The sequence below is a fragment of the Wyeomyia smithii genome, chromosome 1 (assembly GCF_029784165.1).
Source record: "Wyeomyia smithii strain HCP4-BCI-WySm-NY-G18 chromosome 1, ASM2978416v1, whole genome shotgun sequence".
Lineage (NCBI taxonomy): Eukaryota > Metazoa > Arthropoda > Insecta > Diptera > Culicidae > Wyeomyia > Wyeomyia smithii.
In genome coordinates this window covers 115,731,273-115,803,361 of record NC_073694.1, presented here as the reverse complement: position 1 = coordinate 115,803,361, position 72,089 = coordinate 115,731,273, and the positions used below count along the sequence as shown (strand labels likewise).

General features: G+C 40.5%; 2 protein-coding genes and 1 long non-coding RNA gene across 4 annotated transcripts; 1 reads left to right on the top strand and 2 right to left on the bottom strand.

Annotated features, from left to right (window-relative positions):
* Nucleotides 1–22,382: 22,382 nt before the first annotated feature.
* Nucleotides 22,383–22,884, bottom strand: LOC129726869 (40S ribosomal protein S29). Its single transcript, XM_055684088.1, has 3 exons — nucleotides 22,730–22,884; nucleotides 22,521–22,620; nucleotides 22,383–22,468 (listed from the first exon to the last, which is right to left on the bottom strand). The coding sequence occupies exons 1-3, from the start codon at nucleotides 22,789–22,791 to the stop codon at nucleotides 22,460–22,462; spliced, it is 171 nt and encodes a 56-aa protein (XP_055540063.1). The 5' UTR covers nucleotides 22,792–22,884; the 3' UTR covers nucleotides 22,383–22,459.
* An 18,225-nt stretch (nucleotides 22,885–41,109) lies between these two features.
* Nucleotides 41,110–45,679, top strand: LOC129727037 (uncharacterized). 2 transcript variants are annotated; one of them, XR_008728476.1, is made up of 4 exons: nucleotides 41,110–45,053; nucleotides 45,115–45,154; nucleotides 45,224–45,346; nucleotides 45,403–45,679. It is a non-coding gene; the product is annotated as an uncharacterized LOC129727037 (long non-coding RNA). The 2 variants fall into 2 exon arrangements; XR_008728473.1 differs by having other exon boundaries at nucleotides 45,115–45,346.
* A 14,860-nt stretch (nucleotides 45,680–60,539) lies between these two features.
* On the bottom strand, nucleotides 60,540–62,172 carry LOC129717117 (uncharacterized). Its single transcript, XM_055666960.1, has 2 exons — nucleotides 60,772–62,172; nucleotides 60,540–60,617 (listed from the first exon to the last, which is right to left on the bottom strand). Exons 1-2 carry the CDS (start codon nucleotides 62,170–62,172, stop codon nucleotides 60,540–60,542), a joined length of 1,479 nt encoding a protein of 492 aa, XP_055522935.1.
* Between the last annotated feature and the right edge of the window lie 9,917 nt (nucleotides 62,173–72,089).

The window sequence follows — 72,089 nt, the reverse complement described above, 5'->3', positions numbered from 1 at the left end:
TCAAATGCATTTGACCATTATGTCAGAAGGTCAAATATTTGACCATTAGACAAAGAGTGTACTACAGGCTTAAGAAAATATTTATCGCTGGTTCGTTTCTCAGTTGATTGATTATCGAAAAATGTCGTTGTCGAAAAAAAACGCATGTATCCATGACCGTTCATCAAAAGAAAATTTATCTGTTTATCATTTACGAGTATTTAAAACTATGTCAAAGAAAATAAACTTCGTTCTTCTGTCTTACTGCTGTGGTAAATATTCAAAACTTTCTTATACTAAAAATCCAACGAAAAGTAGCGTGATAAAGCGCAAGCACATCACTCTGCACCTGTCTAAAAAATTGAGGATCGCGATGTTGGATATTTCCGGTGAAGGTGTTGAAGAAATGAAAGAACAAACAACCTAACAATAAACCTCTGAATTACACACAAAATGTTGTAGATGTATAACATGTACTATTTAAATTACGCGATTGATTATGTCAGAGATGATCTGCATGAAGTGTCCAGCTAGTAGCGCTGAGGAACAAACTTATCAATGCTGAATGAATTAAGCGTAATAACTAAACATGTTTACAAATTTTTCACAACAATAAATAATATAATTATATTTTAGTAATTTTTTTTTTCATTTCTCGGACCTCTTACTTAAATGCATTTGAATGATGTTGACTAGCGAACACCCAACGAGCGAATCACCGCTGTATATGAGAAATTCCATTAAGATGGACCAACTTATAAGTTTTTTATTTTTTATTTTTTTATTTGGCTGAAACTTGCCACTTACAGACATGTATTCGCATTTTTAGTTTTCAGGGGAAAACAGATAGTATTGAAACTAAATTGCGTTATAACCTCCCCAACAAGTGAAAAGACTCACCTTTCGAAAAATGTTTTTTGCTTAAACTGCACTTTTTATTATTTGCATCAACCCATTCATCATTGACATCACCTGACATTTAAACTTTGATCAGAGTTTACCATTTGTACTTCAAATTTTGAAATAAAAACTGTTAAACACGCTATACAGCTTGTGCAAATAAGGTTTGTAACTAGTTGGTCAAAGTTTGAATTTCGTTTATCGAGGTAGATACTTATTTTTCGCCGCGGGAAGTGTGCTAAGATTACATAACAGACTATTAAAAGTAAAAGAAAAAACCCAGCCTCTTCGGCTTCTTATAACGTGGTATCTATATAGTTCTGTGAATAAAAAAATATTCCTGTTCAATCCTTGATTTAATTGTCATAAATGGATTTAATGATAAGGAACATTACTATTAAGTCCTATCCCACCAGTTTCGATTGCAATTTCATTCGCGAAAAAGAAAACTTATCGCAGCGAACACAAGCTGTGTGACGCTCCGCGGAGCGCTCCGGAGCGATGCATATGCCTGCAGCTCACGTCGGAGTGCGAGGCGGTCGGAGTGGCTGCTATGATGCTCCACGTGCGCGCGGAGCAAATGAAATAGAAATCCAGCGTGTGCATGGGTTGCTTGGAGTAAACTCCACTGTGTGTATAGCTGTTAATACGCACTCAGAAGGGCCCGCCAAGCAGCTGGAGCGAGTGAGCTTTGCAACACTGCATTTAAGGCATTTCGAGCAGTTTTTATTCTTCATTTAAAAACCGAAGGAAAACGATAAACGTTTTTTTTTGTAAATCACGTTTTGCTCAGAAAATTGCACTCTTTCAGCTGATATATAAAATTCAGAAAACCGTGTAAAACTTTAGGGCCCCATTCATCCAGCAAAATAAATTTTGCTGTTTATCCAGTAAAGTTTATTCAACTGTCAGCACCTTACTGCAATTTCAGCAAACTTGAATTCAACTACTGAATAATCAGCAATGTAATTTTGCTGTACTTTCAGTAAAGCAAAGTATATTCTGCTGGTTAACCAGTTAGAGTGAAGGAACTATGTTGCCCTCAACTGCCACCATTTACCCATCTACAGCCACAGCATCATAACCAAATTACTGTTGAACTATACATGTGTATTTATCTTGTTTACTTTTATGTTTAATTTAGCTCAACAGCAATTTAGCTATGGTCCCGTACCGGCTATCAGTAACTTAGCTGTGATCCCGTATGCATGGGCGTAGCCAGAAATCCAAATAGGGAAGGGGGGGGGGGGCAAGGTCTTCAAAACTTTTAAAGTAAAAGTAAAGTATTTTGAAAAATAGAAATAAATACTAGTGTTTAGTGATTGTTACATCAAGGCAACTAGTGAAAATTGTCCTTGACATCAGAGTGGAAAATTTGTTCATTCTTTGTCCAACCTCGAATATAAATAGGATGTTCTTTAGTAAAAACTCTTAAGTTCATTTAAACCTTTGGACATATCATTTTGGCGACGAGGATCTCAAGAATCCACGAACATGGCAGAAGATAGAGTTGATCAGCAGCCGCAACCGGGAATTCCAGATATGATTCTCAAGATGGCCCAACTTTTACAGCAGATGGCGGCCTAGCAGCAGCAGCCTCAGTATCAAACCCCGGAGCAGATTTTGGAGTCTCACCGATCATCACCGAGTTTGCCGTCGACGAAGGAAACTGAATGATGCGGCGAAGATACGTTGGCTGATAGTTGCAAATAAATTGATACCTACAACGCTTTGTCGATGAATTACTTGATTTTTGACGAATATTTTCTCTATTTGAATCGCTGCAAAGCATTGGATGAATTGTGAAGAAATTTAGATCTGTGATGAAAACCAGTTCGTTTTGTTTGCTTATCTGGTTTGTTTTATAATAATTATCTTGTAGATAAATCGTCTTTCTCAAACCTTTGTAGGGGTAAGAGGTGGGACCATCATCATCATCACGTCTACTTCTCCGGAAGCTGGACACCCGCACAGCCGCTATCTCAACTACATCCTGCCAATGCTTTCCAAGGACGTGAAGTTTGAAGACACAGTCAAGATTCTCAATAAAATCTTTGAACATCAAACGTCAACGTTCCGGAAGCAGTTCATGTGACGTCAATCGAGCCTGTGAAGATTCTCAGCTCCAGAACCTAACACCGGATCATTTCAAGCGCTTCATTGTCGTCAGCGAATTTAAAGCCACAAAATATGCGGATGTCCGGGCAAGACTACTTTTCTTGTTAGAGAATGTCCAATCGTTAATTAATGAGTATCAACGCCTTGTAAACTTAAAAGAAGACGACACGATCATCAAGCAACAGAGCAGCGGCTCGGAATTTACAGTTCACGCCACCAGAGACAGGGAGAGTGTACCGTATCAGCGAAATTCTTCGAAGCAAGAAGGTAAGAAACCGAAGACACCAATGTGGTCAAATGCATTTTGTGAAGGACTGCTTCTTCAACAACCGCGATGGGCACAAAGAAGGATACTGTTCTCGTTCGAAGAAAACGAATCAACCGATGTAGATATCCTGAAGGCTCCTGCTTCTAAAGATCCACCAGCTGAACATGAAGAAGTTCAAGAACTTCCTCTGCCACCATTAAAAGCTCCACCACAACTCATGGCTGAAGAACAACAACCTCTCGATAATGCTTAACAGCCACTAGACAATTAAAAAATGTTCCTGAGTAGTTGGACGATGAAGAGCCAGAAACCGCTGATCGACCTAGACGGCTCGTTTCGCTGCCTTCCAGATTCCAAGGGTATCGGGAGATGTTACATCAAGACAACCAGTGAAAAGTTGTCCTTGGCATCAGAGCGGAAGATTTGATTATTCTTTGTCCAACCTCGAATGAAAATAGATGTTCTTTAGTAAAAACTCTTAAGTTCATTTAATCCTTTGGACATATCAGTGATCAACACTAAATTTCATTTTTTTATTAACACTTAACTAAAATTAAGGGAAAATTCATAAATGACGTAGAATTTGAGAGGGGAGGGAGGGGTTTGCAGTTTTGTGACGAAATGTGACGAGGGGGAGGGTGGGGGTTCAAGCCAAGCTACGTAGCAAACATGAAACTTAGAAAGAAATTTGGATTTTTTCTAGTTGTTCTTTTTTATCACTGTTTTGTCTGTTAAGGGTCATTTATATTACTTCCTTGTCTTTTCTTGTTCATTCATGGCTCAAGGTATGTTTTAGATAATGAAATTTGCAAAAAAATTATCATGTGGGGGGAGGGGGTTGTTTTAAAGCTACGTAAATATCTAGAGGGGGGTCCTGACTTTGTGACGAAATGCTTCGATGGGGGAGGTGGGGGTAAAAAAAACCTAAAAAAAAGCTACGTCATTTATGGATGTCCCCTAACTGTAATTTAATTTACACTAAACGTACCATAGAAAGATAACACTAACAATGTTAATTAAAAATCATCTTCCTTTTGACGTTGACTAACGTCTATATCGAAGTTAGGCCCCTGAATTTAAAAATCTAGTAATTCAACCAGGGAAAACCAGAGAAAAGTGGTCAGGTTTTGAGCGCTTATTTTGCAGTCATCTATAATCAGGTTTTCGAGGTTTTGGCATCAATCGATCAGAAATTCTTTTACGGTTAAATTTATGTAACAAAAACAAACTATTGTTTGAGATACACTATTGAAAAATTGGTAATTAATATCGATTGTCTAAATCATACCGCGCAGCCAATCACTACCTCTCTTCCCAAGCACAGTCGACACTAACGGATACAATCGATCTGACTTTGTTGTTATTGTTGTTGTCACTTTCTGTTTTCGATGTTTATGCTGCTGCTAGCGGAAAAAACCTTGCAAATATGCATCTTTTTGTTGGTGTTAATTTTACGACAGCGGCCGGCGCCCCATCATTCTGATTCCAAAACCGCGCCAGTGACATGCGGACGCTAGGTGATAGCAGCTGAAAGGAGGAAATACAAAATAGTACCGGTCATCTCGTGCCGGTTTCACCCGCTATGCTGGTGGCTCTTAGTAGATTAACCAGAAAACAACAATGTAATCGGCAACTGGCACCTTTTGGTGCCTCTAAATTTTGTTACAGAAGCGGCTAATTGAATTTTCTGTTTTACCAAATGATGCTGCTAGCGGAAAAAACCTTGCAAAAATGCATGTTTGTGTTGGTGTTAATATTATGACAGCGGCCGGCGCAGCTTTCAAGAAACATTTGTCTCTTCCATTCCATCATTTATGTAGCCCATCCCTCTTTTTATTTATCTGACGAAGCCTTGGTATAAAACGTACCGTTCGAACATTTCACCCCATCAGTTTCATTACTAAACCGTACCGGCTACATACGGACGCTATCTTGAAAGAATTCTGGACGGACTGACCAAAAACATGGATATATTCGGCACCTGGCCCCTTTTGGTGCCTCGAAATTTTGTTACAGAAGCGGCTAATTGAATTTTCTGTTTTATTACAAAATGCTGCTGCTAGCGGAAAAAACCTTGCAAATATGCGTCTTTTTGTTGGTGTTAATTTTACGACAGCGGCCGGCGCCCCATCATTCTGATTCCAAAACCGCACCAGTGACATGCGGACGCTAGGTGATAGCAGCTGAAAGGAGGAAATACAAAATAGTACCGGTCATCTCGTGCCGGTTTCACCCGTAATGCTGGTGGCTTTAGTAGTAAATGGCTACTGCAAAACACTTAAATGGCTGGAATTCTGGACGGACTAACCAGGAAACTATAATCGGCAACTGGCACCTTTTGGTGCCTCTAAATTTTGTTACAGAAGCGGCAAATTGAATTTTCTGTTTTACCAAATGATGCTGCTAGCGGAAAAAACCTTGCAAAAATGCATGTTTGTGTTGGTGTTAATATTATGACAGCGGCCGGCGCAGCTTTCAAGAAACATTTGTCTCTTCCATTCCATCATTTATGTAGCCCATCCCTCTTTTAATTTATCTGACGAAGCCTTGGTATAAAACGTACCGTTCGAACATTTCACCCCATCAGTTTCATTACTAAACCGTACCGGATACATACGGACGCTCGGTGTTAGCAGCTAAAAGGAGGAAAAACAAAACAGTACCGGTCATCTCGTGCCGGTTTGACCCGTGATGCTGGTGGCTACTGCAAAGTACTAAAATGGCTGGAATTCTGGACGGAAACCAGTAAACAAGAAATCGGCAACTGGCACTTTTTGGTGCCTCGCAGTTTTATAATAGAAGCGGTTAGTTGAATTTTAAGTTTTACAATTGCTGTTGCTAGCGGAAAAAAAACCTTGCAAAAATGCATGTTTATGATGATGTTAATTTCACGACAGCGCTAGGTGTTAGCAGCTGAAAGGAGGAAAGACAAAATAGTACCGGTCATCTCGTGCCGGTTTCACCCGTTATGCTGGTGGCTCTTAGTAGATCAACCAGAAAACAACAATGTAATCGGCAACTGGCACCTTTTGGTGCCTCTAAATTTTGTTACAGAAGCGGCTAATTGAATTTTCTGTTTTACCAAATGATGCTGCTAGCGGAAAAATCCTTGCAAAAATGCATGTTTGTGTTGGTGTTAATATTATGACAGCGGCCGGCGCAGCTTTCAAGAAACATTTGTCTCTTCCATTCCATCATTCATGTAGCCCATCCCTCTTTTTGACGTTGACTAACGTCTATATCGAAGTTAGGCCCCTGAATTTGAAAATCTAGTATTTCAACCAGGGAAAACCAGAGAAAAGTGGTCAGGTTTTGAGCGCTTATTTTGCAGTCATCTATAATCAGGTTTTCGAGGTTTTGGCATCAAACGATCAGAAATTCTTTTACGGTTAAATTTATGTAACAAAAACAAACTATTGTTTGAGATACACTATTGAAAAATTGGTAATTAATATCGATTGTCTAAATCATACCGCGCAGCCAATCACTACCTCTCTTCCCAAGCACAGTCGACACTAACGGATACAATCGATCTGACTTTGTTGTTATTGTTGTTGTCACTTTGTTTCCGATGTTTATGCTGCTGCTAGCGGAAAAAACCTTGCAAATATGCATCTTTTTGTTGGTGTTAATTTAACGACAGCGGCCGGCGCCCCATCATTCTGATTCCAAAACCGCACCAGTGACATGCGGACGCTAGGTGATAGCAGCTGGAAGGAGGAAATACAAAAGAGTACCGCTCATCTCGTGCCGGTTTCACCCGTAATGCTGGTGGCTTTAGTAGTAAATGGCTACTGCAAAACACTTAAATGGCTGGAATTCTGGACGGACTAACCAGGAAACTATAATCGGCAACTGGCACCTTTTGGTACCTCGAAATTTTGGTACAGAAGCGGCTAATTGAATTTTCTGTTTTACCAAATGCTGCTGCTAGCGGAAAAAGCCTTGCGAAAATGCATGTTTGTGTTGGTGTTAATATTACGACAGCGGCCGGCGCAGCTTTCAAGAAAAATTTGTCTCTACCATTCCATCATCTATGTAGCCCCTCCTTCTTTCTAATTATCTGACGAAGCCTTGGTATAAAACGTATCGTTCGAACATTTCACCCCATCAGTTTCATTATTACACCGTACCGGATACATACGAACGCTCGGTGTTAGCAGCTGAAAGGAGGAAAGACAAAATAGTACCGGTCATCTCGTGCCGGTTTCACCCGTTATGCTGGTGGCTGTTAGTAATAAATGGCTACTGCAAAATACTAAAATGGCTGGAATTCTGGACGGACTAACCAGTAAACGAGAATAATCGGCAACTGGTACCTTTTGGTGCCTCGAAATTTTGTTACAGAAGTTTTGTAAAAGAAGCGTTGCAATTCCCTCTACTATTTGCTTCAATGGAATATAAGAATACGGTAGTCAACGTCATGCGGTCGTGTCTTGAATACCACCCTCCTACTATTATCCTCCGCAAATCGCTCCAGCGCTAATGCAGTAATTTTTTCACGAACCATCTGCCGATGAACACTCAGCAAGAAGAGAGCACTCAACCGCTGTTCAACCATTGTTGACTTCAGCAGGTTTTCACTAGACGTAATGAGCTGAACGAGTGCAATTTCAATTGCTTTCTCAGTCGCAGGGAAGAAAGAACGGGTTTCAGCTTGCAGGTCTATAAGATCCAGCTCTTCCAAATTCTCTTCGATGTGCTCTCATGCTGCTGCAATGTTGATACCAAACTCTCACCTCTCCAACAAAACTGTCAACTTCGTAAAAAATTACTAAACTTTTGGTTTTGCGCTTGAACTCTTCCAACGACATGCGTATTACGTTAGCGTAATGCAACAACGACAACGCGCTGGCAGGTGCAGTATCTTCACCGAACCGTGTTTCCAGTGCTCGGTTCCAATACTTCAAGCTAGTTGATTGCAGGCGGATTTACCCGGTACTTGGTGGATCAACTGAAAAACCTGTGCAATTCCATGCAACAAGCATTTCAATCAATTATTTTTCATCTGACTGATTCTTTACACAGATGTTTCTATGGACTGAAGATGTCGTTTTGTGCTATTAGAGTTATTGAAAAGAAAATTCTGCACCAGTGTTAAAACTTACAGTAGAAATAAAATTGCTGAATGCAAGTCAGCAAATTTTGGAACTGAATTACAGCAACATTTTGGAAAGACTGCTGTTGACCAGAAAACTAGCGGTTTGCTGAAATACGTTCAGCAAAGTATTTTGCTGAACCATGAAGGGACATTTTGGTGACTTTTATTATCCAAAGTAATATGTATAAAGGTATTGAAATGATGAGTGAATATGATGCAATAGAAATACAACAAAAATAATTAACTATTCGAGTGTTTTCGTTTATTGCGTCTCCTGAAAAATTTACTTGATGGCACATGTACCACTTTTGCCCTCAACGGCTCATATCTAGTAGTATTTTACAAAACAACGATGAACTTAATCCTATGTATCGAACATGTTCTCAGCAACGTTTGCTTTGTTTAGAAGTGAAACATTCTTACTTATATTGTTACTGAATACTTTACCTCTATCTTTGAAATTAAAATTGAAAATTTTCTCAAAAAAACAATTACCTGTATTCTGTGTTACCACAATGTATTTAACTCGTGGTAGCAGTGGTCATAAGCTCCTTATAAAAACAAAATTACCTGTATTCAAAATTTTTTGAATGAAAATTTGTTCGATATTTTATGTTTTACAAATATATTTGTTCGGAACATCTCTATCAAGTGTTCATAGGGAATCTGTGTATAATATACAGGTGCACTAAGTGTTCATTTCCCCCACTGAATGGTTTTGTTCCGCAATTACGCTACTTTGATCCGGGTGTTATGGACGCACGAGAGGCACGCTGTCCTAGTGAAAACGGGACTGTCTCGCGTATAGCGGGACATCTGGTCCATTTAACGTTACTTGGCGCATTAATTAAACTATTATTATTAATAATTACCTAAAATTTTTAGTTAGAATATTTCAAGTTTAATGTATAGTTTTGTCAGAGTATTCAATGACAATATATGGTTGCATTTTTTTTCTCCTCGACATTCACAAAATAAGAAAATAAACAAAACTGGAAGTATATATATGTACCAAATACGGTATTTTGGTTTATTCGGGTTATTCGCGTTGAAAGAGATTTTGAAGGCTGTTCGCACCTACGTGAAAACTCATATGTAATTGTCAAAATGTGCGTGAAGACAAAAGCAAAAATATTTCCTTCCTTCTTTTTCGCATGCAAAAACCAAACAAATATCAGCAACACCGTCAACGCGAATTGCTATATACACCATTTATTGAATATTTTGAAAGGAATATAAGAACAGCGGCTATTATCTATACATCATTTTGAAATAACAATCGTAGGCAACTATGCAACGACATGAAGAACACTTTAAAAATAAAAGTAAATAATACATACCATATGGAAAGATAACATTGAAACTCTGGTAGCAATGGGCGATATTGTATCGGTATCGGAAATATCGATACTTTTGAGACGATATTTCGATTTTTTGGATCGATACACAAGCGTCCGATACTCGACCGTATCGATACTGAAAACCGCGATATTTGTATCGATATTCTTTTATGCATACGGACCAGCTAGCTGACATGTTACAAGGGCTAACATCTCAATGTGTACACGAGATCACCGCCACTTTTGATACGCTATGTTACGCTGTCTGTCAGCGTCAGTGGAGCCCACACATCGTAGAGCCGCTGCGATGTTGGCTGCGATAAAGCAAAGCAAATCGGATGGAGATGCCAGCTAGTTGATACGAGCTGGAACCACTGAAAAGCTGCCACTGTCAGTATAAGTATCGCACAAGTCTATTTGCACTAGCAAAACTTAAGCCTGTATTACATTCTTTGACCAAGCGTCAAATATTTGGCACTTTTTGACAGATAAAAATTTGGTCGAAGATAATTATTCGTCACTCTCCAATTTTAACATGAGGCAAACAGGGGCAAACAACAACCATGATGTCAAATAAATTAGACCATTATGTCAGAAGGTCAAAAATTTGACCATTAGACAAAGAGTGTACTACAGGCTGATTTAGATGGAGAAATAGATAGAGAGAATGTTGTGAGCCAAACGAACTGTCAAAATCTGAGCCAAACGCAGCATAGGGCCAAATTCGAAATTTGTTTTACTTAAGCCACACATTTAAAGCCAAAAAGGAGTGCTCAATAATAACGTGTTCTCAAATACTTTCAAAAATAGGCATAGCTCTACGTTGCATTATTAAGGCACAAATAAGTTTTGTGCCTCAATAATGCAACGTAGAGCTATGCCTATTTTTGAAAGTATTGTTTCTCTGACAATTGATTAAAATATTGTTTGTTTACATTTATACTCAGCTTCATTTGTTTTTATTTCAATTAATTCTACTTTCTGCGTTAAAATGCATCCACAAACCCCTCAAACGAAATTCAACGTTATCAGAAATGATGTTTGGCTTCGATTTAGTTGGGCTATAACCCAACGAGCGGGAGCCCAACTAAAACGTAGCCCAACTAAACATAGCCCAACGAGCGAAATTTGACTGTATTTTAAAAACAAATATAAGTTTTCTGGTTACACTGTTCAGATCGAATATTTGCAAGCGGAAACTAACTCATGCTTTCCGTCGACACAAGTTAGAGTACAAGTGAAGAAAAAATTGCAATATTTATTAGTTAGAAAAATTCAGCGGTAGACTTCACTATCTTGTTTTCGCTGACATATCTAACTTTTTTATGTCATCAACTTCCTCATCAATTAATATGGAAGTGTGTCAATAATTTATACAAATAAGACGGGAGCTTCACAGCCCATTGGGCCAGTGAATACAAATCTTGAAGATATAAGTTGTTTAATTCATTTGTTTGCCAAAGCTCAGAATTTCTGCATTACCTGTATGTATTTGTTTGTGAAGTCATTTGATTCATGCTGCTCTAGAGAATGCGGATAGATACCAGAAAAACAACAAAAAGTCGGCATATTAAATTTTCATTGCTGGAAACCACCAAAATTTTGCTGATTTTTGGTGTGCTGTGCTTCCAGCAATCTGTTCAGCAAAATGAAATTTGCTAATTATTCAGTAATGCTCAATTGCATAAAAGTGACAGATCGTTTGCTGCATGTTCGGTAAAACAAAATACAACTTGCTGGTTGTCAGCTATGACAATTTGCTGTTCATTCAACAAAGCATAAATCAATTTCCTGGTTAACCAGTTAATTCAAGGGAACCATGTTTCCGTCAGGCACCAGATTCCATCCGCCCATCGGATCATAGGCAAATTACTGTTGAACTAGAGATGTATGATTATCATTTCAACTTTTAAGTTCATCTAGCCCAACAAGGACTTAGCTATGGTCCCATATTCGCTATCAGGAGCTTAGCGATGATCCCGTACCAGCTGCACAGCGATTTGGCGCGTTTTACTAATGACAGCTTGACGTAAATTTTTTGACATATCAATTCTTTTGCTGGAATCCAGCAACCATTCATTTACTGTTTTCTGTTCAGCAAATAGTTTTGCTGTATTTTCGCGAATCAATGAATCGAATACTGGTTTTCAGTAAATTCAGGGTGGCCACTCAATATCAATTTTCAATTTCCCGGTTTTTTCCCGGTTTTCCCGATGATATTTAGTGAAATTTCCCGGTGTTTTATTTCTAAAACATATGAGAAAAAAATCAATTTTCACATGCTTATTTGTGCCTTGCAAAAATAGTGTAACAAAACTATGAAAAACATTCCTCCTTCATCGTGTTCAGCTGTTTGTCGACTTTAGCAAGTACCTTCATGGTGATCTGCTGCACAATTTTCGCCCTCTTTATCTCCAAATCGTTGACAATCTTTGCCTTCTCGCGCTTTTTTGCTTCCTTCTGCATCTTTCTCTGTCAACCTTCTCTCGAACTTGCAGTGCTTCTGTATCAGGATGCCAATGAAATGCGTGGGATGAATTCAAGAGTTGGGGCATAGAGTTTTTGTCTTCTAGAAAAATGTCCTCAGGCAAAACTTCAAGCGGATTTTGGGAAGAAGAGCCTCAGAGTGACCAATGAAAAAAATGCACATGAAACTGTCTAGATGCATTATGCAAAATGCATGAAACGTTGAGATCTGTTATTTCAAAACAATTTTTTTTTTCGAAAAACTTCGATCCTGGGACTTTAAAATTTTCGAGCTGGGGTCAATGTAATGTATAAGAAATTTTCTCATGGTCCGTAAAATAAATTCAACTGACACTCTGAATAAACAATTTGAAAAAAAAAATAATTTAGCTACTGTTTGTTTTTGATATAGAAAAAATCTGAGAAATCTTTAACAAATAGCTCTTCAAGGTGGCGTCTTTCCCCAACAAAATCAAGTAGTCAAAAGGTCCAACACAGAATAAAAAAATTTTTTTTTGCTGCTTGTGGTTAAAATCATACCAAAAATCGGGAAGTACAAACCGGGTAGCTCCGTTCCGGTCCGGTTCGAAATAAAATCGAGACTCGAAGTTTCCGGTCCTATTTGACTTTTGACCGGATTCTCCCCGATGCGATGTCGAACACTATTAACAAGAAGTTTCAATACGCCTCCCGCGACGCTGATAACTTTTTGACTTCTTTAAAATCTGACAATATATGTTACGGAACAGTAAATTTATCCACCTGATCAAGCCTGATTTTATTTGACGCAGATCTTGCTGCGAAGCCGCTGTCGACTTTAACTGAAACCAACAACCAGCTTTCCCCTATCCGGCAGAATCATAAGGTAAACATAAAAAAACAGGGTCTCATGTTGACATTTCCTCAGAAACTGTTGAACAAATAAAGCGACAGACATGAAGAAGGATGATTTTCCCGGCGTGAAGCCTAATTTCCCGATTTTCCCGTATTTTTTTCCCGGTGATTTAAAATTCCCGGCTTTTTCCCGCTTTTCCCGTTTTTCCGGTAAAGTGGCCACCCTGAGTAAATGTATTTATCAAAAATTCAAAAAATGATCTAAGCTATAGTATCGATACTTCTGGTATCGATACTTTTTGACCGATATATTGAGTATCTCGATACTTTTGGTTCTTCGGGTATCGATGCTGAAGTATCGATACTCTCCGTCGTATCGCCCAATGCTAAACTCTGGTACTGATGTCCTACGCAGAGATGCCAGATGTTTTTGGAAAATGCCTTACACTGCTCGAAAAACCGGAAGAATCCGAAAAATCTGCTTGAAATCTGAAAAAAAATTCTATCCATGATTAGAGACTCGCAATACTCAGAGGAAGAGATATGCGAAGACCTTAGAGGGAGAAACGAATACTACACTCAAAACAGAGAACACCCACATGCATCGTTTTCTGATAGCGTGTAACCATCTTCTTGCTGTAACCTTAGATTATTGAAACATAGATATCCAACTCAACCAACAATACGGGCAACAAAAATGTGGCGCCCCTCCGAGTATGATGGCGGTTGGGTGAACTACATTTAATGAGCACACATAGAAAAATATTAAGGTAATTGCTATCTTTTTAGGCTTGGTCAGATTTGTGCGGTGTTTTTAACAGACTAATCTATATGGTCTAGATAATAACAATTGAGTTCTCCAGGTGCGTTTGTATTAGTGCGATGTTTACGATTTATTTTTTGTTAGCTGTAAGAATTTTTTGTCACCTGTGAGAACTGTCATCTGAAAGAGAGCATAAAAAACTACCGAGTTTGATTCACACTCTCACAAATTTCAATATACAGTGTTAAGCGGGCCGTGTCGTAGTGTTTGTGTGTTTTCGCTTGGAGAACTCTATATAGAGTTCTCCAGGAGCGTTTGTATTAGTGCAATGTTTTCGATTTTTTCTTTGTTAGCTGTAAGAATTTTTTGTCACCTGTGAGAACTGTCATCTGAAAGAGAGAATAAAAACTACCGAGTTTCAGTGCGTTTTGAGCTGCCCGACAGATCAGACGTATTTTCGGTTGCTTGTGGACTGGTCTTTGACGACCTATAGCTTCAAAGTTTGTGTTTTGTCAGTGTGTCTTTTAAAGATTACCTGGAAGTTAACTTACATCGGTCTTTCTTAAGACTACCTATTTCTTTCTTTCTCAATACTTGCAATTTGATATTATTCTTGAACTTTTTTCGTATCACCTGAAATGGCAGGACGAAAAAAGAAACCACACATCGCTACGGGGCGGAAAAGAGAGGCATCTCTTTCTGAAACTAGCTTATGCAGTGAAAATTTATATGATATTCTGCCTGAGCAAGAAGCCGGCGAAATTGAAATGTTCGAACGTAAAACTATTCAAAGTGAAATTTCTGTAAAAAAGGAGAAAGTTCCACCTATTGTGGTAACTATTGCTTCTGAATTTAATATTTTTAAAAGAGAACTTTCTACGTTTCTCTCCGACGTCAAAGTTACTTATCAAATTGGCCGAAGAGGCGAATGCCGTTTACTGGCCCAAACATTGAAAGATTGGAATCGTCTTATTCAGTATTTAATAATATGACAAAAAATAAAATTAGTTCGTAAAGTAAAATTAGCACAACGGAGCTCTTCCGTGATACGCCTTCCATGGGAGTTGGCCACCAACTGACGTGTCTCATCGCTTGCGCCGCTGTAGATATAATAAGTCATTATACATAGTGTGCGTAAAGAGACCACTCTCTCAGTTGACAGAAATAAACTTCCACAGGGCAGTGTGTGCAGTTTCATCGCGGCGTGCTGAGATGCGGGAACACAATAGTAGAGGGTGATTCGACATTGGTCTTAGGAAGAGTTACCCTTACCCAGTAGTTTAATTGGCCAGAACACCTTGCCGAAGACAACGGAGATTGCGGGTTTTAGTCCCGTCTGGACGAGGGAAATTTTTTTCTAATTCTAGTCACACCTTCTATTCCCGTTCATCTTCGCATTCCCGCGAAACTACATACATTGCCCGCTTTACTAAACTTAAAATGTGAGTCAATATGACAAAAAATGAAATTAGTTCGTAAGGTAACGTTGAGTTATGACAGATAGAGATGGACGATACTAAGATCGTAAATTTTGGTATCGATATTTTTTCAAGATATCGAGTATTTTAGTATCGGTAACTTACGAAGCCAAATGAAAACAAACAACAATGACGGTTTGTTTTAATCTGAAAAAAGATATTATTTACAACAGATTGAAAAACACCGTTTTATTGTTGTATCAAAATTAATTTCAATTCAAAATAAACAAATTCTTAGGTAATAACAATAAACATTCTATATCGATTCAACAAAAACTGTGCACTTAATTTGAAACGGCTGATTAGATTAGTTTCAAACTAGAATAATAATTTGTAATCATACAATCCTAATTTGAAGCAACAATATTTTTTCGTTCATACATCAACCAAAAATATGTTGAAAACAAACCAGTTAGTTTTTCCTCCGTGAGTGATTGCTATCCAGCTTTCCACGAGCGGTAATGGCGGATGGATTTGACATTAAATGTAGGTTGTCATAATATGGTTCATTGGATATTTCCATTGAACTAGTGCTTTTTGGATGGATTTGACGTATAATAATACTAGTTCAATGGAGAAATCCATTGAACTAGTAGTATGACAACCTCCATTATGTGTCAAATCCATCTAGCTAATTTCAGTTCAATGGAAATATCCAATGAACTAGCAGTTTGACAACCTACATGAAATGTCAAATCCATCCGCCATTACCGCTCGTGGAAAGCTGGATACCTTTCTAGGAGAAAGGCAAAAACATATGTTACTGATGCGGCACAATGAACGGATCTTAAGACCATATTTTCAACACTAGCGCCATCATCGCCAGCGGCGGCTTCAGGAAACAGTTGCCATGACATGGGTCTGATAGAAATGCGACTCAATAACTTGTTTGTAAAAGCGTATGCACTCTTAATTTACTTCAATTGAAATTGAATAGCATTGACTTAAAGCCGCCTTGATTCCTTGCCCTCGACTATGCAGCAGAGCCGCTTTGATATGGTTTGCAATCAAAATGTTCTACGAATAAACTAGTTATAATCCATTATTTGATGTTGTTAAACAGTATGCATTATAACATAGTTTTCATTGACTGCCCGAAAAAAATTTACGATGTATTTTTGCAATGTGTTTGTTGTTGAATCTACCGCCGACAATAATTTTACTATGAAAAACATTGTCAGTGATATTTAATGTAAAATTGAGCTTTATAGACATAGTTGTCTCACGACATTTATTTTATATATCATGGCATTGTTGTGATAAATACATCAAATCGCCAAAAGCATGCGAACTTTAACAAACTCGTACTATGTTGTCGTATCATCCCAACAAACAATTTTGTTCGATAACGGCTTCTTGAGCTATAGTTCAGCCAAAATCCACTGAATAATAGCCTATTAACACATACATAAGACATACGTAACACTCAGGAAGAAATCTTCCAAAAAAGTTGGTACAAAATGAACTACTCGAAAGTACCAACCTCTGTAAAAAAACCTCTGTTTGAGCAGTTTATGGAGGTTGTGTACCTGCGCAGCCCTGCATTTGTCTCGTTCCCACTCGAAAACTGCAGCATTGATTTTGTAAACAACTTTTTGACAGTTTCGTAAGGGATTTTGTTGAGGGCTCGAGTAGAGCCGCGATGAAGAAAATTCATTCCGTTCATTTTCGTCGAGCAGTTCATACTGGTGTTGGTACCGGGTGATGTGGGGCAAAGAGTACCAAAAAAAATCGCCAGTGTTACGTATGTCTAAGTATGTGCTATTAAGCTGTAAACCTACAAACTTGTTTGCTGGGATGTTCACTAACCGATCTATAAATATGCGAAATGGTGCCCATGATGATGGCAATAAATCGTAGATGCCTTTGATGATGAATATGATATTCTTTGCTCGATCAAGACTAACGAAAACCTAAGAAACAAATAAAAAGACTCTAATTAACTGATAAGGTGTAGAGAATAAAACTTATTCGGATATTTTTGTATTTCAATTACGAACATTTCACTATCCCCAGTTGAACGTGTATCGAGTGCTATTCCTTACAGCACTTTTTTACCAGTGTTTGAGATGTCTGTCAGTTGCGGGTGTTGCTTCTTCTTTTTCTTGAAAATACCCTGCACACAAAGAAAATATTACCAAGTGAACACGTAAAAACAATGTAAATTAACGTAAACCTGAATTTTCACTGGTTTAGGTAAATAATACACATAAAAATTGGTGAAAACAATGCAACAGCTTAATAAAATGCGAATACTTAATTTTGGGTAAAAAATTGTATGAAGTTTTTGATCTTGATATTGTTGATTCAAGGTATCCGTTTTTATCTAAATGATGACTTCCGTGCAGGTACTCAAAAGTCGGTAAATCACTTTTACCTTTATGTACCTTTCCGCACAGAAGGGCTGATTTGCGTCAAAAATACGCATATTTGGGTATTTTTATTTTTCTGTATGCATTCTAATTTTTTGTGAAAGGACAATACTCAGAGGGAGAGATATGCGAAGAGAGTGTTGTGAGCAGTGCTGATAAAAGTCATTTTCCCCAGCAAAATTCTTCGAAAATTACAGCCAATCATTTTCAATTTTCACTTCCAATGATCGCAGCACTCTTTCAGATACACTACAGATTACACTTTCATCGCATGAAATATAATGAGGTGTTTTGACAGTTCACTTCCATGCAAAAAGCGGAAAGGGAGAACTCTGAAAGGATTGTAAAAAAATAACGTTTATGGATGCTTTTTTTCACTTTCACTCAAGAGTGTCAACAAATATCAACCCTGGTTGTGAGTCAAACGAACATGTCAAAATTCGAGCCAAACGAACAAGAAAGGTAACACATTGAAAGGTATTGCAATAAGGTTCAATAAGGAATATATTTATTTTTACACGTTTTTCATGTTCTATTGCTAAATCATAAATTGAGAATGCTCCAGTGATTTTTACTGGTGGTTCACAAACCCTTTATATGGTCTACAGAATAATGATGAAAATATATAAAATTAAACATAAACATAGCATTTAACACCTTCACGGTTTTTGTGATGCACTTTATTATTCCCCAGGACTTTCACCACATACATACATACATGTCTTATGTATGTGCTTTCACCGTCACCATCAGTTACACGCGAGCCTTAGGCTTCCCTATACCGAGTAACAGTGAATGACAATGAACTCATGTCCTGGGCTCAAATTACTTTGTGCCCGCTGTCAGCAGTAAGATAAAGATGTATGAAAAGAGGCGGTGATATGCTATCTCGTTTACACATATATTGAGATGTTAGCCCTTGAAACATGTTGAGATGCCATAGGGGTGGTTATACGAGCCGAATAAAAAAGTTATTGCGCTTTGAGAAGAGATCTGGCACCTCTGATATGTGAAACCCAGTTCCCAAATCAGCGGTTTTTTTTCATTGCTTATCTCTCTCTCTCTGAGTATCTCTAGTTTACACAACACACGCTGAGATTAGAGTGCCTATATATAACTAGAGTGGCGCCGTGTCATCCAAAGTAACGCTGGTAACACTGAACATCCTCTCTCTTTTCCCCACACGTATTTAATAGGTTGTTTGCTCAATTAGAATGACACTGACAGATAATTTTTATTCCAATTCTGACAGTGTCGCCACTCTATATATTTACAGGCACTCTAGTTGGACCTTGAAACCAGAGTCTATGTTTATAATAAGAGTCCCGCAAAGATGAAACCAAATCAGTGTCAAACGAGGGTACCAACCGAGCAATGTAAATAAACAAGGTGATAATATTAGGAGTGGATGAAAAGTGTTGTAATTGAGCGTAATAAAGAATGTGTTTTTCCGAAGTTTTACTTACACATTTTAATCCAACATTAAACCTGTACACTGGTTCACTTAAATTTAACAAAACATCACCGGTGTAATCTTTCAAAACTGTGTACCTTGTGAAGAATTTAGAAAAATGATATTCGCTTATGCATGGTGAAAAACAGAACTGTATAGTTCTTGGCAACAAACGGCACAAAAACTGTGTTGCCGAAACGATAGATTTTTTCTTTGCGCGACTCTATATACATAGAGTGCCTGTAAATATATATAGAGTGGCGACACTGTCAAAATTGGAAAAGAAAATATCTGTCAGTGTCATTCCAATTGAGCAAACAACCCATTAAACTCGTGTGGGGAAAAGAACAAGGATGTTGAGTGTTACCAGTGTTACCAGCGTTACTTTTGATGACATGGCGCCACTCTAGTTATATTATAGGCACTCTATATATACACATAGACTCTGCTTGAAACATGGCGCGATGCTACCTGTATTTTTCACTTTGCGCGCACTATACTGCCGGTACCCGGATAACTGTCCCATTCAGGGAAACCAGATGTGCAGATTTGTCTGCAAAACGCAGATTTCTATAGAGTTTGTGTGCAGATTTTTATTGATTCGCAGATATTTGCAGACTTTCAATAGTTTCCGCAGATTGTTGTCAGGATCTCCTCATATTTACGCAGATTTTTCCAAAATATGTGCAGATTTTTGCTTGCATAAGCTAAATTTTTTCGAATCACGGATAGATTTTTTCAGATTTCAAACAGATTTTTCCGGTTTTTCGAGAAGTTGCAGTCATTTTTCAAAAACATCTGGCATCTCTGGTCCCATTATGAAAAAAAACATGTTGAGAAAACGGCGATCCGTGAATTGGCGTTGACGGTGTTGCTGATATTTGTTTGGTTTCTGCGTGCGAAAAAAAAAGAAGGAAATATTTTTGCTTTTGTCATCACGCACATTTTGACAATTACATACGAGAGTTCACGCAGGTGCGAACAGCCTTCGAAATCTCTCAACGCGAATAAACCGAATTTTCGGGTTTACAGAAATTACATCCAGAACCAATGACCATTCGGGTTATTCGCGTTGAAAGAGATTTTGAAGGCTGTTCGCACCTACGTGAAAACTCATATGTAATTGTCAAAATGTGCGTGAAGACAAAAGCAAAAATATTTCCTTCCTTCTTTTTCGCATGCAAAAACCAAACAAATATCAGCAACACCGTCAACGCGAATAACAGTAACATGGCACCACAAGTTTATCGTTGAGAAAAAAAACCATGGATGGAATTGGTTTTACGTTATATTACTTGAAAAAAAGACAAAATGGGACAAAATATGCGGGTACATTTCAAAAGCACTCGCATATTTTGTGCCATCACATATAAATTCACCCAGCAACCGGCAGTATCATTGGCAACGTAGATGGTGCTACAGAAAAACAACATTAGTCTAGTTAATTAAATGACATACTTCTATATGTAAAATAATCCGATATACACTAATCTGGAGCAAAATCATATGTTTGCAGTTTGTACTACTATGCAGTGGGACTGTAATGCGGGTACTTTCAATATGGGACAAAAACAACTTGGTATTTTTCCCGTGTTTTTCCATTCAAAAGTATCAATTTAAATTTTTTTCCAGAAAATATGATAACAACTAAGTCGATTCCCGATGATAACTCAAAAGTGACCAAAATCAGTATAGGACAGTTATGCGGGTACCGGCAATTTAGCACACACATAATTTATCTTGGCCGATTTCAGAATCAACTTGGCGCCTACTTGACAATTTTTTACGTTTACCACTGGTACAACGCGCTGACTTCCGGCAGTAAAACGATTGACAGCGAGGTTCTAGTGGCCAAAAGTGGCTCGGGGGACCGGCGTAATTTCACCGACAGTTTTGTTCATCGAAACTCGCAAAAAGTGAGGTTAGGCCGTTCCATGCAATTGGCCCTGACGACTCTGTTGCTATTGGTTTGGTTTTTACTTGCGAAAGTGAAGGAAGGAAATAATTTTGCTTTTGTTTTCACACATAAATTGACAATTGCATATGAAAATTCGCGTAGGTGCGAACAGCCTTAAAAATCTCTTTTACTTGTGTCAGGGCTAATGATGTATAGATCATTGCACACGAAAAATAACCTCACTTTTCGGATACTTCCCACGAGTTTGTTTACAATGCGTTCCATTCACTTTTTATGCGATAGGAGTGAAAATTAATGATACGAGTACGAAAAAGATGGGAAAACTCTCCGCCTATGCGAATGCGTTACTGTGATCTTTTGGTTTATTCTTGGAAACGCAATTTTTAACAAGACAGTTCCGCATTTTTATTCGAGCCGAAAACTGTCAAATCCCTTTCTTCTTGTTTTGTGACGTCATCGTGCAATGATCTATAGCCAATTTCTTTAGTTCCGAAGCCCACCTGGGGCTATCTGGCATCTGTTTCTTGCATCATAAATCGCAATATCGTTACTCTATCCCTGCGTAGATTTGCACTGACTCAGCGGAATAAAAAAAATCGCTATTAGTGTGTAAGTTCTTACCAGCACATATTGAGCCTAGACATATAGCTATTTTTTCCGGACTCGTAAGTCGCAACATCGTTACTCTATTCCTGCAAAGACTTGCACTGACCCAGTGGATTGAAAAATTCACTAATAGAGAAGTAGTCAGCCTATACACCAGAGAGACGCCGAAACACTCATTGTTAAGGCAACTGTCAACATCAAAACTGGCGAGCTGTATAATTTGGCAATGCCGTTATCCCAGCTAGCTGGCATCCCGCCATGTTTCGAGGACTAACATCTCAGCGTGTGTGTAAACGAGATAGCATTGGCTCTGACGACTCTGTTGATATTGGTTTGGTTTTTACTTGCGAAAGTGAAGGAGGGAAATATTTTTGCTTTTGTTTTCACACATAAACTGACAGTTGCATATGAGAATTCGCGTAGGTGCGAACAGCCTTAAAAATCTCTTTTACTTGTGTCAGGGCCAATATCACCGCCACTTTTCATACGCATAACATAGCATCTGGTAATGGGGCCCGCAAATCGCGGATCCGCTGCGATGAAACAAAGCAAATAAGATAGTGATGTCAGCTAGCTGCGTTATCCGTTTTGATGTTGACAATTGCCTTAGCGGTGAGTGTCTTGGCGCCCCTCTGGTGTACAGATTGACTCATTAAAACAAAGTTTTTCGAACTCAATTAGGAGCACAACTAATAAGTTTAACGGAACCGATATTTTCTTACAAAAGCCAGACTATCGCAGTGAGCAATAAGGGAGATTAAAATAATTTTCGAAGTACGAAAAATATTCAGAATAACCTCAGTTTATTTCTTTTTTCGAGAAATAAATTATTCGATCAGATGTGTTGATCCATATATCATAGGTTAGTCCAACTGAAAATGAAAACATTATAGGTTATGTACTCATGATTATATATAACCATACCTTTCTGAACCCGATGTCTTTCGCATATTCTCTGAAACACTGTCGACAAATGTTCAAGCCATATTTGCGAATCATTCCGTGATTGTTGGAGCAGGCACGACTATAAAATCAAAGAGCAATATAAAATTATTCACGGCGCACGAGGTCTATTGTTACAAATATTGACAAACGTTTTAGCTTTTGAATAAAGCATGAACACTAATGCGTACCAGAAACGAGAGCCTTGTCCATATTTTCGTGGATGCGAATACCAAAGTTCAGAAAAACCCATGTTGTCCGCACAAAACTTCAAACGCGAAAGAACTAGCAATGGACGATATTGTATCGGTATCGCTATTATCGATACTTTCGAGAATAAGATATTTCGATTTTTTGGATCGATACACAAGAGTTCGATACAGGGATACCAGATGTGCAGGTTCGTCTACAAACGCAAATTTTTAGAGTCCATGTGCAGATTTATATTGATTTGCAGATATTTGCAGATTTATCATACATACCAAAATATCTCTTCATGGTTCAGCAAAATACTTTACTGAGAGCGTATCGGCTAACCGCTTGTTTGTAGCTTTTTTCCAAAATGTTGCTGTAATTCAGTTCCAAAATGTACTGAATTTATTCAGCAATTTTATTTCTAGTGTAAAACAGTATAGACCTTCTTACGTACGAATGTGTTAGTGCCATTAGTTGTGGTAAATATTCACAAATAGCTGTTTTGTTGGCAATGCTATGTTTTTAGCAGCTGGACAAATATTCAGTTGAACACTCATTATGTGTTTTAAACTTGTTTTTAAATAAATGTTTTCATTCGTGATCAGAAATCGGAAAAAGCTGCTGAACATAATCGACCAAAATAGGTAAAAAGTGAAAAAGTCGAAGCAACAAGATGCGATGATTTACAATTTGGAGGAAACAAAAGCAACTTTACACGGGTGTACACGTTTACTAGTGTGCGTGGGTGAAAAGTCACTTATCTCTATTTAATCAACTGAAAACCAGTAGTCGATTCAATGATCAACGAAAATACAGCAAAACTATTTGCTGAACACAAAACAGAAAATTAAGGTTTGCTGGAAATCAGCGAGCAAATCGATGTGTCAAAAATGTTCATGTCAAGCTGTGATTAGTAAAATCTGCAAAATCGCTGCGAAGCTCGTATATATATACTAGCTGACCCGGCAAACTTCGTCCCGCCTATTTTTGTGTTTAATTTAATAAAGGCCCGAATACACACACGGCGTAATGACGCCTTCTCCATACAAATTAAAAGGCGTAATCGCGCCTTTCGTTGGGACGCCTTTCAACCAGAACCTTCTAGCTCTGCCTTTTAGTGGAGAAGGTAGTCGTTCGCCGCCTTCGGCTGCGTACTTGACTGCCTTCCGTGTAGACGAATCGTACCTTCCAAACGGTCTTGTGTTGCCTTCTTTTGGCGAAGGTGCTGGCAACGCCGTGTAGTATCATTTTTCGCCTGCTGGTAATGCTAGAAGTGTAATGCCTTATTTTTTCTTCCAACGAACATAAACAAACAGGAATTGGGTGGCATGACGACAAGAAGGATTGCGCACGGCGGGGTTCGAGACGGCGTGGTTGCGTCTTCCGTGTAGACGAGCGGAAGGCAATAGGCGCTAGAAGGCACACTAGAAGGTTTTAGGAAGGTACTGACAATTTTCGTCAGGAAGGCGTTGTCACGCCGTGTGTGTATTTGGGCCTTAATTTTCAACATTCCAAATTCATTGATTTCTTGCGATCGTTTGAAATAATTGGTTTTATCGGAATGACAACATCCTCGTCTATTGCCTTTAGTACAAATACTCATATTGGGTATTCAGTTATTTTCGTTGTTTTTCAGAAACTGAAAGTGGTCATCTTCGAATTCAAGATGGTGTCCAGGGTCAATGCTTGGCTTCTATACATTATTTCGATTACGAAAATACTCATATGTAGTAGTATTCGGCTGTTTCCCAGAAGTTCAAAATAGTGTATGTGGTCAATTTTTAGCTTCATGCATCATTCTGGTTAAAAAAACACCCATAATAGGTGTTATTTAGTCATTTTCGGCTGTTTTCCAGAAACCGGAAGTCACCATCTTAGAATTCAAAATGGTGTCTGTGGTCGATTCTAGCTCCTGTGTATAATTCTGGTATCGAAGCATCTCATATTGGATGGAAATCGGCCGATTTTGGTTGTTTTTCAGAAAGCAGAAGTCGCCATCTTGGATTCCAAAATGGTATTTGGAGACAATTTCTGGCCCCTGAGCGTCATTCTGGTTGAAGAAACACTCGTATTGGGTAATATTTGGTCATTTTCGCCTATTTTCCAGAAACCGGAAGTCGCCATTTTGTATTTCAAAATTTCATTTTGTGACAATTTCTGGAATCTGAGCATCATTCTGGTTAAAGAAACACCCATATTTGGTTGTTTTTGGGTAATTTTCGGCAGTTTTCCAGTCACCAAAAGTTGCCATTTTACAACTCAAAATGTTGTCTGAGGTCGATTTGTGGTTTCAATGCATCATCACGATTTCGGAAATACCCATATTGGGTGGTATTTGGTCATATCCCGCTGTTTTTCAAAAAACCGGAAGTGGCCATCTTGGATTTTAAAATGATATTTGGAGACATTTTCCGGATAGAAACCGGAAGTTTCCATCTTAAATTTAACAATGGTGTCTGGAGTCGAAAATTTTTCTTGCTCAGAAACCTCAACATGTGATATTTAGTTCCATTTGCTTGATTATTTCTCAAGATGTGCAGAAATTTGTGTGGAACCTCTCCTTTCAGAAGAAGCAGGGGTGTTGAAACATTATAGACATTTTTGTTACCCCTAAAAATTTTCACCCGCCGAATTTGGTTCCATTGATTTGGTTTGTTCTCGAGAAGTGCAGAAATTTGTGTTTCATTTGTTTAGAACCCCTCCCTCACATAAGAAGGAGGGGTGTCGAACCATTCGGGACATATTTGTTACCTCTAAAAACATTTACATGCCAAATTTGGTTCTATTTGGTGGATTGGTTCTTGAGCTGTGCGATATTTGTGTTACCTTTGTATGGGACCCCTCCCTTTTAAAAGAGAGGGGCGTCAAACTGTTATGGATATATTTGATAACACTAAAAACATCCTCCTGCCCAATTTGGTTCCATTTACTTGGTTGGTTTTCGAGATGTGCATGAATTTGTGTTTCATTTGTATGGAACCCCTCCCTTCCAGAAGGGGGGTGTTAAACCATTATGGATGATTTTGTTACCCCTGAAAACATCCACCTGCCAAATTTGGTTCCGTTTGCTTGGTTAGTTTTCGAGATGTGCATGAATTTGTGTTTCATTTGTATAAGACCCCTCCCTTTTAGTAGAGGGAGGGGTGTCAAACCATTATGTATATATTTGTTACCCCTAAAACATCCACCTGCCAAATTTTGTTCTATTTGCTTGGTTAGTTTTTGAAATGTGCATGAATTTGTGTTTCATTTGTATGGGACCCCTCCCTTCCAGAAGAGTTTTGTTACCCCTAAAAACATCCACTTGCCAAATTTGGTTCCATTTGCTTGTTTAGTTTTCGAGATGTGCATGAATTTGTGTGTCATTTGTATGGGACCCCTCCCGTTTAGTAGAGGAAGGGGTGTCAATCCATTATAGATGATTTTGTTACCCCTAAAAACATCCACCTGCCAAATTTGGTTCTATTTTCTTGGTTAGTTTTTGAGATGTGCATGAATTTGTGTTCCATTAGTATGGGACCCCTCTCTTCCAGAAGAGGGAGGGGTGTCAAACTATTATGGATGATTTTTTACCCCCAAAAAAATCCACCTGCCAAATTTGGTTCCATTTGCATGGTTAGTTTTCGAGATGTGCATAAATTTGTGTTTAATTTGTATGAGACCCCTCCCTTCCAGAAAGGGAGGGGTGTTAAACCATAATTGATGATTTTTTTACCCATAAAAACATCCACCTGTCAAATTTGGTTCCATTTGCTTGGTTAGTTTTCGAGATGTGCATAAATTTGTGTTTATTTTGTATGGGACCCCTCCCTTCCAGAAGAGAAAGGGGTGTTAAACCATTATTGATGATTTTCTTACCCATAAAAACATTCACCTGTTAAATTTATTTCCATTTGCTTGGTTAGTTTTCGAGATGTGCATGAATTCGTGTTTCATTTGTATGGGACCCCTCCCTTCCAGAAGAGGGAGGGGTCTCGAACTATCTTAGTCATCTTTCTCGGCCCCTAATATCCCTATATACAAAATTTTACGCCGATCGGTTCGGTAGTTTCCAAGCTTATATGGAACAGACAGACAGAGCTGCATTTTTATTTAAAAAGATATATATATATATATATATATATATATATATATATATATATATATATATATATATATATATATATATATATATATATATATATATATATATATATATATATATATATATATATATATATATATATATATATATATATATATATATATATATATATATATATATATATATATATATATATATATATATATATATATATACATTCTGTGCCGAACACGCATCAGTACTGGACGTGTTTGGTGATCGGTCCGATAGAGTATAAAACAAAAGACGTGTGAACAAGTGTTGGCATTGTTTGCCTGGTCAAGTGAAATAAATCCGGGTTCAAGGTCGTGCCTTTGTGCAACTGTTTCGCATCGTGACTGCCAGCTGGTGCGTAAGCCGATTAGGCTGCTGGCTGGATTGTGCTACAGCAGTGGACGAGACACAAACGAGGAAAAAGAAGAAGCCATCAGTCTCAGCGAGTTGTATCGCTGTGTGGAGTGATCTCACACCTGGCTCGCTGCTGGTGGCTGTTTGGTGCTGCTGTATTGGTGCTGCTGGCTGTAACGGCTGCTACTTCGAACGATCGGACAACCAACCTTACTGGAAGGGAGAAATAAAAAGGTACGTGTTCTTGTCAGCGCTAGTGCGCTAGACTTAGCACGATGGATGTAGATCCCTCGCCTCCCGCGCCACCATCCCCGAACCCCTCTGACCCTGACCCTTCTGTTACCCCCTCCCCTGTTCATTCTTCAGTCCCCCCTCGCCCCAGGCTTTACCCAGACGGAGCCCAGGGCAGCTATACTGTTTATTTTCGGCCAAAGGCAGGACCGAAATCGAAAAAGTTGAACCTCTTGCAGATTTCTAAAGACCTGACGAAGGAGTACAAGGGCGTGACCGAAATTTCCAAGGTCCGGCCTAGCAAGCTCCGTGTCGTGGTCGGTAACCTGAAAGAGGCCAACGATATAGCTTGCTCTGAGCTCTTCACACGCGAGTATCGCGTTTACATACCCGCACGAGACGTGGAGATCGACGGTGTCATAACCGATTCGAGTCTGTCCGTCGAGTGTATACTGCAAAGTGCCAAAGGGTGCTTTAAGAACAAAACGTGTCCCGAAGTAAAGGTGCTCGACTGCAAGCAATTGCGGTCAGCATCGATCATCGGTGGCAAAACAGTATACACTCCGTCAGACTCGTTTCGAGTTACGTTCGCCGGGTCTGCACTACCAAGCCACGTCTCGATCCACCGGGTTCGTCTCCCTGTGAGGCTCTACGGGCCCCGCGTCATGAACTGCCTGAATTGCAAGCAGTTAGGCCATACAGCCGCCTACTGCTGCAATAAGGCACGTTGTGGCAAGTGTGGGGAGTCTCATGCGGAAGATTCTTGCAGTGTTAACGCTGAAAAGTGTATTCACTGCGGAGAAAATCTGCATGAGCTCTCGACATGTGCGGTGTACATGCAGCGCAGGGATAAAATAAAACGGTCTCTCAAAGAGCGTTCAAAGCGTTCCTACGCTGACATGCTGAAGAAGACCGTTACCACTTCTCCCGTTACTTCGAACCCCTTCGATCTGTTGTCCTCTGATGAAACCGATTCTGACGATTCACCAGCGGGAGCATCTTACGCCAATCCTGGGGAGTCTAGAAAGAGGAAAAATATTTCCTCTCCTAAACTTCCCAGAAAAGGTCCTAAGATTTCTCAAAGTGAAATGAAAGTTACAAACAAACCAAACAGTGCTGCGGAAAAACCGAAGCAAACTCCTCCTGGGCTGGCAAATTTAAAGTCCCAGAAGGAGTTCCCAGCACTCCCAGGAACATCTAAAACCCCAGTTGCTCCTTTTACACTCCCAGTTGATGAAACAAACTCTGGATTAGTGAAATTCCTCCCCTCGATTCCAGGCATCGAAGTTGTCGCATGTCAAATGACAATACAAGGTAAAGAGCTTTGCATTGCCTCAATATATATTCCCCCGCCACGTTTGATTTTGGGAGACTTCAACTCTCATGGCGTGGCTTGGGGTTCCCCATACAATGATAACCGCTCCTCTTTAATCTATAACCTTTGCGATGACTTCGACATGACTATTTTAAACAACGGTGAAATGACACGTATCCCGAAACCTCCAGCGCGCCCAAGCGCTTTGGATCTATCCTTATGTTCGACGTCGCTACGGTTGGATTGCACATGGAAGGTAATCCTCGATCCTCACGGTAGCGACCATCTGCCTATTCTTATTTCAATTACTAACGGGTCAACTCGCATGCGACCAATTGACATTCCGTATGACCTCACACGAAATGTCGATTGGTAGTTATACGAGGAAATGATTTCAAAAGCGGTCGAGTCGATTCAACATCATTCACCACTTGAAGAATACAACCTCCTCGCGGGCTCGATTCTCGACGCCGCGTTGCAAGCCCAAACGAAGAAATATCCCGGCGTAACGATCAAAGAACGGCCTCCCACTCCGTGGTGGGACCAAGAGTGCTCCGATGTCTACACGCAAAGATCCGACGCGTTTAAGGCCTACCAGACGGGAGGTATACCTGGCGACTATTTACGGTATTCGGAGCTTGATACCAAGCTTAAAAGCTTGGCTAAAGCAAAGAAACGTGGATATTGGCGTCGGTTCGTGAACGAGACGTCGAGGGAGACATCGATGAGCACTCTTTGGAACACAGCCCGAAGAATGCGGAATCGCGTAACGGTCAACGAAAGCGAGGAGTCTTCAAGTAGGTGGATATTTGATTTTGCCAGGAAAGTATGTCCGGACTCTGTTCCTGAGCAAAATATTGTTCGCGATGCGTCTCCGGGCCACGATGCGATAGAATCACCTTTTACGATGGCAGAATTTTCAGTTGCCCTCCTGTCCTGTAACAATAACGCGCCTGGATTAGATAGAATCAAATTCAACTTGTTGAAGAATCTACCCGGCAATGCCAAGAGGCGCTTGTTGAACTTGTTCAATAAGTTCCTGGAGCAAAACATTGTACCGCAGGATTGGAGGCAAGTGAAAGTGATCGCCATCCAAAAACCAGGGAAACCAGCTTCTAATCACAACTCTTATAGGCCGATTGCAATGCTATCCTGTATCCGGAAATTGATGGAAAAAATGATACTCCGTCGTTTAGACCACTGGGTCGAATCAAATGGTCTACTATCAGAAACTCAATTTGGCTTCCGCCGTGCCAAAGGGACGAATGATTGTCTTGCGTTGCTTTCAACAGATATTCAGCTGGCGTATGCTCGTAAAGAACAAATGGCGTCTGCGTTCTTGGACATTAAGGGGGCTTTTGATTCCGTTTCTATTGACATTCTTTCGGGTAAACTTCACCGACAAGGATTTTCTCCAATTTTGAACAATTTTTTGCACAATTTGTTGTCCGAAAAGCACATGCATTTTACGCATGGCGATTTGGCAACTTTTCGCATTAGCTACATGGGTCTTCCCCAGGGCTCATGTTTAAGCCCCCTTCTTTACAACTTTTATGTAAATGACATCGACGAATGTCTGGCAAATTCATGCACGATAAGACAACTTGCAGACGACAGTGTAATCTCTGTTACAGGAGCCAAAGCTGCCGATTTGCAAGGACCATTGCAAGATACCTTGGACAATTTGTCTGCTTGGGCTTTACAGCTAGGTATCGAATTCTCTCCGGAGAAGACTGAGATAGTAGTTTTTTCTAGGAAGCATGAACCTGCTCAGCTTCAAACACAATTAATGGGTAAAACGATTTCTCAGGTTTTGGTACACAAATATCTTGGTGTCTGGTTCGACTCTAAAGGCACCTGGGGTTGTCACGTGAGGTATCTGATGAAAAAATGTCAACAAAGAGTGAATTTTCTTCGTACAATAACCGGACAATGGTGGGGAGCCCATCCAGGAGACCTTATAAGGCTTTACCAAACAACGATATTGTCTGTTATTGAATACGGGTGTTTCTGCTTCCGCTCCGCAGCAAACACACATTTGATCAAACTGGAGCGAATACAATATCGTTGTTTGCGTATCGCCTTAGGTTGCATGCAGTCGACCCATACGATGAGTTTGGAGGTTTTAGCTGGAGTACTACCATTGAAAAACCGCTTCTGGAGCCTGTCTTCTCGTATTCTAATCAAATGTGAGGTCTTGAACCGTCCCGTGATTGAAAATTTTGAAAGGTTAATCGAACTTCATTCTCAAACCCGTTTTATGACATTGTATTTCAATCACATGTCCCAAAATATTAACCCTTCTTCGAATATTCCAAATCGTGTCGACTTATCAAATACTTCTGATTCTACTGTGTTTTTCGATACATCCATGATAGAAGAAACTCGTGGAATCCCGGATCATTTACGCGTGCAGCAGATCCCTAAAATTTTTTCCAATAAATATCGAAACATCAACTGCGACAATATGTACTACACTGACGGATCACTTCTTGATGGGTCCACTGGCTTCGGTATCTTCAATAACAATTTAACCGTCTCCCATAAGCTCGATAATCCTGCTTCTGTTTACGTCGCAGAATTAGCTGCAATTCAGTACACCCTAGGGATTATCGAAAAAATGCCCACGGACCATTATTTCATCTTTACGGACAGTCTCAGTTCCATTGAGGCTCTCCGATCGATGAAAGATGTTAAGCACTCTCCGTATTTCCTGGGGAAAATACGGGAACATCTGAGTGCTTTATCCGAAAAATCTACTCAGATTACCTTAGCGTGGGTCCCTTCTCACTGCTCGATACCGGGTAATGAGAAAGCGGACTCTTTGGCTAAGGTGGGCGCAACAAACGGTGATATTTATGAAAGACCAATTGCCTTTAATGAATTTTTCGCACTTGTACGTCAGAATACGATCATCAGTTGGCAAAATGCTTGGACCAGAGGGGAATTGGGAAGGTGGTTACATTCCATAATCCCCAAAGTATCGACGAACCCGTGGTTCAAGGGGTTGGATGTAGGTCGGGATTTCATTTGCGTGATGTCCCGGCTTATGTCCAATCACTATAGATTTGACGCGCTCCTCCGTCGTGTTGGGCTCGGGGAAAGTGGTATCTGTGCCTGTGGTGAAGGTTATCACGACATAGAGCATGTGGTTTGGTCATGCCCTGTACACCGTGACGCCAGGTCTAAATTAATAGCTTCCCTGCAGACCGAGGGTAGACAGCCGGCTGTTCCTGTTCGTGATGTCTTGGCGAGCCGTGACCTATCCTACATGTCCCTTATATACGTTTTCCTGAAATCCATCCACGCCCCAGTCTAGTCCCGTTCCCCTCCGTCTACACCCAACAAAACGACAAGAACACGTTTGAACCTTAAGCACAAAACCAGCAACCAGACCCCGCACAATAGAACCAGGACCCAAGGACTACGAGCCTCTGTCCCAACTCACGACATCGTGGCTCAGCAGAACGAATCCATACATGCCATTCGACGATTATCAGACGACCATTGAACAACAAAACACTGATTGGAAATCCCATGCTAGTTTTAAGTTAGACTTAATTTCAGCTCGTAGTCGGCAGCGAGGATAAAAAATTTGCTTTAGTTTTTAAGTCATCAGATATAATTGGCGCCGTTAAACATTAAATTGTATTTGTGCCGTGTCAAATAAATGTTATGTGAAGAAAAAAAAAAAAAAAAAAAAATATATATATATATATATATATATATAACGAGACGTCGAGGGAGACATCGATGAGCACTCTTTGGAACACAGCCCGAAGAATGCGGAATCGCGTAACGGTCAACGAAAGCGAGGAGTCTTCAAGTAGGTGGATATTTGATTTTGCCAGGAAAGTATGTCCGGACTCTGTTCCTGAGCAAAATATTGTTCGCGATGCGTCTCCGGGCCACGATGCGATAGAATCACCTTTTACGATGGCAGAATTTTCAGTTGCCCTCCTGTCCTGTAACAATAACGCGCCTGGATTAGATAGAATCAAATTCAACTTGTTGAAGAATCTACCCGGCAATGCCAAGAGGCGCTTGTTGAACTTGTTCAATAAGTTCCTGGAGCAAAACATTGTACCGCAGGATTGGAGGCAAGTGAAAGTGATCGCCATCCAAAAACCAGGGAAACCAGCTTCTAATCACAACTCTTATAGGCCGATTGCAATGCTATCCTGTATCCGGAAATTGATGGAAAAAATGATACTCCGTCGTTTAGACCACTGGGTCGAATCAAATGGTCTACTATCAGAAACTCAATTTGGCTTCCGCCGTGCCAAAGGGACGAATGATTGTCTTGCGTTGCTTTCAACAGATATTCAGCTGGCGTATGCTCGTAAAGAACAAATGGCGTCTGCGTTCTTGGACATTAAGGGGGCTTTTGATTCCGTTTCTATTGACATTCTTTCGGGTAAACTTCACCGACAAGGATTTTCTCCAATTTTGAACAATTTTTTGCACAATTTGTTGTCCGAAAAGCACATGCATTTTACGCATGGCGATTTGGCAACTTTTCGCATTAGCTACATGGGTCTTCCCCAGGGCTCATGTTTAAGCCCCCTTCTTTACAACTTTTATGTAAATGACATCGACGAATGTCTGGCAAATTCATGCACGATAAGACAACTTGCAGACGACAGTGTAATCTCTGTTACAGGAGCCAAAGCTGCCGATTTGCAAGGACCATTGCAAGATACCTTGGACAATTTGTCTGCTTGGGCTTTACAGCTAGGTATCGAATTCTCTCCGGAGAAGACTGAGATAGTAGTTTTTTCTAGAAAGCATGAACCTGCTCAGCTTCAAACACAATTAATGGGTAAAACGATTTCTCAGGTTTTGGTACACAAATATCTTGGTGTCTGGTTCGACTCTAAAGGCACCTGGGGTTGTCACGTGAGGTATCTGATGAAAAAATGTCAACAAAGAGTGAATTTTCTTCGTACAATAACCGGACAATGGTGGGGAGCCCATCCAGGAGACCTTATAAGGCTTTACCAAACAACGATATTGTCTGTTATTGAATACGGGTGTTTCTGCTTCCGCTCCGCAGCAAACACACATTTGATCAAACTGGAGCGAATACAATATCGTTGTTTGCGTATCGCCTTAGGTTGCATGCAGTCGACCCATACGATGAGTTTGGAGGTTTTAGCTGGAGTACTACCATTGAAAAACCGCTTCTGGAGCCTGTCTTCTCGTATTCTAATCAAATGTGAGGTCTTGAACCGTCCCGTGATTGAAAATTTTGAAAGGTTAATCGAACTTCATTCTCAAACCCGTTTTATGACATTGTATTTCAATCACATGTCCCAAAATATTAACCCTTCTTCGAATATTCCAAATCGTGTCGACTTATCAAATACTTCTGATTCTACTGTGTTTTTCGATACATCCATGATAGAAGAAACTCGTGGAATCCCGGATCATTTACGCGTGCAGCAGATCCCTAAAATTTTTTCCAATAAATATCGAAACATCAACTGCGACAATATGTACTACACTGACGGATCACTTCTTGATGGGTCCACTGGCTTCGGTATCTTCAATAACAATTTAACCGTCTCCCATAAGCTCGATAATCCTGCTTCTGTTTACGTCGCAGAATTAGCTGCAATTCAGTACACCCTAGGGATTATCGAAAAAATGCCCACGGACCATTATTTCATCTTTACGGACAGTCTCAGTTCCATTGAGGCTCTCCGATCGATGAAAGATGTTAAGCACTCTCCGTATTTCCTGGGGAAAATACGGGAACATCTGAGTGCTTTATCCGAAAAATCTACTCAGATTACCTTAGCGTGGGTCCCTTCTCACTGCTCGATACCGGGTAATGAGAAAGCGGACTCTTTGGCTAAGGTGGGCGCAACAAACGGTGATATTTATGAAAGACCAATTGCCTTTAATGAATTTTTCGCACTTGTACGTCAGAATACGATCATCAGTTGGCAAAATGCTTGGACCAGAGGGGAATTGGGAAGGTGGTTACATTCCATAATCCCCAAAGTATCGACGAACCCGTGGTTCAAGGGGTTGGATGTAGGTCGGGATTTCATTTGCGTGATGTCCCGGCTTATGTCCAATCACTATAGATTTGACGCGCTCCTCCGTCGTGTTGGGCTCGGGGAAAGTGGTATCTGTGCCTGTGGTGAAGGTTATCACGACATAGAGCATGTGGTTTGGTCATGCCCTGTACACCGTGACGCCAGGTCTAAATTAATAGCTTCCCTGCAGACCGAGGGTAGACAGCCGGCTGTTCCTGTTCGTGATGTCTTGGCGAGCCGTGACCTATCCTACATGTCCCTTATATACGTTTTCCTGAAATCCATCCACGCCCCAGTCTAGTCCCGTTCCCCTCCGTCTACACCCAACAAAACGACAAGAACACGTTTGAACCTTAAGCACAAAACCAGCAACCAGACCCCGCACAATAGAACCAGGACCCAAGGACTACGAGCCTCTGTCCCAACTCACGACATCGTGGCTCAGCAGAACGAATCCATACATGCCATTCGACGATTATCAGACGACCATTGAACAACAAAACACTGATTGGAAATCCCATGCTAGTTTTAAGTTAGACTTAATTTCAGCTCGTAGTCGGCAGCGAGGATAAAAAATTTGCTTTAGTTTTTAAGTCATCAGATATAATTGGCGCCGTTAAACATTAAATTGTATTTGTGCCGTGTCAAATAAATGTTATGTGAAGAAAAAAAAAAAAAAAAATATATATATATATACATATATATATATATATATATATATATATATATATATATATATATATATATATATATATATATATATATATATATATATATATATATATATATATATATATATATATATATATATATATATATATATATATATATATATATATATATATATATATATATATATATATATATATATATATATATATATATATATATATATATATATATATATATATATATATATATATATATATATATATTTATATATATATATATATATATATATATATATATATATATATATATATATATATATATATATATATATATTTATTTTTTTTTTTTTTATTTTTTGTTTCAGGTGGAGGGGAAATTTGCATCCAAACCCCTGAGGTGACCAACCTCAGGGAGTGTGGGGTTGGTTTGAATCAGTGACCGGACCCACTAAAACCCCTCCAGTCTCCAGCCCTAAATACTCCCCGGGACCACCGCTAGGTATTGCTTCGGGGAGCGGCTTTTGTGCTCTGTGCACCCTCTTGGTTCTATAGATCTCTTTGCTAACTTAGCTAACTAACCTGGAGACTGGCCGTTAGCTAACACTGGCGTGTCGGGGGTCAACCTGTCGCCTGTTTTGCAATTCTAAAACTATTTGAGAGGCGGCTGTACAAACCGCCCTCCAAATGTTTGGGTCTTTACACATCCTCCGAACTAGGTTGTCCGGAGTGGTGTCTGGCCCGCTCACTACCATCATGTCGCTCCGCGCATGCACAAAACGAGGGCACACGAAGAAGACATGCTCAGCAGTTTCTTCCGCATCCGCGCACTCGGGACACATGGGGGACCCCGCATGCCCGAATCTGTGTAGATACTGCCTGAAGCAACCATGACCTGACAGAATCTGTGTCAAGTGGAAGTTAACTTCTCCATGGCGCCTCCCGACCCATCCGGATACGTCCGGAATAAGTCGATGCGTCCATCTACCCTTTGCGGAATTGGACCATTCCTGCTGCCATCTGATCATCGAGAATGACCTTCTGGTGCCTCGTATACCCCTTGTGTCACGTTGATCGAAGCATTCTACGTCCTCCTTAATGGCTATGCTGATAGGCATCATGCCGGACAGGACGCAGATTGCGTCGTATGACACTGTACGGTACGCGCTCACAACCCTCAGGCACATGAGCCTGTAGGTACTTTCCAGTTTTCGACGATGACTGTTGGTACCTAACGCTTTGGACCACGCTGGCCCACCATACCTAAGTATGGACGAAACCACGCTGGCAAGAAGTTTACGCTTGCTGCCATATACCGCTGAGCTATTGGACATCATTCGAGATAGTCCTGCAGCGGCCGTTGAAGCCCTCTTACAGGCATAGTCGACGTGACTCTTAAATGTGAGCTTATCGTCAACCATAACCCCCAAGAGCTTCAAGGAACGCCTTGAGGTAATGGTGCAGTCACCGACTCTGACCACCGCCTGTTGCTCTAATTTGCGGTTGTTCACAACCGTAACCTCCGTTTTATGGTGCGCTAACTCCAGTTTCCTAGAGTGCATCCAGTCTTCGACCTTGCGTATGCAGTGCGCGACCGTCAACTCGACCTCTTCGATCGACTCGCCGTAGACCTCTAGCGTGATGTCGTCTGCGAAACCGACGATCACAACCCCTACAGGGAACTTTAGTTTCAACACCCCGTCATACATGACATTCCACAACACCGGGCCCAGGATGGAACCTTGCGGTACCCCTGCGGTGATTGGGACGCACTTCTGACCCTCCTCCGTGTTGTAAACTAGTACCCGATTCTGGAAATAATTTTCCAAAATCTTGTACAACGACACCGGTACGTGGATGCTCCTAAGCGCGAGCGCTATGGAGTCCCAACTGGCGCTATTGAATGCATTCTTCACGTCAAGCGTGACGATTGCGCAATAGCGAATGCCCCAACTCTTACGCTGGAGTGCTACCTCTGCCGTCTTGGTGACAGAGAGAATAGCATCCAGCGTGGATCTACCTTTCCGGAAGCCGAACTGGTTACTTGCCAGACCGTTTACACCCTCTGTGTACTTTACCAGTCTGTTGAGGACAATCCTCTCAAGCACCTTGCCCGTAGTGTCCAGCAGACAGATAGGTCTGTATGCCGATGGGTCCCCTGGCGGTTTCCCAGCCTTCGGCAACAGCACCAATCTCTGTCGCTTCCACCTGTCCGGAAAGAGGCAGTCATCCAGGCACTTCTGCATGACTGCTCGAAATAGATCGGGGGCCACTTTCATGGCCGTCCTGATGGCCAAGTTCGGGATTCCATCCGGTCCCGGTGCCTTGCTCACCTTTAGGGAGTTGGCGATCACGATGAGTTCCTCATTCGTAACCCTTACCTCCTCCACAACCTCTGCACGGCTGCCGTCTCTCACGGATTGGATGCCCGGCAGGTTGGCCGACCATCCCTGGTCTGTGTCTGAGATACTGGAACGTCGGACGTGAGACTCAGCAACCGGAGGCCAAGGATTTGGCTCGTGTCGTGGAAAGAGTCCCTCGATGATACGCTCCAGCATCGCTGGTGATCGCTCTGCAGGCGCCAACACGCCTTTGGTCTTCGCCATTACGACTCTGTAGGCGTTGCCCCACGGATTCGTATTGGCACTCGCGCATAGCCTATCGAAGCAGGCCCTTTTGCTCGCCTGTATCGCACTTTTAAGCGCCGATCTTGCAGATCCGAATACTACACGGCGCTCTACCCTCTGTGCATCGGTACGTGCACGTTGCAACATCCGTCTTGCACGGAGGCACGCGCTACGGAGGTCCGCTATCGCGTCGGTCCACCAGTATACCGGTGACTTACCATTCCTAGGTTGGCGGGTCCTAGGCATGGTGGCGTCGCACGCCCGCGATAATGTGGCAACTAATTGGTCAGCACTCGGGCGGAGCCAACTGCCCCCCTCGCGCTCTCTTCTCATTGCTTCTGCAAATACCTCGGCATCGAAATGCGATGTCTTCCACCCGCGGACGGTCGGAGTATTGGCTCTACCCGTCGCCTGCCGCCTCACGTTCTGGACTACGCTATAGCAGACCGACTGGTGGTCACTATAGGTGTAGCCATCGTCTACCCTCCAGTTCACGATCAGTCCTGGGCTGGAGAACGTCACGTCGATGATCGACTCCGCACCATTTCTGCTGAATGTACACTTGGTTCCAACGTTGGCCAGATCTAGGTTGAGCTTTGCCAAAGCTTCCAACAAGATCTGACCCCTCCGGTTCGTGCGGCGGCTTCCCCACTCAACAGCCCAAGCGTTGAAGTCGCCCGCCACTACTAAGGGTGTTAGTCCCGTCAGCTCCATAGATAACAAATCGACCATCTGGGTGAACCTTTCGATAGACCAACGCGGCGGAGAATAACAACTGCAGTAGAACACTCCGTCCACCTTGGCAACCGCGTATCCTTCATTTGAGGTTGACACAACCTCCTGAACCGGGAACTTGCTGGTCGTGCATATGGCCGCCGTACTGGACTTATCTGCAACCCAATTACCGTTTCCGGGAGGAATGCAGTAGGGGTCCGATACGATTGCGATGTCCGACCGCGACTCAGACGCTGCTTGGTATAGCAGCTGCTGTGCCGCATAGCAATGGTTCAGGTTCAATTGTGTCACCCTCACGCCCGTGGTTTCGTGGCCGCCTTACCGGCTGGGCACCGTGGGCCTCCCATAAAGTGCTTGGCGTCCCGTTTTCCAGTACATACCAAGCACTTGGGAGGCTCCCCGCAGTCTTTAGCTTTATGGCCAGCACCACCACAACGCCTACATAACTGGCTCCTATCGGGCCCCTTGCAGGTCCAGGACTTGTGTCCTCCCTCGAAACACCTGAAGCAAACGTCCGGCTGCTGGAGTATGCTCAGGGGACATACTGACCAGCCAACCTTAAGTTTGGCTGTCTTCAGGGCCAGAGTTGCATCGGCCGATGCAAGCCGGAAAGTGGCCACCTGGGTCCCCGCTGGACCCTTTCGGAGGCGAATTACCTCAGTGGCTACTTCCACTCCGCACTTCTCCTTGAGGGCCTGTGCAATATCGCACCTCTCGGTGATTTCATCCAGGTTTTTGAGCTGGAGAGTCACCTCTGAGGTGAGTGCCCGAATTTGCACATCTTTCCCGAGGACCTGCTCGGCTACCGTCTTGTAGGCAGCGCCCTTGTTTTTAGCATCCTTACGGAGCTCAAGGATCATCTCGCCGGTGCGAGAACGACGGATGGTCCGCACATCCGCTCCCAGATCCTTGAGCTGGGTTTCGCCTCTCATTTTCTTCAAGACTTCGGAGTACTTGGACCCCTCCGTCTTGAGTATGAGGGCGTCGCCCCTGCTTCGCGCCTTCTTTCCCATTTTTGGACGATCTGTCGCCTTCTCGTCGTTGCGCTTGCTGTTTTTTTGGCGCTTCCTTCCTCCCACGGTAACCCAAGGGTTTCCCGTAGCTGCCACTTCAGCAGACTTTTCGGCGGACTTGGAGGCCGTTGGTGTGCTATCTCGCGGGCTTAGCACAACCAACCGTTTCTTGCTGTTCTCGGGGGCTTCCCCCGGAGACTGCCTTGCTCTTTTTGCGGCTGACCCGGAGGCGCAAACCGCTGCAAACATGCAGGTGTCCGTTTGGACCGACTTCGTCGCCCTTCCGGTCACCTCCGTTGCATTCTTCTCTGCAGCCACCGCTCTTGCCTTGAGCTCGGCGTGCTCCTTCTTCGCAGCATTGACGGAGGACCGAAGCATGTAGAGAGCCTGCTTCAGGTACTTCGTCGTGTTGGTGCGACTTTTCGCAAACTCGATTATGGCATCGAGCTGCTCCGACAGCGCTACTACCTTCGGTAGCGTGTCTCGCTGTCTTCCGACCGCCTTTATCAACAGTGGACCAGCCACTGCGATGTCTTGCGTCGATCCGGTAGGCGTACTGCCTTTGCCGTCTTCGCAGGCGTCCTTTACTGCATCCATCTCCGTCTTTCTCGGCGGAGACCTCTGGATGCCTCCTCGTGCAAACGGGTTTTTCAACCCATCTGCGCCCATTTGTTGATTATTTTCAGTTGAATCCATTTTTGTTTAGTGGGTCCCCCTTCCAGCCGCTATCCTTATCCATACTGGAGTGGTCGCCTATCTGGTCCCATGGTAGTCTATGCCGAAGCAGTGAGGCCATGGCTAGGGGCGGCTGCCATAGCGCCTTATGAGCAACTATGACACCCCCGACCGGCGCAAGTCAGGAAAGGACATCTGATCCCACTCCTGCCCGGTTCCCACCGGACAATGAATTTGGAACGTACTGGAAGGCCTGCCAGGTTTTACGGGACGGAGACCCCTGCACCGGTTGTTGTCTCGCCGTTTCAAGCCGTTGTCACACGACCTTACTAAGGGAGCTCGGCGCAGGTGCCAGCCCAGAATCGTGGTACGAAAACGAAATCCGACTCTTATCATATGGCGTTGCGACCAGTTACCGTAATTGGGAACTTACTGGCATCAATCCCAATGGGCTATATATATATATATATATATATATATATATATATATATATATATATATATATATATATATATATATATATATATATATATATATATATATATATATATATATATATATATATATATATATATAATCTTGGAAGGCTTCTTCGAAGATACTTTGTGCAAAAATCACGCTTTAAGCTTAATTCCACGCGAAATTATTTCTCATCCTTATGCCTTGTTCAGACTACGCCGAATATCACCTGATATCGCCAGATTATATCGGATAGCACCTCGAGCGTTCACACTTCAGTGAGCTGATATAATTTGACATTTGCTTTGGTAGTTGAAAAGAGACACAAAAACAGGTTAAAACTAAAACAAGACAACAAGATTGAAATAATTGTTGGCGATATAGCGAGTTCATGCTGTGCCAGATATGACGTGTGGAAGGTGGAACGTCAAATGTGTACAGCCAAAGGGCTGTCACGCAACAGAGCGAGAAGAAGAAGAAGAAGACAACAAGAGCAATGGGATTAGGATAGAGATGTCAGTTAGTTGGCTCGCACCAACGCGAACTCTCATATGCAATTGTCAACATGTGCGGGATGAAAATAGCAAAAACAGAGTCTATGTTTAAGAGTCCCACAAAGATGAATCCAAAGGAACCAAATTAGTGTCAAACGAGGGTACCAATCGAGCAATGTAAATAAACAAGGTGATAATGTTAGGAGTGGATGAAAAGTGTTGTAATTGAGCGTAATAAAGAATATGTGTTTTTCCGAAGTTTTACTTACACATTTTAATCCAACATTAAACCTGTACACTGGTTCACTTAAATTTAACAAAACATCACCGGTGTAATCTTTCAAAACTGTGTACCTTGTGAAGAATTTCAAAAAATGATATTCGCTTATGCATGGTGAAAAACAGAACTGTATAGTTCTTGGCAACAAACGGCACAAAAACTGTGTTGCCGAAACGATAGATTTTCTCTTCGCGCGACTCTATATACCATAGACTCTGAGCAAAAATATTTCCTTCCTTTTTCCTCGCATGCAACGCGAATTGCGAAATTTGTAGGGTTGCGTCAAATGTCTGTTGGCCGTGTTGCCAACTGCTGGAAATGTGGTTATTATTGGTTTTCGAACATGATATCCGCGATAGCATGTAGCCGAGGTGATATCCGTTGACAGCTCGATTGTATGGGATATCAGGTAATATCGATGGTGATATGGCCTCGATAGCACGAATCGCCTGATATCAGGTGATATGTGGTGTAGTGTGAACGAGGTATTAAGTAAGTTTGCAAAAACAGCATGCTGTAGCAGTGTTGCTGGTAAAATTCAATGGTGAACCGTTCGTCAGACATTCAATCAGTTTGAGGTTAATAACTTTTTTTCAAGCATCGCAGTGCCTTACGATCTTCAGAAGAGTTTTTCCCAGGAAAATTTCCTTTAAACATCATGTATTGATATAATTTTAGAAGCAAACTGGACAGCTCTAGAGAATAAGTTTTGAAAAAGTGGATTTTCCCATATAAAATCGTATGGAAACTTTGAAAATAGGGCGCAAATATATAGTTTCACCGATCGATCTGAAAATTTACACAGTTATTGTAGGACCCATAAGGAACACGAAAAGTGCATGGGAGCTTACATTCATTTTTTGTCCCACCCTAATATACATATATAGTAGCTGACCCGGCAAACTTCGCCCTGCCTATTTTACTGTTCAATTTAATAATTTTAAACATTTCAAATTCATTGATTTCTTTCGATTTGTTTATATCGTTTGAAATGATTGGTTTTATCGGAATGACAACATCCTCGACTTTTGGATTTTGTGCATCACCTCTATTCCGGAAATATACTGGGTGCATTTCAGCTGTTTCCGTTGTTTTCCAGAAACTGAAAGAGGTCATCTTAGAATTCAAAATGATGCCCAGGGTAAATGCTTGGCTTCTCTACATCATTTTTTACATCATCATCTTTACGGACATATCCATATGTAGTAGTATTCGGTTATTTTCGGCTGTTTCCCAGAAGTTGCCATTCTACAATTCAAAATGGTGTCTGAGGTCAGTTTGTAGCTCCTTGCACCATTCTGGTTCCGGTAATACTCATATTGGGTGTTATTTGGTCACTTTAGGCTATTTTTCAGAAACCGTAAGTCGCCATCTTGTATTTCAAAATGGCATTTGGAAACAATTTCTGTCCTCTAAGCGTCATTCTGGTTAAATAAACACTCATACTGGATGGTATTTGGTCATTTTCAGCTGTTTTCCAGACACCGGAAGTCGCCATCTTACAATTCAAAATATTGTCAGAGGTCGATTTTTGGCTTCAGTGCGTTATAACAATAGGGGGTTCCAATTTAAAATATACCTGCTTTTTCTTACCACAGATAACAGGCATCAAAGATGACTCGAACAAGATACCTGACTCTTGCAGAATTCATCGGACATGATTGTCGCTGCGCGTGAGCAAAAGTCGAACTAATTTATACACTGTTAATATAATGTATACTTAACGACAAAATCAACTGACGACAAGGCCAAGACATGACTGCTGAAAGGTGAAACAATTTTTTCAGTATCCATGTGGACGACTGTACGGTGCTGCCATCCGAAAAATGATAATAATGTGTACGAATGTTTAGTTCTCAAACATGATACTGTCCGGAAGAATCAAGAATAATTGGCGCATTATTTAAAATTGATATTGAAATTCTTGATAACCGCTATGAGCACGTTCTACAGCCAAGTTTTCCACTCTTGCCGAGGTTAATAAAGCAAAAATCGGGTGCCCCGGTGAACCTGACCAGATGCACAATGGTGCTGAAACCTGGCTTGCGACATATCAAACTTTAAATGTTGGTAGAATGGGACCTGAAAATAAATATAACCCCTCAATATAAACTCCCACTCTGACAGTCAATGTTACACTTTTCTTTTGTACTTTGAAGTGCAAAAAATATGGCAATAGCATTAAGTGCAAAAAATGACAATATCATTAATCTGCATGTTATCTTAAGCGTCGAGCTGACCAAACTGCTACACCTTTTTCATATACAATCTTGAGCAGCTCAACAATCGATGACGGACTATACACGATAAATCGGTTTTGCTCGTAGTGACAATTTTATGAGAATTTAAGTCATCAGATGGCAGCACTAACCGTCGGAAATCGGTCGTATTCAAAATGTATGAAAAATATGGGAGTTAGGTATCTTGTTCTAGTTATCTTTGCAGACATTCAAGCTAGTTTTGCTTCATGTGTAAAAAGACGCAACGGTTTTTTAGCATGTCGCAATATGCAGTATGGTGGCCAGGGCTGCCAAGTATACAGATTTGTCTGTATTATACAGATTTTTGACCACGATACAGAAATGATACAGAATACAGAATCCATACAGAATGTTGATTTTTATTACAGCTTTGTACAGAATTTTAGCAATCGATTTTTTTTATTCTTGCTTATTTTCCGTCGATCTGATTCCGCCACTGGTGGAGGCGACTCCACCCAGGACCCTAACTTACGACCCGCTGTTCAACGGACCAGCGCCAACGGCTTTACTTCCTCATGCGATGGAATGCGTGATCCCAGAGTTTTTTCGCCTCAGAAAATCTCCCGGTGTCGGCTAGGACTAAACCTAGACCAGTTGGGTTGGTTGTGGGTGGATCACGCCATCCCACTACCATCGACACCTATGTCGGCGTTGGAATTCTAACCCAGGCGTCGAGGGTGGTTGTTCGAGTTCTGCTGGGCGTCTGGCATTTACTAAGCGGGAAATTCCTTTTGTTTGATTTCTTCTGGACATTCGACATTTGGCTTAACGGGAAAGCTTTGGAACAAAAATACCGGATTCTATTGCCTTTCTAGCAAAAAAAAAAAAAAAAACACGGTTATAGACCTGAGTTTTCTTTCAGGAATTTTACCCAACCTTTTTACGGTTTCAGGCGAAGTTTGAGGTTGGATGCCAAGCCCAGTTACCCCAAACCAGAGCACTTTTAGGCACACGAACAAAATACAGAAAAATACAGATTTTTTTACGGGTGCATACAGATTTTTCAAAATAAAATCTGGCAGCTCTTATGGTGGCGCTACACGGTAAGAGTCGAAAATCCATTAATGGGTACACGCCGCTTTATTTTAACTCTAATCTGATTAGGATCTACTCAGTTTGGTATTCTTATGCAAAATGTCAAAAAGTGAGTAATCGAGTACTGGACAATTGAGTAACATTAACCCAAATTTTCATAATTACCATGTTTACTCAGTTTTGAGTTATTATCCATGACGTTTACTCACCCCTGAGTATATGTATATGTCAAAAGATTTCAACAGCAATATTATCGGTTTCCGAAGAACGATTGGTGTCGTTTTTTATTCGTTGGCTAGCAGTAAGTATCTGATCTGTCATCGAATCAATAATTTCTTAATCAATTAATAATTTCAGCCCAACATCAGTATTGCAGAGGATTTGAAAACACCTAAAAGATCTCTTCAAAATGAACAACCGCATGTTGTATGTTCTACGATGCCGTTTAAAGCCGGTCTTTTATTCGTGATAACAAACGGAAACATTTGTATTGATGTACAGTGCTCAACAATCGATGCAATTTAAATTCTTCGCAGTATTAGGTGACGAATGATGACGGATTATCTGGCACAAAAGAGTAAGTCACAGTTCACGGGCAACTGTCAACCGGTAGGGTGCCGCATTCAATGAAGACACGGGAATGATTCAGTAAATTTTCTAATGTTTCGATGAAAAATAAATCTGTGTTTTTGATTGTTCTGAATTTATTTTATTTATTGAGTCAGATTTAAAAAGAACAGAAATCATTAAATTTCCGTATTTAGGCAAACTGGATAACTTGTACTCATTTTCGTTAATTTCTGGTTTGCATGAACAGAGTAGATTCTACTCAGTTTTTGACGTATGACGCCCTCACTCAGAAGTGAGTAACCGTAAAAGTACCCTAATTAGGGTACCTCCACTTTTTTCAAAAGTGGGTGATATCTAACTCACTTTAGAGTAACAAAAAATGAGCGTGTACTTTTTCAACCATTTCGCAAAAAAGTGAGCCAACCCATTTAGTGGGTAAACTCAATTTACCCATTAACGGGTAAACCGATTAAACGTCAAAAACTGGGTACAAAATCACTCATTTTGAGAAATGAATTTTCTCAAGGAAATGGGTGAAATTTTACCCATTAATAAATGAACGGAAACTTTGTGATTATCACTCAAAAAAATGAAAAGAAGTGAAAGTGAAATCAATTATTTTGAATTATTTGCAAAAATGAATCTTATTTACAAAAACAGGAGTATTTTATCTGCTATCATCAATTGTCAGAATCGCTATTCTCTGCAACAAAGCCAATACCAGACGGATAGTGAACATTCTAGACCTAATATAAAAAAAATCCCACATTGTAAAATTCAATACTTGATATAACATACTGTTTACCTTGCAACTTCTTAAACGACGCAGTATCGAATCTCTTTTAAAGTCCTTCCATGGCAATTGTTAACAAATAATAAACAAAACTGATCGTAGAAGTAACGCGTGCGAACAAATCGACAGAGCAAACTAAAACGATGCTTGAAGTATTTTTTCACCCATTAATGGGTAAACAAATGACCCATTTTTTTCTAAGAACATGTCTTTCTAATGCGTACAATTTTACCCATTTCACATTTTAAAATTTACCCATTACTTTGACAGCCGCATATGACAGAAAAAAAATGGGTACAACAATACCCATTAATGGGTTTTTGACTCTTACCGTGTAAGAACACTTAGTGGTCAATGATTCGATAAAATCGATAGTTTCCCAGCTCTTATCGATATTATTGCAATAAGAAGCGTTGCCGTTTTTGAATGTAGAAATTTTGAGCAGTCGTAATTTGTACAAAATCGACAATTTTGTTCAATCCCAGTTTATGTTAACGATTAATTTGTTTGTTTTAGTGTTGCTATTGTCGGAAAGTAGCAAGAACCAATATTTGTTTCAACCCTGTATGAGCGAAATGGTTGCATCATCGTTATTATCAGGCAACACTTTTTCGCCACTCGTTCTTCTACACACACTACAGAGAAAAACTCTTTCATTCCTTTTTCGACCGCGCCAGTGTAAAGTTGTTTAAATAAACGTTTAGTACTTTTTCAACACGTCTTAACCTCTAAAATATCGGAATTCCCACTGTATATTCCTACAGGTTATGGTTCCCAGTGAATGCCTATAAAATACCGGAAGTGCTTTTTCGGGAAAAGTGATTTACGGTTTAATATTGAACACGGTAGTACTATTATTCGGCGCGTGTGTGACTCGTGTAATTTTTTTATTTGGCTGACGAAACAAAATGGCTGATATTGCGAAATTCTCGTTCGCGAAGTTGAATAATGCTAACTGGCAATCGTGGAATTTCCGTATGCAAATGCTTTTAATTCGTGAAGATTTATGGTATACGGTAAAGGAAGAAAAGCCAGAAGATGCTGATAATTACTGGGATCGCGATAATCAGAAAACCATGGCAACAATTGGTTTGTGTCTGGAAGAGTCACAGTATAGTTTGATAAAGAAAAAGGAAAGTGCGAAGCAAGTGTGGAAAGCTTTGAAAGCTTTCCATGAGAAACCAAACATGTCGTTGCGTGTGTCGTTATTGAAACGGTTGTGCTCGATTTACCATTCGCGAGGTGGTGATATGAAAAAATACCTAACGGATCTTGATGATTTGTTCGAGCGTCTCGAGAATGTCGGTCAAAAGCTTGACGATCTTTTAAAGGTTGCAATGGTGTTGCGCAGTTTACCGGATACTTTTGATAGTTTGGTAATGGCACTCGAAAGCAGACCGGATGCAGGCATAACTCTTGATCTCGTGAAAACAAAGCTGCTTGATGCACATCAGTGGCATGTCGATCGGTCGGACGATAGATCAGGAAACGAAAAGGCGATGAAATCAAACGCGTGGCATGACGATAGAAAGGTGTGTTTCTTTTGTCGGAAGCCGGGACACATGAAGAAAAACTGCAGAAAGTTTATGGCTCTGCAAAATAATGGCGGTAGTAATAGTGGTAGTGATTATCGCGATTCTCGTAGTGTGCCACAAAAGGCAAAGCAAGCGCAAAAATCAAGCGAGCCTTTGTGTTTTATAGAAGGTCGTACTGTCAAAAACGCCTGGATTCTAGATAGGGGTGCGTCATGTCATATGACGAGTGACCGCGATTTTTTCACCATGTTTACGAGCGGCGTTGGTGCTGACGTCGTACTGGCTGATGGTAAGAAAACCAAAACAGCAGGTTCCGGTGAAGCAATGATTAAAGGTGTTGATTCTGACGGAAATTCGGTTGATATTCGTCTAACCGATGTGCTATACGTTCCGGGTTTGGATGGAGGCTTACTGTCGGGCGGTAAAATGACCAGTAAAGGATTTAATGTACAGTTTCTAGAAAATGGTTGCAATATCGTAAATAGTGCGGGAAATATTGTCGCGGTCGGAGACAGGTTCGGAAACCTGTATAAACTGAATAACGCGGAACAGGCCAGATCGGTTGGATTGTGTCACAGTGGAAATTGTCGTCATTTATGGCACCGGCGTTTCGGACACCGTAATGTAGATGCTGTGGAGAAAATGATCAAAGAAAATCTCGGTCGTGGTATGAAAATTTCCGAATGTGACAAACATGAAGTGTGTGAAGTATGCCTTGAAGGGAAGGTCACCCGTAAACCGTTTCCCAGTGTAGTGGACAGAAAGGCGAAATCTATCTTGGATTTAGTTCACACTGACTTATGCGGACCATTTAGTAATGTGACACCAGGTGGTAATCGATACTTTATGAGTCTTATCGATGACTTCAGCCGGTTCACTGTGATCTATCTGCTGAAGGAGAAATCAGATGCCAAGCAGAAGATTATCGACTATGTGCGGTTTTGCCAAAACTACTTTGGTAAGAAACCGAAGGTAATCAGGTCCGATGGAGGTGGTGAGTACATAAACAAAGATTTATCCAATTTTTAAATACAAGAAGGAATCTTAGCGCAATATACCACTGCACACTCACCCCAATCGAACGGAGTGGCCGAGCGGAAGAACCGCTCCCTGCAGGAGATGGCTTCCTGCATGCTAATTGATGCTGATATGGAGAAGAAATACTGGGGATAAGCCATTCGGACAGCAGCTTTTTTGCAAAATCGTCTACCTTCGAGAGCTATCGACGGTACACCGTATGAAAGGTGGTATGGGATGAAACCAATTTTGGACCATCTTAGAGTTTACGGAAGTGAGGCTTACGTTAGAATCCCAGATGTTAAACGTAGTAAGCTGGATCGCAAAAACTAAAATTCGTCGGATACGCAGAAGATCGTAAGGGATACCGTTTCTTAGATCAAAGAACGGATACCATTACCCTGAGCAGAGATGCCAGCTTCTTAGAGTGGAATAATGGATCATCACAAGTTGAATTGCCTTTAGAAAACAGACGTGATGATTCTCGGAAAGAAGCAAACAATCTGGATAAGCATGAAGAGGAATCAGGTGGTGAAGATTTTGTTGATGCAGAAGAGAATGAAATAGAACAGCATCCACTTCAGGAGGAGCATGAAACTGTTACGAATAAAAAGTTACCGGATCGTCAGACGAGGGGAAAAATTCCCTCTAAACTTTCAGATTACGTCGTCGGCAATGCCAATGGTAGGCTCACCGCAGGAGCCTGCGAAGTTTAGTGAAGCAATGGGGTTACCAGAAAGAGATATGTGGATTCGTGCCATGGATGATGAAATGAATTCACATGCTAAAAATGGGACGTGGGAGCTTACGCAACTGCCGCCTAACCGAAAAGTTATCGGAAGCCGATGGGTTTACAAAATCAAAGAAAACGAAGACGGTGATATAGTCAAATTCAAAGCGCGACTAGTACCTCAGGGCTACAATCAGAAGTATGGGATAGATTATGACCAGGTCTATGCCCCTGTCGTTAGTCATACAACACTAAGAACCTTATTAGCAGTGGCAGGCAAGAAAGGTTACATATTAAACCATTTTGATATCACAACTGCTTATTTGTATGGGCAACTAGAAGAGGAGGTTTTTATGAAGCAGCCTCTGGGATATGAAGTCCATGGGAAGGAAAATTATGTGTGCAAGTTGCGACGCAGTATTTATGGCTTGAAGCAATCAGCCCGTTGCTGGAATGAAAAGCTCGTGGAAGTCTTGGCGCAGCTAGGGTTCGTACGGAGTTCTGTTGACCAATGTTTGTTGATCAAAACCTTAGCTAGCAACAAAAAGCTGTATGCATTGGTGTACGTGGATGACATGCTCGTTGTTGCATCTGACGATGGCATGATAGAGGAGACATTCCGTGGATTACAACGATATTTCGAGGTTTCTAATTTGGGAAAGGCTAAATATTTTCTTGGATTGGAGATCAGGCAAGATAACGGATTTTATTCGATAAGCCTTAGAGGGTACATAGAGAAGTTGCTTTCAAAATATAACATGACTGATGCAAAGCCGAGCAAGACGCCAATGGACGTGGGATATATGCAGAAAACTGATAGTGTGCTGCTGGAAGATGCCGAAATGTATCGAAGCTTGATCGGAGCGCTTTTGTTTGTCGCAGTCAATGGTCGTCCAGATGTGGCTAACCCTGTCGGAATACTTGGGGGGAAAGTGAGTTCTACAACCGAAGCAGACTGGGTAGCAGCAAAACGCGTACTAAGGTATCTTAAGGCAACGTGCGACTGGAAGCTGGTTCTTGGTTCACCTGAAGCGAACTGCATTGGACTTGTCGCGTATTCAGATGCTGATTGGGCTGGAGACGTGGTAACCAGAAAATCCACTACGGGTGGTGTGTTTTTCTTCAACGGTGGTGCAATCAATTGGATCAGCCAGAAACAAAACTCAGTTAGTCTGTCTACAATGGAAGCGGAATATTTCGCATTGAGCGAAGTCTGCCAAAAGGTTTTATGGATCCGGCGGTTGTTGAAGGATTTGAATGAAGAGCAGGATGAACCAACTATAGTGTATAAAGACAATCAGAGCTGTCTTAGCTTTGTCAGTTCTGATCGTCCAAGCAAGCGTTCAAAACATATCGAGACTCGGCAGCATTTTGTAAAAAATTTATGCGATCGTCGTGGAGTGCGTCTCGAGTATTGTCCGTCGGATTTGATGATTGCTGATATTTTAACAAAGCCTCTTGGTACTATCAAACACCAGTAATTTTCGGAAATGTTGCTACTCAAGAAGTAGGGAAGTTGGAGCTTGAGGAGGAGTGTCGGAAAGTAGCAAGCACCAATATTTGTTTCAACCCTGTATGAGCGAAATGGTTGCATCATCGTTATTATCAGGCAACACTTTTTCGCCACTCGTTCTTCTACACACACTACAGAGAAAAACTCTTTCATTCCTTTTTCGACCGCGCCAGTGTAAAGTTGTTTAAATAAACGTTTAGTACTTTTTCAACACGTGTTTACCTCTAAAATATCGGAATTCCCACTGTATATTCCTACAGCTATGAAAAAAATACACAAATTTCACAAAAACAGTTTTGTATCGTTGCAAAAACAGCGACTCTACTATTTGTGAGAACTTTCATGCGTCTGGCAGCTTTGACTATAATCCAGCGCTGCCATCACTAAAGTGGTTCAAGTCGCAAGTTGCAGAGAGATGTCGTTAGCATTCCAAACGAGTGAGAATTTGAAATCTTACACACGATTTCTGGAGTTTTTTGTTCTAGCTTGGATATCTGTTATCTGTGTTTATACTAATCGATAACCGACCTTTCAGTAGACAATACGTAATTTGTCTTAGATCTCTACGAGTTTTCTTTGATTTTTAAATTGAAAAATAATATTTGTTTTAAATTTTCACCAACTGGCAAGTAGTGCGCAGAGTGACATTGCTGTTGTTGGCTTTTTGGGGAACGTTTACGTGTCATGACAGGGATGCCAGATGTGAAGACATGTCTTAATATTGAAAACATTTGAGCGCGTGTGAATAAGTGGAAGCCTTATAGTCGGTTGATTAACCTCACTCGATTTAATGTGTCACTGGAAGTTTTGTAAACTTTCAACGGGGACCGAGTTTACAGTTTTCCTATGTATAAAGACATTATTTGTGGAGTGTGAAGATATTTGAAAAATGACCTGGCCTCCCTGTGTCATGATTTCTTGACGGTAGGGTATGTCTTAAAACCACTAACAGTTGTTTAAATTCGAAATCGATTTTTTCAATAGTTTTGCTATTTAAATTAAGAAAAGTCAGAAGAATATGTATTTCTTTTGACATTTCTTATCAAAAGAAATAATAATATAAACACCCCTAGAACACCCTATTCCGGGAATACCCATATTGGGTGGTATTTGGTCATTTGTCGCTGTTTTTCAGAAACCGGAAGTCGCCATCTTGGATTTCAAAATGGTATTTGGAGACATGCCTGAACAAGCAAGGTGTCGAAACATTATGGACATGTTGCACCTAAAATCATTCACCTGCCAAATTTGGTTCCATTTAGTTGATTAGTTCTCGAGATGTGCAGAAATTTGTGTTCCATTTGTATAGGACGCCGCCCTTCCAGAGGGGGGGGAAGGGGTGTCAAACCATTATGGACATATTTTTCACCCCTTAAACATGAACCTGCCAAATTTGGTTCCATTTAGTTGGTTTGTTTGCAAGATGTGCAGAAATTTGTGTTTCATTTGTATGGAATAGGGAGGGGTGTCAAACTTATGTGTATATTTTTGTAACCCAAAAAAACATCCACATCCCAAATCCGGTTCAATTAGCTTGATTAGTTCTTGAGTTGTGCAGAAATGTATGTTTCATTTGTATGAAACCCCTCCTTTCCAGAGAAGGGAGGGGTCTCAAACCTTTATAAGAACCTTTCTTGGCCCCAAAAACCCCTACATACAAATTTTCACGTCGATCGGTTCGGTAGTTTCCGAGCCTATATGGATCAGACAGACAGACAGACAGACCGGACTGCATTTTTATAGGTATAGATACACTTAAAAATTATTGCTGGATCTCGGGAATTTTTGCTGAGAACGGCACCACTGAGTACTCGGTTCAAAAATAATGACAGCTGTCACATTTTTTCGTAAATCTCGGTTTTCCTAACTGAAATTTCAACACATAATATCCGTAATCTCGGCAGTGATAGCTCGGTAATATTTTAAACCGAAATTTCAGTTAGGTTGAAACGAGATTTACGAAAAAATGTGACAGCTGTCATTATTTTTTAAACCGAGCACTCAGTGGTGCCGTTCTCGGCAAAAATAACCGAGACCCGGCAATAAATTTTAAGTGTGTAGATATATATAAAGTTCAACAGTAATTCGCACGCTTAACAACCCAATTGGGTTGTTTAGCTATATCAGTTTTTTATGTCATCTGAGAGAGCTGCATTTTCTAAGCAAAACGTGATTTTCAAAAATTTTCTATCATTGTCATTAAATTTTTAAATCACGAATTAGAACTGCTCGAAATCTGCTCAAAATCGCTACAATGACAGTTCGCCCATATACCAACTGTCATTGTAGCGATTTGGAGCGAATTTTTATTTTTCATTTAAAAATCGAAGGACAATGATATTAAATTTTTAAAAATCACGTTTTGCTCAGAAAACTCCATTCTTTCACCTGATATATAAAAATCAGAAATCCGTGAGTAGCTAAACAACCCAATTGCTTGTCCTTCAGCTCGGCAAAATTCAGTGAATTTTTGCTGGTTTCCAGCAAAAATAAATGATTGTGTAGTTACTGCAGGTTTTTATTAAAGTCTTCTTATGTTTGCGGAGATTTTTGCAGACATCTGCCCGCGTAAGTGAAATTCTTCCGAGTCACGGATAGATAATTTTCTGATTTCAAGCAAATTATTCCGGTCTTTCGAGCAGTTGCAGACATTTTTCAAAAGCATCTGGCACCTCTGGTTCGATAACTGAACTTATCGATACTGAAAACCGGGATATTTGTATCGATATTCTTTTAAAAATACTATGAGATTAGGGCATCCTTAACAGTGCGCTTCAATACCCCGTTTGGCAGCGTTCTATCATCACTTCATACCGTACCGGTCGCTGCTAAACGCGCTAGAGAAATAGTAGCCGAGCCTCCGGGAAGCATCGCGCTCTCAAATTTGGCAGCCCGGTTACAGCGCTGCTAAAGGTTTATGCTGGATGAAACGTCAAACAGAGACGATAGCAACGACCGGTGTGAAAACGGGTGAGTGCGTAAAATAGCCGCGCTGTACACAGTCGCCACAACAACTTAAATAGTAGCGCACTGTTAAGGATGCCCTTAACTCAAAACAGAAACTGAATCCAAAAACTGCGCTTGAAGCAAAGGCCGCGCTGAGTTGCCAGATGTATGCTGTTTTTATTTGCATCAGCCTTCATTGTTAAAGTATCGGGAAAATCCTTGAAGAAATCACTGCTGGTGACATTAGAGACTAAAAAGGATTACTAATCACCAGAGGAAAATCTATCGGATCATATACTCACTTTGTTGTTTCTGTTTTGAGCATTATGATATTCATCTATATTAGATTAATCTGTAAACCTGGCACCCCTGACGCCGCCTTCAGTGTGCTGCCAGAATCGAAGTTTGTTTTGCTTTTGGAAATGGTTGTCAAAACAGGTAGATTTAATTTTGGCTGTTACTCACAGTGTGCTGGAGAAAATAAAATTGATTTGGCAACCAAGAAGGGCATTTGATCCAGCGATGCCAGATTGGAAGACATGTCTTCAAATGGAAGACATTTACTCTGCGGTGAGGACATCTTTGTTTGTGAAGACAAATGGAAGACATTCAAAAATATGTGATATGACCCGCATTTTCGCAGAGGTGGTGACTTTTTTTTTTGCTCGACAGATCACGATTAGCCGGTAACTTTTTCAGTCTTTAGTCGGTCCTAACGAGCCATCTCGGGTTGGAAGACATGTGAAGACAATTTTTATTGGAACCAGAAGACATTTGGAAAAATGACCAGGCATCCCTGATTTGGTCATCTAGCTGGCATCTCTATTAAGAGATTTGCCCAAAACTGAACGCGGTCTAATCCAAACACCGCGCTTGAATCAAAGGCCGTGCTGAGTTGCCAGGTTTATGCTGTTCTTATTTGCATTAACCTTCATTGTTAAAGAATCAGGAAAATCCTTGAAGAAATCACTGCTGCGGACAGTGGAGACTAAGAAGGATTACTAATCACCAGAGGAAAATCTATTGGATCATATACTCACTTCGTGGTTTTTGTTTTAAGCATTATGATATTCATCTATTTAGAGTAATCCGTAAACCTGGCACCCCTGACGTCGCCTTCAGTGTGCTGCCAGAATCGAAGTTTGTTTTGATTTTGGAAAGGGTTGCCAAGACAGGGAGCTTTAATTTTGGCTGTTGCTTACAGTGTCCCGAGGAAAATATAATCGATTCGGCAACCAAGAAGGGCATTTGGTTTCAGAGTTTCGGTTTATAGCGCGGCGAATAAGTTTCAGTGAAACTCCCAATATCTTATTTGCTTTGCTTCATCGCAGCTAACATCGCAGCGGATCCACGATTTGCGTGCACCACTGACAGATGCTATGTTATATATATACGTATGAAAAGTGGCGGTGCTATGCTATCTCGTTTACAAACACATCGATGGTTTTGTCGTTAACCTATCGTCCGCCCAACTCACAGAGCCGGAGTTGGAGTTGTTGAACAAGGGATTAAATTTTGCAATTTCTCCAGAGGAAAACCCCCCTATTGCTGATACTGTGAACAATATTGAGAGTGCCATCCAATACAACAGTTTCATTTCCAAATCAGCTATTCGTCATGATGTTGAACGTTGTATCTCGAAAGCAATACACACACGGGATAAGGATGAACAGCTGAGCTTCGATGCCTGGTGTGCGATACGCCAGCTAAAGGCCCGTGATGTGGTGTACTGTCGTACGGACAAAGGAAATGCAGTAGTGATCATGGATAAACAAGATTACGATGCTCGAGTTTTTAATATGATCAACACTGGCCCGTACGAAGAACACAAATTTAAAAATGGGAAACCCAGAGACCCGCTCAATGCTATGACGGAAGAAGCGAGTGCCGTTCGGCAGAAAGTTGCGCACCTGTTGGGAGAGGATAAACTGGAACGTAAGTTTCACGTTCCCAATCTAAAAATTGCAGCGCTGTACTGCCTCCCAAAAATACACAAAGTCCCATTAGCAATGCGTCCTATTTCGTCAAATATCGGTATACCGACGGAAAAGATGGCTGCCTGGGTGGTGGATGAGATGAAAAAATACCCCATAACCCATAGCATGAATGTGAAAAATTCTGTAGAGTTAGTGGATAGACTGAGAGACATAGAGCCGAAAAGGGGAGTCATTTGATGTAACTGCTCTGTTCCCCAGCGTACCAGTGAATAACGCATTGGATAGTCTGCGCAAACATCTAGAACGGAAACGTGTACCCCCCAATCACATCGAAGCATACCTCTTGATCACGAAAACCTGTATGAACTAGAACTATTTTTCATTTAGGGAAAGGTTTTTCAGGCAGACATTTGGGCTCAGTATGGGCAATAAATTGTCACCACTTTTGGCAGAAGCATTTATGAGCGACTTTGAAATGGGATTGCTCAAAGAAAAATATTTCCCGCGAGTTTGGAGGCGCTATGTCGACGACATCTTTTCAGTGGTAAAAGAACGATATCTTCCACAAACGCTAGACTTATTAAACTCCCGCCATAGTACAATTAGATTTACGGTAGAAAAAGAATCCGACGGAAAGCTACCATTCCTGGATCTTATAATTAACAGAGAAGAAAATAATAGACTAAAGTACGAAATATACAGAAAACCAACATCCACAGACAGATACATTACCTCACATTCCAACCATCACGGTGCTCAAAAACAAGCAGCCTTCCATTCAATGGCACACCGTCTCTTCAGGATACCGATGAAGAGCGAAAACTTTGTAGCAGAAAGGAATAAAATACATGAAGCTGCTGAACTGAATGGATACGAAAAAACCTTCGTTGACAAAATCCTCCGGAAACACGAAAGGAGAAAACACAGACAGAACTGCACAACACTACAGCCAGAGAAAGAAGAAAAGCGTTGGATCAGCCTCCCGTTTTATCCAAAATTGACAAATTCCATCCAATCCGTACTTCAAAAACATGGTTTCCATGCTGCATATAAAAGCAATAATAATTTAAAAGATGCTGGTTAATCTTAAAGACAAAGTGCCCCCGGAGGAAAAATCAGGCATATACAAAATCCCCTGCAAAAACTGCCCCGCTGTTTACATTGGCCAAACTCGGCGCAAACTTAAAGCTAGACTGCGAGAACATAAAACTGCAGTAGATAACGATCGAGTCAATGACTCAAGTGTGGCAGCACACACTACATCTCATAAACATTCTGTCGATTGGGAAAAGGCTAAACTGATAAAAAACGTACGAAAAACCTAACAATTAAATGCATGGGAATCCATGTACATCACTACCACTGACCACACACTAATGAATGAGGACGACCCCCCAATATCGTCCCCTCTCTTCCATCTAACGAAGCTGTAAACACAGTACAACGCTCTGCGTATCAAGATTGGGAACTACTACTACAAGTAACTAGTCGGACATCGTCAGGCTGATGGGCAAGATCGTAGCCCGAAACCGGTCGACGAAAAAGGTAAATTTACTCCTTTTTATGTTTTGTAAGAATAATAAGTGTTATGTCCTGTCTCGCGTCTAGCTTGGATGTCTGTTATCTGTGGTTAATTTATCTTGAACTTAATTAAAACTTATTTAAAATGCAAATATCCAATTCTGCTCAATTTTTAATTAATTTTGTCAATGTATTGATTTCATAAATGTTCAAATGGTTTTTCAGGTACAAACGTGAACAAAGCTATCACCGCAGAACAGACGTGCCATGGAATTTCTTTTCGTGGATCAAAATAACAGTCAATTCAAATAAGTTTCAGTTACGCGGAATATGGCCACTCACAGTGACGGTGTCAGGGTTGCCAATTACATTCTTGAATAAACTGGAATAATATTAAAAATAAAAATGAATCCTTCACGCAAAACTTGGATGGTGCGAAACCAGTACAAAATTGTGCGTTTTTAGCGTGCTGGGCATAACGCAATTAATGCTCTAGCGTTTTGCCTTCCCCCCAGTGTGTGTGTGTGTGTATATGGTGTGTGTATATATGTGCGTGTGTATGTGTGTGTGTATGTGTGTGTGTAACGCTCTCCCAATCTCACTCGATTTTCTCAGAGATGGCTGGACCGATTTCAATGAAATTAATTGAAAATGAAAGGTCTATTTGCCCCATAGGACCATATTGAATTTGATTGTAATCGGATTTCTAGTTTAGAGTTAATGTATCAAAAAGTGAAAATCACGAAACATCAATATCTCAGAAACTGCACAACCGATTTGAACAAAATTAATTTCAAATGAACGGGCTACCTAAAAAACAATTAATTTTTGAATTTCATTAAGATTGAACATGTGGTTCAAAAGTTATGGAAAGAAACGTGTTATTATTATTATTATTATTATTATTATTATTATTATTATTATTATTATTATAGTTATTATTATTATTATTATTATTATGATTATTTTAATTATTATTATTATTATTATTTTTATTATTATTATTATTATTATTATGATTATTATTATTATTATTATTATTATTATTATTATTATTATTATTATTATTATTATTATTATTATTATTATTATTATTATTATTATTATTATTATTATTATTATTATTATTATTATTATTATTATTATTATTATTATTATTATTATTATTATTATTATTATTATTATTATTATTATTATTATTATTATTATTATTATTATTATTATTATTATTATTATTATTATTATTATTATTATTATTATTATTATTATTATTATTATTATTATTATTATTATTATTATTATTATTATTATTATTATTATTATTATTATTATTATTATTATTATTATTATTATTATTATTATTATTATTATTATTATTATTATTATTATTATTATTATTATTATTATTATTATTATTATTATTATTATTATTATTATTATTATTATTATTATTATTATTATTATTATTATTATTATTATTATTATTATTATTATTATTATTATTATTATTATTATTATTATTATTATTATTATTATTATTATTATTATTATTATTATTATTATTATTATTATTATTATTATTATTATTATTATTATTATTATTATTATTATTATTATTATTATTATTATTATTATTATTATTATTATTATTATTATTATTATTATTATTATTATTATTATTATTATTATTATTATTATTATTATTATTATTATTATTATTATTATTATTATTATTATTATTATTATTATTATTATTATTATGATTATTATTATTATTATTATTATTATTATTATTATTATTATCATTATTATTATTATTTTTATTATTATTATTATTATTATTATTATTATTATTATTATTATTATTATTATTATTATTATTATTATTATTATTATTATTATTATTATTATTATTATTATTATTATTATTATTATTATTATTATTATTATTATTATTGTTATTATTATTATTATTATTATTATTATTATTATTATTATTATTATTATTATTATTATTATTATTAATATTATTATTATTATTATTATTATTATCATTATTATTATTATTATTATTATTATTATTATTATTATTATTATTATTATTATTATTATTATTATTATTATTATTATTATTATTATAATTATTATTATTATTATTATTATTATAATTATTATTATTATTATTATTATTATTATTATTATTATTATTATTATTATTATTATTATTATTATTATAATTATTATTATTTTAATTATTATTATTATTATTATTATTATAATTATTATTATTTTAATTATTATTATAATTATTATTATTATAATTATTATTATTATTATTATTATTATTATTATTATTATTATTATTATTATTATTATTATTATTATTATTATTATTATTATTATTATTATTATTATTATGATTATTATTATTATTATTATTATTATTATCATTATTATTATTATTATTATTATTATTATTATTATTATTATTATTATTATTATTATTATTATTATTATTATTATTATTATTATTATTATTATTATTATTATTATTAGGGGAAAGTGATCTAATGCGGACCTGTTCTGATTAAGAAAAACTAAAATAATTTGACATGAGATTAATTTTATTTTTTCAGATTCATGTCTTATTTTGGTTGCTGGTTGTTTCGGTGGCCTACCAACAGGCCTCTTAATCTTGCGTGGGCGGCCAACGGGCCTCTTGGCAGTGCCTTTACTTTGAGCAGGTCGGCCAACGGGCCTCTTAGCAATGGTTGGATACTTTGGTGGTCGGCCAACGGGCCTCTTAGCAATGGTTGGATACTTTGGTGGTCGGCCAACGGGCCTCTTAGCAATGGCTAGTGACTTTGGAGGTCGGCCAACAGGCCTTTTTAGTATAACGACTGGAGGCTTGCGGGGTCGGCCAACGGGCCTCTTATCCGCTGCAGCCTGTGATTTGCGGGGTCTTCCAGGTGGTCTCTTTATCACCACCATCGTTGGTCTTGGTGGTGCACTAACGAGGCGATGAAACTGCACAGTTGCTTTACGTGGTCGGCCTACTCGCCGTTGAGTGGGTCGGGCTACTCCCTTCGCTTGTATGTTTTGTTCCTTTGAAGAGAATGAATCATTTGGTGTCAAACAGAGCTTCGTGAGAAATAAAAACATACCATCAGAGCGATTTCAGCGGGGTCCGTCAGTATAGCAGCTCGTCCAGGTTTTCGTCCTCGTCTGCCTGTAGCACGCGGTGGTGCCCGCGGGATTGGTCTGATTCTGCAAAGAGTGTCCAGCAGTGATCCTGGTATTATTTCGTCAACCAAGGAAGGTCCTGTCACTGATGATGGAGCATAATCCAATGCAGTGAATACATCCGGGTTGAAGGGCCAAATACCTGATGCCCGGAACCCGGCCTTGATGTTTCGCTCCGTGGCACTCCGTTCGAGAGCGCTGTCGATGATAGCCGGAAGGTCAAAAATAGACATCGGCTTTCCGGGATGCCTGTATGTCCATTCGTCGCACAGCACATTCATTGCGTGCTTGAACGGCGAAAACACACTCACGTCCAAGGGTTGTAAGCGGTGAGAGCAATGGGGTGGTATTGTAAGTAGGTGAATGCCATTATCCCTGCAAAACTCGATTGCAGGTAGACTTCTGTGTGAACCGTGGTTGTCCACAATCAACAAAAGCGGGTTTTCTTTGGACACTCGCGTAAATGCTTTAAAGTGTCGGAGAACATCCAGATAAATATCTGCATTCATCCACCCTGTATTGCTCACCGCTCCAGCGCATCCCGTTGGACCACCATCCAGAAAGTGTGGATGGAAACGTTTTCGAGGAAAAACGAAAAATGGTGGCATTTTATTGCCAGTGGCGGAAACCGCAAGTACCATCGTAACCAACGGGCCCCGATCGGCCGAAGTTACTCGACCAACACGTTTGACTCCACGGCGACTAGCAACTCGTTGAGGTTTCTGAACTGTTGTCACTCCAGTCTCGTCCAGATTCCAGATGGAATTTGGTTCGAACGTTATATTCTCGGCTACTGTGCGTAGAAGATCGAAAAACTTGCCCACATTTGTGGGATTAAAAGCAGAGACTCTGGCTATGCTGGTCGCCTCGGGTGAACGCATCGACAGGTTCGGCCTTCGGTGCAGAAAGTTCCGAAACCAAACAGGGCCTGCCTTTGCGTTCGCGATCCAATTGTCGGGAACCGGAATCCCCAGCTGGTTCGCGAATTGTGGTGCAAGCACACGAATGTCTCTGGATGTTAGACCGAAGAACTTGTCCGAGCATAGCAAGCAATACTTCTCGAATGCCCGTTCTGGTTCCTCGGGGAACAACGGTGGTCTTCCGCGCTTACAAATTTGCACATCCTCCATCGATATCGTAGGATGTAGCGGGTCCGCTTGCACCATCAGGCCAGCGTTTAACCGCTTGTGGCGAAGCAAGGTGGTACGGGGTATACCATACTCTCCAGCAGCTGCCCGTAACGACTTGCCAAACTTAATGGCAATAATCGCCAACTTGATCGCCTGCTCCCGTTCACCACGTTTCACTGCCGCGTTACTCATATCGAACAGTTTGTATATCCAATCGAATCAAAAGCAAAAGCAAAAAACGTAATCGTATCACAAGTATAAAAATTGTACTGAAACGGTTCTTGCCATGAGCTCGCATTTATACTCAGCCGATCTATCCAGCAGCTGAACAATGTCTTTTGTTGTTTATCAGTAATGAAAGGTGTCTTTTATTCTCTATTACTGACGAAAGATGTCTTTTGTTTTCTATTACTGACGAAAGATGTCTTTTGTTTTCTATTACTGACGAAAGATGTCTTTTGTTTTCTATTACTGACGAAAGATGTCTTTTGTTCTCGATTGCTATCGATTGCTATCGATTGCTACACGCGATGATGACGATCGATCATGCCAAGCACTGTATACGGGATGATACACTACGTGCCGGCTACGTGACATAATCATTCACCGCACCCGAAACATACACCACAGTCCGGGTGTTTGGATTCTCAGCTACACGCGATGATGACGATCGATCATGCCAAGCACTGTATACGGGATGATACACTACGTGCTGGCTACGTGACATAATCATTCACCGCACCCGAGACATACACCACAGTCCGGGTGTTTGGATTCTCAGCTACACGCAATGATGACGATCGATCATGCCAAGCACTGTATACGGGATGATACACTACGTGCCGGCTACGTGACATAATCATTCACCGCACCCGAGACATACACCACAGTCCGGGTGTTTGGATTCTCAGCTACACGCGATGATGACGATCGATCATGCCAAGCACTGTATACGGGATGATACACTACGTGCCGGCTACGTGACATAATCATTCACCGCATCCGAGACATACACCACAGTCCGGGTGTTTGGATTCTCAGCTACACGCAATGATGACGATCGATCATGCCAAGCACTGTATACGGGATGATACACTACGTGCCGGCTAAGTGACATAATCATCCACCGCACCCGAGACATACACCACAGACCGGCTGCTGGCTCGCACACTGATGCACGGTAGGATGACGGTCGACCATGCGATGCCGTGCTAGCCGGTCCGTACACTACGGTTCGGTCTGTGGGCGCAGTATGAGGGGGCAAAGCGTGTGTCGAATTCTGTTATTATAATACATTTTCGTATCTATAGGAGGGTGTCTGAGTCTGAGGTTGGTACGGAAAAGTACTTCTCACTGACACGGTGTGTGCATACACAGGTAGGGTGGCATGCGGCCTGCTGCATCTACCTCTGTTGGGCGTACACAGAGCGACGACGGTGCTAGGTGTGATGTGTGTGGCGTGGCTGTGGCTGGCTGGCTGGCTGGCTGGCGGGTAGTCAATCAACCAGTTCGCTCGCTTACACTCCGCTTACCCGCTCTGCCGCTGGTAGTGGCTGGCTGGTTGGCTGGCTGTGACTGGCTGGTGGGGAGGAGACAGACAGGCGTGCGCGTGTTGTCTGTGAGTGGCAGCCGCAGTTCACCGCCCGGTGTGGTGGTGTGTTGTGGTCTCACAAGTGCTGCGCGCGAAGAGGGAGAAGCATGAATGTTATACGGCTACCACGTTACGGGTGTAGCGGCAGTAGCATGTATTATGACCCCAGTTTAAAAAATACCGGCACACCGTGTGTGGGTGTTTAGAGAGAGCGCCAAGCGGGAATCTTTTGACGAGTGTTATGCTTCCGGCTATATATGCGCGGCGGCGGCGGACAGTTCGGCGTTTGGTCTCTTCGCTGTTTGCTGTCCACCGCATACCACCGTTCTTCCGTCCGTCCGTCCCCGTGTTATAGTTTCGGATCGGATGCGAACTAGAGAGCGAACGAGAATACGATGGAAAAGCATTGCAGTGAGGTTGTTCGGAGCGACATCCACCACCACCAGAGCGCGAAGCGAAGGGAGTGGTACGACGCACACAAGGTGTGTTTCTTTTGTCGGAAGCCGGGACACATGAAGAAAAACTGCAGAAAGTTTATGGCTCTGCAAAATAATGGCGGTAGTAATAGTGGTAGTGATTATCGCGATTCTCGTAGTGTGCCACAAAAGGCAAAGCAAGCGCAAAAATCAAGCGAGCCTTTGTGTTTTATAGCAGGTCGTACTGTCAGAAACGCCTGGATTCTAGATAGGGGTGCGTCATGTCATATGACGAGTGACCGCGATTTTTTCACCATGTTTACGAGCGGCGTTGGTGCTGACGTCGTACTGGCTGATGGTAAGAAAACCAAAACAGCAGGTTCCGGTGAAGCAATGATTAAAGGTGTTGATTCTGACGGAAATTCGGTTGATATTCGTCTAACCGATGTGCTATACGTTCCGGGTTTGGATGGAGGCTTACTGTCGGGCGGTAAAATGACCAGTAAAGGATTTAATGTACAGTTTCTAGAAAATGGTTGCAATATCGTAAATAGTGCGGGAAATATTGTCGCGGTCGGTGACAGGTTCGGAAACCTGTATAAACTGAATAACGCGGAACAGGCCAGATCGGTTGGATTGTGTCACAGTGGAAATTGTCGTCATTTATGGCACCGGCGTTTCGGACACCGTAATGTAGATGCTGTGGAGAAAATGATCAAAGAAAATCTCGGTCGTGGTATGAAAATTTCCGAATGTGACAAACATGAAGTGTGTGAAGTATGCCTTGAAGGGAAGGTCACCCGTAAACCGTTTCCCAGTGTAGTGGACAGAAAGGCGAAATCTATCTTGGATTTAGTTCACACTGACTTATGCGGACCATTTAGTAATGTGACACCAGGTGGTAATCGATACTTTATGAGTCTTATCGATGACTTCAGCCGGTTCACTGTGATCTATCTGCTGAAGGAGAAATCAGATGCCAAGCAGAAGATTATCGACTATGTGCGGTTTTGCCAAAACTACTTTGGTAAGAAACCGAAGGTAATCAGGTCCGATGGAGGTGGTGAGTACATAAACAAAGATTTATCCAATTTTTAAATACAAGAAGGAATCTTAGCGCAATATACCACTGCACACTCACCCCAATCGAACGGAGTGGCCGAGCGGAAGAACCGCTCCCTGCAGGAGATGGCTTCCTGCATGCTAATTGATGCTGATATGGAGAAGAAATACTGGGGATAAGCCATTCGGACAGCAGCTTTTTTGCAAAATCGTCTACCTTCGAGAGCTATCGACGGTACACCGTATGAAAGGTGGTATGGGATGAAACCAATTTTGGACCATCTTAGAGTTTACGGAAGTGAGGCTTACGTTAGAATCCCAGATGTTAAACGTAGTAAGCTGGATCGCAAAAACTAAAATTCGTCGGATACGCAGAAGATCGTAAAGGATACCGTTTCTTAGATCAAAGAACGGATACCATTACCCTGAGCAGAGATGCCAGCTTCTTAGAGTGGAATAATGGATCATCACAAGTTGAATTGCCTTTAGAAAACAGACGTGATGATTCTCGGAAAGAAGCAAACAATCTGGATAAGCATGAAGAGGAATCAGGTGGTGAAGATTTTGTTGATGCAGAAGAGAATGAAATAGAACAGCATCCACTTCAGGAGGAGCATGAAACTGTTACGAATAAAAAGTTACCGGATCGTCAGACGAGGGGAAAAATTCCCTCTAAACTTTCAGATTACGTCGTCGGCAATGCCAATGGTAGGCTCACCGCAGGAGCCTGCGAAGTTTAGTGAAGCAATGGGGTTACCAGAAAGAGATATGTGGATTCGTGCCATGGATGATGAAATGAATTCACATGCTAAAAATGGGACGTGGGAGCTTACGCAACTGCCGCCTAACCGAAAAGTTATCGGAAGCCGATGGGTTTACAAAATCAAAGAAAACGAAGACGGTGACATAGTCAAATTCAAAGCGCGACTAGTACCTCAGGGCTACAATCAGAAGTATGGGATAGATTATGACCAGGTCTATGCCCCTGTCGTTAGTCATACAACACTAAGAACCTTATTAGCAGTGGCAGGCAAGAAAGGTTACATATTAAACCATTTTGATATCACAACTGCTTATTTGTATGGGCAACTAGAAGAGGAGGTTTTTATGAAGCAGCCTCTGGGATATGAAGTCCATGGGAAGGAAAATTATGTGTGCAAGTTGCGACGCAGTATTTATGGCTTGAAGCAATCAGCCCGTTGCTGGAATGAAAAGCTCGTGGAAGTCTTGGCGCAGCTAGGGTTCGTACGGAGTTCTGTTGACCAATGTTTGTTGATCAAAACCTTAGCTAGCAACAAAAAGCTGTATGCATTGGTGTACGTGGATGACATGCTCGTTGTTGCATCTGACGATGGCATGATAGAGGAGACATTCCGTGGATTACAACGATATTTCGAGGTTTCTAATTTGGGAAAGGCTAAATATTTTCTTGGATTGGAGATCAGGCAAGATAACGGATTTTATTCGATAAGCCTTAGAGGGTACATAGAGAAGTTGCTTTCAAATTATAACATGACTGATGCAAAGCCGAGCAAGACGCCAATGGACGTGGGATATATGCAGAAAACTGATAGTGTGCTGCTGGAAGATGCCGAAATGTATCGAAGCTTGATCGGAGCGCTTTTGTTTGTCGCAGTCAATGGTCGTCCAGATGTGGCTAACCCTGTCGGAATACTTGGGGGGAAAGTGAGTTCTCCAACCGAAGCAGACTGGGTAGCAGCAAAACGCGTACTAAGGTATCTTAAGGCAACGTGCGACTGGAAGCTGGTTCTTGGTTCACCTGAAGCGAACTGCACTGGACTTGTCGCGTATTCAGATGCTGATTGGGCTGGAGACGTGGTAACCAGAAAATCCACTACGGGTGGTGTGTTTTTCTTCAACGGTGGTGCAATCAATTGGATCAGCCAGAAACAAAACTCAGTTAGTCTGTCTACAATGGAAGCGGAATATTTCGCATTGAGCGAAGTCTGCCAAAAGGTTTTATGGATCCGGCGGTTGTTGAAGGATTTGAATGAAGAGCAGGATGAACCAACTATAGTGTATAAAGACAATCAGAGCTGTCTTAGCTTTGTCAGTTCTGATCGTCCAAGCAAGCGTTCAAAACATATCGAGACTCGGCAGCATTTTGTAAAAAATTTATGCGATCGTCGTGGAGTGCGTCTCGAGTATTGTCCGTCGGATTTGATGATTGCTGATATTTTAACAAAGCCTCTTGGTACTATCAAACACCAGTAATTTTCGGAAATGTTGCTACTCAAGAAGTAGGGAAGTTGGAGCTTGAGGAGGAGTGTCGGAAAGTAGCAAGCACCAATATTTGTTTCAACCCTGTATGAGCGAAATGGTTGCATCATCGTTATTATCAGGCAACACTTTTTCGCCACTCGTTCTTCTACACACACTACAGAGAAAAACTCTTTCATTCCTTTTTCGACCGCGCCAGTGTAAAGTTGTTTAAATAAACGTTTAGTACTTTTTCAACACGTGTTTACCTCTAAAATATCGGAATTCCCACTGTATATTCCTACAGCTATGAAAAAAATACACAAATTTCACAAAAACAGTTTTGTATCGTTGCAAAAACAGCGACTCTACTATTTGTGAGAACTTTCATGCGTCTGGCAGCTTTGACTATAATCCAGCGCTGCCATCACTAAAGTGGTTCAAGTCGCAAGTTGCAGAGAGATGTCGTTAGCATTCCAAACCAGTGAGAATTTGAAATCTTACACACGATTTCTGGAGTTTTTTGTTCTAGCTTGGATATCTGTTATCTGTGTTTATACTAATCGATAACCGACCTTTCAGTAGACAATACGTAATTTGTCTTAGATCTCTACGAGTTTTCTTTGATTTTTAAATTGAAAAATAATATTTGTTTTAAATTTTCACCAACTGGCAAGTAGTGCGCAGAGTGACATTGCTGTTGTTGGCTTTTTGGGGAATATAACCCTGATAGTAAGCTAAGTGACATTTCTGCTGCTGGCTTGTGGAAAATATAACCCTGGTTTACGTGTCATGACAGGGATGCCAGATGTGAAGACATGTCTTAATATTGAAAACATTTGAGCGCGTGTGAATAAGTGGAAGCCTTATAGTCGGTTGATTAACCTCACTCGATTTAATGTGTCACTGGAAGTTTTGTAAACTTTCAACGGGGACCGAGTTTACAGTTTTCCTATGTATAAAGACATTATTTGTGGAGTGTGAAGATATTTGAAAAATGACCTGGCCTCCCTGTGTCATGATTTCTTGACGGTAGGGTATGTCTTAAAACCACTAACAGTTGTTTAAATTCGAAATCGATTTTTTCAATAGTTTTGCTATTTAAATTAAGAAAAGTCAGTAGAATATGTATTTCTTTTGACATTTCTTATCAAAAGAAATAATAATATAAACACCCCTAGAACACCCTATTCCGGGAATACCCATATTGGGTGGTATTTGGTCATTTGTCGCTGTTTTTCAGAAACCGGAAGTCGCCATCTTGGATTTCAAAATGGTATTTGGAGACATGCCTGAACAAGCAAGGTGTCGAAACATTATGGACATGTTGCACCTAAAATCATTCACCTGCCAAATTTGGTTCCATTTAGTTGATTAGTTCTCGAGATGTGCAGAAATTTGTGTTCCATTTGTATAGGACGCCTCCCTTCCAGAGGGGGGGAAGGGGTGTCAAACCATTATGGACATATTTTTCACCCCTTAAACATGAACCTGCCAAATTTGGTTCCATTTAGTTGGTTTGTTTGCAAGATGTGCAGAAATTTGTGTTTCATTTGTATGGAATAGGGAGGGGTGTCAAACTTATGTGTATATTTTTGTAACCCAAAAAAACATCCACATCCCAAATCCGGTTCAATTAGCTTGATTAGTTCTTGAGTTGTGCAGAAATGTATGTTTCATTTGTATGAAACCCCTCCTTTCCAGAGAAGGGAGGGGTCTCAAACCTTTATAAGAACCTTTCTTGGCCCCAAAAACCCCTACATACAAATTTTCACGTCGATCGGTTCGGTAGTTTCCGAGCCTATATGGATCAGACAGACAGACAGACAGACCGGACTGCATTTTTATAGGTATAGATACACTTAAAAATTATTGCTGGATCTCGGGAATTTTTGCTGAGAACGGCACCACTGAGTACTCGGTTCAAAAATAATGACAGCTGTCACATTTTTTCGTAAATCTCGGTTTTCCTAACTGAAATTTCAACACATAATATCCGTAATCTCGGCAGTGATAGCTCGGTAATATTTTAAACCGAAATTTCAGTTAGGTTGAAACGAGATTTACGAAAAAATGTGACAGCTGTCATTATTTTTTAAACCGAGCACTCAGTGGTGCCGTTCTCGGCAAAAATAACCGAGACCCGGCAATAAATTTTAAGTGTGTAGATATATATAAAGTTCAACAGTAATTCGCACGCTTAACAACCCAATTGGGTTGTTTAGCTATATCAGTTTTTTATGTCATCTGAGAGAGCTGCATTTTCTAAGCAAAACGTGATTTTCAAAAATTTTCTATCATTGTCATTAAATTTTTAAATCACGAATTAGAACTGCTCGAAATCTGCTCAAAATCGCTACAATGACAGTTCGCCCATATACCAACTGTCATTGTAGCGATTTGGAGCGAATTTTTATTTTTCATTTAAAAATCGAAGGACAATGATATTAAATTTTTAAAAATCACGTTTTGCTCAGAAAACTCCATTCTTTCACCTGATATATAAAAATCAGAAATCCGTGAGTAGCTAAACAACCCAATTGCTTGTCCTTCAGCTCGGCAAAATTCAGTGAATTTTTGCTGGTTTCCAGCAAAAATAAATGATTGTGTAGTTACTGCAGGTTTTTATTAAAGTCTTCTTATGTTTGCGGAGATTTTTGCAGACATCTGCCCGCGCAAGTGAAATTCTTCCGAGTCACGGATAGATAATTTTCTGATTTCAAGCAAATTATTCCGGTCTTTCGAGCAGTTGCAGACATTTTTCAAAAGCATCTGGCACCTCTGGTTCGATAACTGAACTTATCGATACTGAAAACCGGGATATTTGTATCGATATTCTTTTAAAAATACTATGAGATTAGGGCATCCTTAACAGTGCGCTTCAATACCCCGTTTGGCAGCGTTCTATCATCACTTCATACCGTACCGGTCGCTGCTAAACGCGCTAGAGAAATAGTAGCCGAGCCTCCGGGAAGCATCGCGCTCTCAAATTTGGCAGCCCGGTTACAGCGCTGCTAAAGGTTTATGCTGGATGAAACGTCAAACAGAGACGATAGCAACGACCGGTGTGAAAACGGGTGAGTGCGTAAAATAGCCGCGCTGTACACAGTCGCCACAACAACTTAAATAGTAGCGCACTGTTAAGGATGCCCTTAACTCAAAACAGAAACTGAATCCAAAAACTGCGCTTGAAGCAAAGGCCGCGCTGAGTTGCCAGATGTATGCTGTTTTTATTTGCATCAGCCTTCATTGTTAAAGTATCGGGAAAATCCTTGAAGAAATCACTGCTGGTGACATTAGAGACTAAAAAGGATTACTAATCACCAGAGGAAAATCTATCGGATCATATACTCACTTTGTTGTTTCTGTTTTGAGCATTATGATATTCATCTATATTAGATTAATCTGTAAACCTGGCACCCCTGACGCCGCCTTCAGTGTGCTGCCAGAATCGAAGTTTGTTTTGCTTTTGGAAATGGTTGTCAAAACAGGTAGATTTAATTTTGGCTGTTACTCACAGTGTGCTGGAGAAAATAAAATTGATTTGGCAACCAAGAAGGGCATTTGATCCAGCGATGCCAGATTGGAAGACATGTCTTCAAATGGAAGACATTTACTCTGCGGTGAGGACATCTTTGTTTGTGAAGACAAATGGAAGACATTCAAAAATATGTGATATGACCCGCATTTTCGCAGAGGTGGTGACTTTTTTTTTTGCTCGACAGATCACGATTAGCCGGTAACTTTTTCAGTCTTTAGTCGGTCCTAACGAGCCATCTCGGGTTGGAAGACATGTGAAGACAATTTTTATTGGAACCAGAAGACATTTGGAAAAATGACCAGGCATCCCTGATTTGGTCATCTAGCTGGCATCTCTATTAAGAGATTTGCCCAAAACTGAACGCGGTCTAATCCAAACACCGCGCTTGAATCAAAGGCCGTGCTGAGTTGCCAGGTTTATGCTGTTCTTATTTGCATTAACCTTCATTGTTAAAGAATCAGGAAAATCCTTGAAGAAATCACTGCTGCGGACAGTGGAGACTAAGAAGGATTACTAATCACCAGAGGAAAATCTATTGGATCATATACTCACTTCGTGGTTTTTGTTTTAAGCATTATGATATTCATCTATTTAGAGTAATCCGTAAACCTGGCACCCCTGACGTCGCCTTCAGTGTGCTGCCAGAATCGAAGTTTGTTTTGATTTTGGAAAGGGTTGCCAAGACAGGGAGCTTTAATTTTGGCTGTTGCTTACAGTGTCCCGAGGAAAATATAATCGATTCGGCAACCAAGAAGGGCATTTGGTTTCAGAGTTTCGGTTTATAGCGCGGCGAATAAGTTTCAGTGAAACTCCCAATATCTTATTTGCTTTGCTTCATCGCAGCTAACATCGCAGCGGATCCACGATTTGCGTGCACCACTGACAGATGCTATGTTATATATATACGTATGAAAAGTGGCGGTGCTATGCTATCTCGTTTACAAACACATCGATGGTTTTGTCGTTAACCTATCGTCCGCCCAACTCACAGAGCCGGAGTTGGAGTTGTTGAACAAGGGATTAAATTTTGCAATTTCTCCAGAGGAAAACCCCCCTATTGCTGATACTGTGAACAATATTGAGAGTGCCATCCAATACAACAGTTTCATTTCCAAATCAGCTATTCGTCATGATGTTGAACGTTGTATCTCGAAAGCAATACACACACGGGATAAGGATGAACAGCTGAGCTTCGATGCCTGGTGTGCGATACGCCAGCTAAAGGCCCGTGATGTGGTGTACTGTCGTACGGACAAAGGAAATGCAGTAGTGATCATGG

What these genes read in the sequence shown, in the direction of transcription:
- LOC129717117 (XM_055666960.1), bottom strand. Translation starts at nt 62,172, where the DNA reads ATGAGTAACGCGGCAGTGAAACGTGGTGAACGGGAGCAGGCGATCAAG. An exon ending in CCGCTGAAATCGCTCTGATG is followed by an intron (nt 60,618 to 60,771) that starts GTATGTTTTTAT and finishes TCGCCTCGTTAG; the next exon opens with TGCACCACCAAGACCAACGA.
- LOC129726869 (XM_055684088.1), bottom strand. Translation starts at nt 22,791, where the DNA reads ATGGGTTTTTCTGAACTTTGGTATTCGCATCCACGAAAATATGGACAA. An exon ending in GGACAAGGCTCTCGTTTCTG is followed by an intron (nt 22,621 to 22,729) that starts GTACGCATTAGT and finishes TTGATTTTATAG; the next exon opens with TCGTGCCTGCTCCAACAATC.